This window comes from Bidens hawaiensis, unplaced genomic scaffold, assembly GCF_021521415.1.
Source record: "Bidens hawaiensis isolate Kalapana, Puna unplaced genomic scaffold, B.hawaiensis_p1.1 tig00035031_1, whole genome shotgun sequence".
In the NCBI taxonomy this organism is placed as follows: domain Eukaryota; kingdom Viridiplantae; phylum Streptophyta; class Magnoliopsida; order Asterales; family Asteraceae; genus Bidens; species Bidens hawaiensis.
The window spans coordinates 475-67,672 of NW_027496079.1; the positions used below are offsets into that span (position 1 = coordinate 475).

Below are 67,198 nucleotides of genomic sequence, written 5' to 3' on the forward strand. Positions count from 1 at the left end.
GTAGTCTTTCGGAATTTCACCGAAACACACACGGGTCGACTCAAACCGTTGGTGAACAAACAATAAATATCATAAAAGTATTTGATAATTATGTGTTATGTTTATGTGTTACTTGGTTTTTACATGTATAACATTAATTCATGAAGAAAGTAAACTAGTTGTGCTAGAATTTAACTAAATGAAGATTTAGGGTGCAAGTTGTAACATATAATATATTTAATTATTATATTAACAAACTAAACAATAAACCCTAACCCTTCCCTCTCCCTCCCCCCTTTCTCTTGATCTACCGAAACCACAAGGCACACACACATACATACAAGTTGATTACAAGCTTGATTGAAGGATTAATGTGCTAACTAGGTAATTAAACACTTCTTTAATCCATTCTATTGACTTGGTTGCATGATTAAACATGATAATCACAAACCCTAAATGTTAAATAGTTTTTTATTAATATGCTAGGGTTGTATGCATGATTGTTAGTTCATAGGTTAATAGTTTGTTGGGTTTTTGATGAAAACTGATGCTGGACAGATTCTTAAATTCGTGTTTAAATGACTGTAACTCGATATTAATGTTGTGTCTGGAAGTAATTATTGACTCTATGATGTAGTAGGTCGAGTTTAGTTTCTAAAGAGTCTAAGTTTGTAATTTTCGGACGTGTGAAAGTTAGTTTTATTAATTTATAAATCTGTTGTGCAAGTCTGATTCGGGAAGCCTACTAGTAATGTACAATAGTAACACTTAACACTTAATATTTGTTCACACATGTAACTAATCACCAACGTGTTTGTAGAGTCACACCTGTTTCACAAAGTAACACGAACACATCCCATGCATAAGTTTTATGTGTCGAGTCTAGGGACTCACTCGTAGTTCAAAAATTCTTAGAAAAATCTCGTTTTGTTTTTAGAGCACTAGTGAGGATTTTCTGTGACGCACACTTTTCTCAGACCTTTTTCATCTTCTCAAACAGTGAGTTTCACGGCCCTTTTACTCTTTTTAACGATTTTATTTAGGGGAGATAACATACTCCAAACACTTTAGATTTTGTTACTTTTATATATCACTTGTAAGGCTAAGTGGCAACAAACCAACTAAAGTCCTTCTGAACATCGAACTGGTTAATATTTGGATAATAGCAAGTAACCTTTGAGTAGTACTACTGGGTTTGACAAACCCCACCCAACTCTAAACTCGACTTAGGTCGAGTGGGTGTAATCTTGGCTAACACATTACCATGGTCGTGGTTGACATGGTAGCAAGGCAATCGTTAACCATTCAGCTTCGGTGTCGAACACATAGTAATACATGCTTGATAGGTTAGCTACCTATTGATATATAATTGACTTAACACTATCTGGTAACGCTAAAACGCAACGCTTAATTTATGTAAACCTGTGAACTCACCAACCCTATGTTGACACTTTTAGTATGTTTATCTCAGGTAGCCTAGGGGTGAGAGCAGTATAGGACATGCATCCACTAAACATTTATGCTTTAAACTTTTTGAGTTTTATCATGAAAACTGTGTTTTTATGTCGCCCTGTGTGGCGCAACTGTTTGCTTTATAATTTACGCTTCCGCATTTATACTTAAGACTTGATGTCTTGGTTGTTTTTTTAAAACTTTAATTGTGGTGTTTGATATAACTAATGATTCCGATCCTGTTAGTTCAAACCCTCTGACGGTAAAACTCTGTTAGTGGATTTTGAGGGTGTGACATTGACCATTCCTTTCAATTTCAAATATGGTAATTTTTTGATATTTACCGAATATTCAAAACGATACCTAATTTTGGACCTCATCCAGTTAAAATGATTATAACACCGACTTGTTTGGTTGAAATGACATTTTATCCCTTCCGGAAGGTTAACTCCACTGTTTAGGAGTGGAAGAGCTCGTCCGGTTTCTGAACCTTGATAAAGCATCAATTATCAACGAATGTATTCAAAACTCACCTTGGATTTTTTTTTCTTTTCTCTCTTCGATCACTTAAAGTAACTCCTTTGGTATCTCCAAATCACGTGATCTTAGAAGTGGAGAAATTTTGACTTTAACCAAATTACTTTGATAAGAATTCTGGTACGAGCAGTTTCATCAAAACTTTGTTTCGGGACACCTGTCCTTCGTGTCCACGCCATCAACCTCAAAATTTATGTTGAACATAATCGTTTCACGAAACTTTACTACTATAACTATGTTGAGTAAGGATCCAATCTGATAAACCATACCTCCCTGATTAAAAGAGCGCTAGCTGCCATAGTTTAAGCAAAAGTGAAAGGACTTCTAAATCCTAGTTCAATTGGGCACGTAGTATATTTTCTTAATGGTTTCTCGTGTGGAATAGAGGAAACTCAACCTTGGCTAATCAGCATAATAGTGATCCGAATCTTATGAACAACATCTTTGGGATGTTGTAACCTATTACAAACTTCCTCATTATTGAGTTCTATGAACTCAAATTACCATATGGACCAAAAGAGGAAACGAGGCGTATTAGTATTCTTCGCTCGATAGCCTGACTTGATCAGCAAATGAAACTCTTATATACAAATTCATCTTTATGAACCACCATCTCCTTGAGCTATAGAAGCCTTATTCGCTAAATCCTTAACATTTGTATCACTTCCGCAATGGTATCCGAATCTATTGCAATGGTAGCCGTACCTATTACTAAGCTTATCTGGAAATGAGATTGAACTATTGAGACTCAACCCCTTTACTACTTTTGAAATTTTTCCATTTCATTACAAATGGATGTTTATATAAAATGGTTTCCCTAAACTCTTAAAAGTCGTAGTTGAATGCATCAACTTTTACAAACATTGATAGGATATTCGTATGACAAACCTCTCGGTTTATTTTATCTTAATATCTCTAATCAAGTGAATACTTGAATCTCGTTTGGTTACCAGTAACATTAAAAATCCTTAATATTAGCACTTCCTATTTACTTATATTGTCAAGCGTTCAGACTCTTTCACAATCAAGAAACTATGGTTATAGTTTCCGTGTATCAAAATTAAAATTTCGAGTACGAAATTTCTTTCAACAAGGGGATGATGTGACAAATGGAAAAATTTGCTTAAATACGAGTAACACTGCCCAAATATTAGTGGCACAAACATATAGACGGAAAGCCTACTGACATACTGAATGTACAGTGAACAAACATATAGACATGAAGTCTACTGAATATACTAAGACCAAACATATAGACGAAAGTCAACTTGTGTACTTACATATAGACATGAAGTCTACTGAATTTACTAAGACCAAACATATAGACGGAAGTCGACTTGTGTACTTAGTAGCATATCAATTTTCGGGACGAAAATTCTTTCAACAAGGGGATGATGTGACACCCGGCCCGTTAACTAAACACAGTTAAATCCTGTTAACTGTGTAAGTAAACCTAGTTAGTTTTGTTAACTAAGTTAATGAACTCTCATGCATATAGTGTCATGTATGCATACATTAAGTTAGTCATGTCGTTGGTGACCTAAGTGAGGGTGACTAGTTATTGATAACTAGAATAATAAACTTGTCACACATGCTATATGTTATAATAAATTTGTCACACATGATATGTTACATGTATTATATGTGATAGATGTTATTGTGTTACATGCTTAAGATGTTACATGATTAGTTGTTGAATACCCATATGTTGTAAGAGATTGAACAATTAAATAACATAGCATATAATATATTACATGATAAGCAACAACAGAGAAGTGCATAACATATGATTACTAGGAAATGTTTATAATAAAATGTAACATGTCACAAATTAAATTAAACAAAGTTATCTAAAGTTTAATCAAATTGATGATGACTTAATGAGGGTGTAAATGAATGTGTAATGATGAGTAAATAACAATTAAGGTTAAAACTTTTCTTTTTCTTCCTTTGGCCGTCCCATTTCACACCCACACACACACTTTGTATTTTCTAAAAATTCTCTCAAATATCATAAACAACTTGGTGATTCTTTAAAGCAAGGGTATAGACTTCTTGGACCAAGCAATAGGTAAATATGGTTTAGTACATATTCTTATTCATATTTTGATTTTGGGTCATGAAAACCTAGTAACCAAATAATCGAATGTGAAAATGAACTAAGAATAATCAAGGTTGATTGTTAAAAGAAATTTCGTGTTTTGATTTAAAAGAATAGATGGAAACCTTTTTGTAACTAAATGTTATTTTATAAATCAGTAAAATAATTAAAGACATGAGATTTGATTGTATAAAAATATTCCTTGATGTTTAAAGATCATAAGGATATAAGAATCATGATTTTTGTGACTTTTGGTTTGAATCTGCTTGTTGACAGATTCTGTGTTTTAGATTGTAGATTGAATAACTTGATGATACCTTGGTGTTTCGGATTTATTTTTGATACTATGATTAAGTACTTTGAATATAGTTTTCAAAAAGTCAAAATTCATAATTTTTGGACTTTGTTTGACTGCTTTTTATTAATTTACAAAATCGGATTACAATCCTGATTGAAAGAGAAAGTTTCTGAGCTGTGTTTTAAATTGTATAACTTGAGAATGAAAATAGGTATGAGTGTCATTAAAATTCTGGAATGTTATAAATTGAAGTAGGAATCCAACCCAATTGGTCTTGCATCAATTTGACAAATATAGAATTTTTGGCAAATATTTGTGTACTGATGTGTTAAAATAGAGACTGAAAATAGGTTGTTGTAGAGTGTGAATATTCTGTATGTTTTGGTGAATTGTAAAATTATAAGAAAAATATATGTTATACCTAATACTTGTAAGAATATGTGTGAATTATTTGGTAATTTAATTACAAGTTTTGGTTGGTTAGAAAAATCAGTTTTGATGACTGAAAACTTGTTAAGGATGATTAACATATTGGTTAGTATAAATAATTGTAGTTTGTAATAGAATGATTGTGGTAAATTGGATTTTGACTTTATGGGTCAAGTTAGAACTATTTGACTAAGTGGTTAGTTTTACCTGTGAAGTGTTGAATGTAGTAGAAGTTAGACTTAGTCATAAGATTGTATAAAAAGTGGCTAAGTGCACATTACTTGATCGTTGATTAAATTGTGACTAGGAACATCATGTAGTCGTTCAAAGTCTAGTATATTGGTCAAAAGTCACCAACTGGTCGTCGGTCAACATTTTGGTCAACGGTCAACAAAACTCAAATTTTAGTCTTCGGTCATCGAGACTTGGACTTTTAGTCAACGGTCAACAACTTTGACCTTTTGGTCAAAAGTCAAATGAAAAGTCAAAATTTGGTCAAAGTCAACAAATTCAAACTTTGGTCAAAGTCAAACTTTGGTCAAACTTCAAATAAACGAGGGAATTGTTTGGATACCAAGGGTTCTAGGAATCGTTTATCAAATACTTATAGTGCTTGTATGATTTAGGCACTAGAACAACCTTGACTTAAGCAGTTGACTTTCAATTTGAACCGCGTTCAAGGTGAGTTTCACTACCCCACTTTTTACTTACTCCTTTTGGGGGGAAAGCATGCAACATACAAATTTTTTGGATAATTGTAGACTTTTTAATACCTCATGTGTACATAGTGAACTTAAACTGAAGTCCCCAATGCACATTGGACCGTTAGAATTGTATATTGGCTCGGTAATGAAAGGTAGTACTACTGGGTTTGACGAACCCCCTCGGGGCTCTCGGTTGAGGGAGTCATCAGGCGTCTCATTTACTAAAAACACACTAGTCTTACATTAGACTCCGTGGATGGCAAACAAACTAACAAGTTAGCCTCGGTCACAATGGAACCTACACTAATGTAACATGATTGCTAGCCTAATGAACTAGCGGTATAACTAATGCATAAATCATCCATGCTTTACTACTTACAATGTTTACTTACTAAATGGTTTGTTTGATAAACAGGTCTTTTAAACTCAAACCTGTGAACTCACCAATCGTTGTGTTGACCCGTTTTAGCATGTCTTTCTCAGGTGTTTAAGGTGCACGTGCGAAGTTGAAATGAGTCTAGGATGCATGGATCCCACTAAGCATCAAATTATGTCAGGAGTCTTTAATGAAATGTTATGTCTGGGCGTCTTGACACGCACTCTGGGTTTTTAAGTGTTTTCATAAATTATACGCTTCCGCAAATGTAACAACTTTATTGTAAATGTACTTACCTAATTAATGATAAGCAATAATATTAAAATGTTTTCCATTAAAAATTGGTTGTTCGTTATGACACATGGCTAGATTCTGGTATGTCGCGCGCCTCACGGTAAAACCCTGTTGGTCGAAAATTGAAGGTGTGACAAAAACATTCGCGGAATATTAAAACTTTCATAACATGTCTTAAAACATTCTCGTCTTTGAAATTTAAAACATTAAATATAAAAAATCATAAGTCTTCAGATGCCAGACTCTTATTCTTCTGCCATGTGTCCCCTCTCAAGCCAGCAGTCTCATCCTACTCCTGCGTGCATACTAAAAGTCAGCTACGCTAAGTGAGTTCTAGTTAATCACATATCATACAATACATACACTTACCTTCAATTATGCATCTAAAGATGCATAATAATTACTTTACTAATTTACTTTCATTACATAACTCCATACATACGTTCATACTTTATTACTTTCATACTATATAATTATTATCCTTTCTATCTCAAATATTATTAGGGTCTGATCCCTTTTTCCTTTGTCTATGTCAGATATTATTAGGGTCTGATCCCTTTCTTGTCTATCTCAGATATTATTAGGGTCTGATCCCTGTATACTTCTCTATCTTAGATATTATCATGTTATGATCTCTTTCTTCTCTATCTCAGATATTATTAGAGGGTCTCATCCCTTTCTTCTTTATCTCAGATATTATTAGGGTCTGATATCTTACTTCTTCATCTTCGTATATACTGTCTTTACATACCCATAACATACATATACTTTCTTTTAACATTCATACATATCCATATGTTATACATATGTCTAACATACACATTCAGCTATCATATACATACCTCCCTTGTCAATACGTGCAATATCCGAATATTGTTCACGTACCGATAAGCTTCCATTCTTATTCAAAATATACATATATAAATACATATAAATCATACATGGCATACACTTACCATTTAAGGTAAGTGTATTAACTATCACATCGAGTATACACACAGCCCCGAAAACATAACAAGGATAATGGGGCTAGAAACTCACCTGGATCCTGTTTCTTTCTCCGTTAATTGTTAATCCCTTCTTTAATTGAGCTCTGCTAACTGTATCTGAGTTACACGTATCAATACTTGTCCTAATTGTATTTCAGCCAAAATGGCTAAGTCTGGTCTAATCCAACGGTCTCGTTTTAGATTACTTTTTCTTAGAATATTTCATTCCTTAAGTCCTAATGTATTCGAATACAAGGTATTCAATCATTTTAATAGTCTTTTATTTATTTTCTTTATGTATTTACAACATGATTTGTATTAGATTACATTTCTCTTAGAATATGTATTCAATCCTTTCCTTACAATCGACTACCACCTTGCATGCTAGCCACATACTATATTCGAGTACCCTTGGCGCATGGAAGTTGAATGAGTAATCGAATAACCCACTTGTATTCGAACTAAGTGAGTGTAATCGTGTATAAGGATTGTAATTGGATTTGGGATTGTAAGCGAGTTATGCACATTGTAATCGAATATGTCGTGTAATCGACTAAGGCATATGTATCCGAGTTAGATTGTAATCGAATGTATATAAGTAATCAATATAGTCTAATGTATTCGAGTTCTAAGTGTAATCGAATGCCCATTGTAATCGATGGTACCATTGTGTTCGAATTAACTTGTAATCGGGTCTCATTGTAAGCGAACCAACCCTTTGTAAGAAAATGTAACCATGTAAGCGAATATATCAATTGTGATCGAATAAGGCCAAGTAATCGAGTCATAGAAGTAATCGAGTCATAAAGATAATCGATTAACATAGTAAGCGAGCTCAATGTATGTGAGTCTGTCAAAGTGATCGACTGTCAAAAGTAATCGAGTTTGATATTGTGATCGAGTTCATAAAAATGATCGAATCAAATTTCGTAATCGAGTATAATGTAAGCGAATGAAAGTAATCGAACCGAAAATTGTAACCGAACGAGTTGGGTGTTTTAGGTCTGTTTGCCATCGTTTTTATCATATTTCATAGTCCTAACGCTTTATTATGGTTCGGTATCAATCCTTCATTGTTCCCTTAACCATTTTCGGCCAAAACTAACCCGGGTAGCCATAAAGTTTGAACCATTATGGCTAGAAATGTTTAAAACTAGATCTAGGGTTTCTTAAACGAGCTGTTCATGTCCATAAGTTTGTTAAGTCCATTTTAATCATCAACTTTGCTACTTTATGGTTCGTTTATACCCGATCTACTCTACGTTTAAGTTTCATGGCTAACCGTTCATAAAAACATAAACTTTAAAGATCAAGAACATACATTTACGTGTTCGTAAGGTCACGGTTAGCTTGGTTATGAAATTTAAATCTTGTATATCAAAAGTTTATCAAGAATAAATGTTCGTTTGATCTCGGATCTCTCTTTCTTGATCGGGGCCGATTATGGCAAGGTATGTGTGTGTTTTGAATGTGTAGACAATTATGGAAAGATGGAAATGAGGATTTAGGGTTTTAGAAGGGTTTAAGGGAGTATTTATACTCTCGAATGCCCATGGACCTAAGGTCCATCCCACCCTTTATTCCATCTTTAACTACCCAAGTTCATACCTCTTATTATATTAAATTCTCAATTAAATATTAACACACGACAAACGAACATTAATTCTTTTATTTATTATCATAAATTTTAGAAGGTTACAACTAATCACCCATTTTTTTTCATTTATTCAAGAGTAATTTTTAATTAAATAAAGTTGTGCAAAGTGTCACCAATTCTTATTCTACTGTATTTTCTTGTTTTTTTATGTTTTTTCCTGCCTAATTGTATTACATGAAAATGAAAAGTATTATGTTCATGATGTGTTCTACATTACGATGGGAACATATATTCGTAATCATGTTTTTATGTGAAGTAGCCTAATTATAATAGTTAATTTAAAAAATGTAAGTTGAGTGTGAGGTCTTAAAGTTGTACTTTCAAGATATTGATCAGAAGACATCATGCACGATTATTAACACATTTTCCTTTTTTAATAACCCTAGTAATAAACACGTCTTACAGTCCTATAAAATAAAAAGGAATATACTATCTTTTTCTCTAATACAACCACATACTTCATCAACACGATTACACACTTCTCTCAAATGTATGATTACACGATCACACACATGTTTGATTATGTGTTTTCAACTCACACAACAATATGTGATTTATTAAGAGGTTATGTAAGATGTGTTGTGTGTTTAATTAGACTAGCAACAACCATGAAAGAAGCATACGGACGAATTTTTAAGTTCTTGATATATTCATCAAATTTAATTACGATTTCAATTTATTCGCTCTAGACTTGTGCTTTCATCTTTAGTGTGATGGCGAATAAAGATTGAATTCCATGTTTGAAGCTTCTTGCTTTTATTTAGATTTTGAGGTGCAAATTTTGTGTTTTAACATTTATTTAAAAGTACATATAAATGGCCAAGATGCTATTAAAAAGAACATTATCAACACTTAATTTGAAGTCACTTGTAAAAAAATGAATGTAATAGTGAGTTTATGTTGTACACATGAAGTTTTTAAAGTGGTTAAGACGGATACATTTAATTATCAACATGACGATTTAGATTATATTTTATCTCTAAATTAGTGAAATAATTTAATTGCAATGATAGAAAAAAAAACTACTCCAAACTAAGTGTGGCAAACTGGGCGGGTCAAACGACAAGTGATGGCCTAGCTAGAATAGGTTTGGGTTAATATATGTTCCAACCAAAATAATATTTGAAATTGGCAGTTTCCAAAAATATCAAATTGATACACTACGGGTCAAACAGATGCTGGTGACAGCCCGAATGTGTTCGGGTCAATACGAGTTCTAAGAAAAATGAGTTCGGGTCAAAACATGTTATTTTCAAAAATATCAAACTGGTTCTAATCAAAATTCAGTTGACGGGTTTCCATCGGTACGAGTTTATAGCAAACTGAGTTCGGGGTCAAATCATGTTATTTCCAAACATATCAAATTGCTTCAAATCAAAATGGATTCAAGTGGCATGTCGAAATAGATGTGGGTTAATACAAGTTCTGACTCTCTGAGCAGAATAATTTGATATGGGCCGTTTTCAAAAATATTAAATCAATTTGAATAACGGGTTCGTGTGATGGATTCGGTTTGATACGGGTTGTGAGCACATTCATATTTTTCTACAATTTACACCAACATTGATTTTGACTCATGGAAATTAGGCTTTATAATCATCTAATTGGGCATTACTATCGGCCCATTGGACCCAAGTGATACATAGCTCTTGTTTATTGAAACATTACATGGTTTAACAAAGTGTAACATGTAGTTCATTTAGGGAATGGCAACAAGATAAAATAATCAAGTTTTTAGTTGTCTGCTTTACCTAGTTTAATAATACGTAGTTTGTTTTTGAATGGATCTATCTAACTCGTTTAATAAGATAGTTAGTTCTGACATGATTAAATTAAATGAGCCAACAATCCCAACATGTTAATCGCTTAATCTGTCTAAAATTAGGATTAGAGATCATAAACTACATACCATATCTATTCAAGTCGACACGGTTATCACGCTAACTCCGCGCATCATATAATTTGTAATGCTTTCATCCGCATGATTCATAACCCTGTTGGATTTATTTAATCAAAATAACATTTTCATATATACCTGATTTTCACAAACAATTGCTTTAGATTAACATTTTCATATCTTACTTACATCTTTAAATTAAGGTTTTAACCTTCCAAGTTCCAACTTTTGTTTCTAGTAAAATGTGACACATGTTAAGTAGTTAGAGTTATAAGATTTATTTTTCTAATTTCTGTTACTATGATACGAGTTAACTAGCGTAGGGTTGTGCAAACTGCTTGATGATCACTTGAAAAAAATGCTCGATCGGCTCGGCTCATTTTGATTTGTAAACGATCCAAGGAGGAAAAGTTCTATTATTCTATATACATGACCGGCGCTTACTTTCAAGGTCTTTCACTCAATAAGATCTATGATATCATATCAAAAAGAAATCATAAAACATTATATGATCATATCGTATAATATCATATCGTATCGTATCCCTCATATCATATCGTATCATATCATATAATATCATATCATATCATTGCATTATATTGCGTTACATCACATTACATTACATCATGTCATATCATATCTTATCGTAACGTATCAAATTGTACCACATCATATCATGTCATGTGATGTCATATCATATCAGATAAGATCATATCATAAGGTATCATATCATATCATATTATATCGTATATCATATTATTTCGCTCATATCACATCGTATCACATCACATCATATCTAATCGTATTATATCACATCATATCATATCGCATTATATGGTATTGTATTGTACTGGATTTGAAGAGGTATGTACCCGCCTCAACACCAAGCGAGGCGGGTCAACCCACAAGATATAGACAACAGGCTTGAAATCAAGACATTATGAAGGCACAAAGCCAAAACCTACGCGCATGGCGCATATCACATATGCTCATGCATCACATGCTCAGGCATCATATGCCCAGGCACCACACATGCTCAGGCATCATATGCCCAGGCACCACACATGCTCAGGCATCATATGCCCAGGCACACATATGCTCGCGCATCACATATGTTCACGCATATCACATATGCGCGTGGCGCATCAGCGCGCGGCGCATATCACATGCTCGTGCATATCACATCTGCGCATGAAACATCTGCGCGTGAGAATAAAGAGAAGACCTCGCGCATCCTCAGGATTGGCGCATATCACACATGCACATAATCAACCTCATCCTTATCCAAATCAGGATTAGGGCAACCTTGATTGTGCACGTCAGGCAACCTTCCAGAAGGTATCTTTTTAAGGAATAAGAATATGTTGATGTTGACAGCTGCCAAATGAAAGGTGGACAACTCAGTATGACACATGTGCTACCACGTGATTACAACCAATTAGAAAGCACCAGGTGTCCCAGAGGACACGTGGCGCAGAGCAATTGGAGGAGGCCAACAAAACCCTAATTGGGTCTGAGCCCAATCAGTGGAAACCCTAGCACTATAAATACAGCATCAACTCCACAAGGAATGATCATCAAATATCACCTGATAACATACAATCACAGAGTATTCAGCTATTAAGCAATACACTCTAAATTCCTTACTCTCACATATTATTATCTTCTCCCACAAATACTTATTCTCACACCGGAGGGTTACCCCAAAGAGGACCCTCTGTCCCTTTCTGAGGGGTAAGTTTACGGTGCTGTTCATTTTGTAGGTGGAAGAACCCAGATCCATCAGATCCAAGAGAAACCATCGGTGAAATAGCATAATCACACCCGAGGAAAGTAGATCGTCTACCAGTGAGTCGATCCACGCTTCTTCATTGGCGCCATCCACTGTTACAACGGCAACAAGATCTCATCAGATCTATATAAAAACCAATTTTCACCATGGTTTCTGGCGTTCATAACGTTGATCAAGTTCTGGAGGATATTGAACGTGAGGATGTTAATGAGGGACAACAGTTTCTGAGGGCGCCGCGTGATTCTACGCGCGCCACCAGTAACCGTCCTTTCATCACAACTCCTCACGGCCAGACTGAAACTCCTCCAGACGATCTTACGTTAAAAAATCTTGCCGGCGCGAAACAAAAAGGACCAATGGGTCCAGAAGATGAAACAAATGATCCTAAAGAATGGCTCATAAACGAGCAGCGGCGTCTAATGGACAAGTATAATGAGATGGTCAAACAGAAAAAGCTAGCCGACTTAACACAAAGGCAAGCGCTTGATAAGCAAACTGTTCATGGAACAAAAAGGCCGCGCGCGCCGGAAGAAGGACATTCAGTTCACACTGCACACACTGAGTTCAGTGATGAAGAAGTGCACAGCATGAGGAAGACACGAGATACTCATGCAGGAGGCTCACAGCTCCGCGCGCCTGTGAACATGGCGCCTGGAGCCAGAGCCGATCTGGATCTGCACATGCCGTACAGCCCACCAGTTAGAGGGCAAGTGGACGTAACCACACCGTACAGACCAGCCATCTTGGTGAAACATTCAAAGTTCACTGAGCGCATCGCCAAGGCTCCCATCCAGCACAAAACCAAGATGCCAAGTGGTTTGGGTAAATATGACGGCACAACAGATCCAGACGATTTCTTGCAAGGTTTTTACAACACGGGAAACCTAGAGAGCTGGACGATGCCAACATGGTGTCACATGTTTGCTCGCTGCCTAACGGGCGCGGCGCGTGTCTGGTTTGAAAGCTTGCCTACTGGGCAAATCGATGGGTTCGAGGAACTATTGGAAAAGTTCCAAGCTCACTTCGTACAACAGCGCAGACACACGCGCGACCCTGATGACATCATGCACTGCGTGCGCAGGAATGATGAAACGATTGAAGACTACATCACTCGTTTCAATCAGGAGTCTCTGGCAATCGGAGGTATAACTGAGCAACTCCTACGCGTAGCCTTTATACAAGGCGCGCGCAGTGATCAACTCCGCCGAGCTCTCGTAAGCAGAGATGGCATGCCCACCACGTGGGCCAAGTTAATGGAAGCATCGCGAGTTTTCGCGAGGAATGAAAAACAAATTGCCCAAGATAGGGCAAGAGAAAGAGCGCATCAAGCTGAGTCACCGCGCAGCAAAGAAAAGAGGGGCAAGCAGAACTCCGTATGGTCCAGGTTGCAACCAACCAGTTTTTCTTCCGCAGAAAAGCAGGCGCAACCAAACTCACCCCAGCCCCAAAAAGATGTTCGTAATCGCGGGGAGGGTGACAAGAGGGAGGGCGGCAGAGATCCTAACAGACCTCTGCCAAGAATATGGACTCCCCTCACTAAAACGCCTTCACAGGTGTTAAACACTGAGAATGTCCAATTCAAAAGCCCCAAGCCACTACACTACAAGGGACCATCAGACAGTGGCAAGTACTGTGAATTTCACAAATCCACAGGGCACAACACTGATGCATGCCACCACTTGAAGGATGCAATTGAAAAGGACGTGAAATCAGGCAAGCTGGCTCACCTGGTGAAAAACTCAAGACCAGATGATGAACAATCAGGAGCCTCAGCCAGCAAAAAGTACAAAAGAATCTGTGTAGCCGAGGGAGGAAGGCAAGGGCAGACATCAAGAAAGAGAAGCGCGCAAATCAAAAGAGATTGGCGCGAGCAGCAAGTCATTTTCCCAAGAATCAGGGGAGGCCCTTCCATCAGCAGTCCTCTTGTTATCACTACACACATTGCTCATTACGAAGTGTCAAAAGTCCTGGTGGACACTGGCAGCGATTCAGACATCATGTATGAGCAATGTTTCAGAAAACTGGATCCGGCAGACCAAGCGAGGCTTGAAATTGTGAATGCACCAATCTCTGGTGTTTCAAATGAAATCATTCATCCCCTAGGTCAAATACAATTTGAGCTAACTATGGGGGATGAGAAACACAAGCGAGCCGAAGTTGTTAACTTCTTGGTCTTGCCCACCACTTCTTGCCACAATATGATCTTGGGTAGGGGAACGATTGCCCAATTCAACGCCATACCGTCGCCAGCGCACGGCGCATTGGGGTTCCCAACACCAACAGGTGTAACTTTTGTATACCGAGATCATTTGTGCGCAGTGACTAGTACTCCGCGGGAGGAGAGAATGAAACTTCCAATGGCAGACAACGCGCCAGAGGAATGGATTCTCAACCCAAAATTCCCGGAGCAGAAAATCACAATTGGCGCAACGATATCAGAAGACACGAGGTTGAGAATGAAAAGGTTGCTCACAGCATATATGTCGGTCTTCGCGTGGCAACACTCTGATATGACTGGGTTCCGCGCGACCTGGCGCAGCATTCTCTAAACACCTTCAAGTCTGTAGAGCCAATTGCTCAAAAGAAGAGAATCATGGGGGATGAAAAGGCGAGGGCCATGAATGAACAGGTTGAGGATCTATTGCGCGCAAACATCATACGCCCGATACGATACCAGACATGGGTAGCCAATCCTGTGATGGTAAAGAAAAGTAACGGGTCATGGAGGATGTGCATTGACTTCAAGGACCTCAACAAAGCGTGCCCAAAGGATTGTTACCCCCTACCAAACATCGATGCAAAGGTGGACTCCGTGGCGCCATTCAAGCTAAAATGTTTCCTGGATGCATACAAAGGCTATCACCAGATTCAAATGGCACCACAAGATGAGGACAAGACCGCCTTCAGAACCGACAAGGGTGTTTTTTGTTACACAAAAATGCCCTTTGGTTTGAAGAATGCGGGCGCCACCTACCAAAGACTTATGGATGCCGTTTTCAGCGAGCAAATCGGAAGAAACCTAGAAGTCTATGTGGATGATTTGGTGATCAAGAGCAGGGAGGAAAAGCAAATGCTCAAAGACATCGAAGAAACCCTTGGGCGCCTAAAGGAAGTTAACATGAAGCTCAATCCGAGCAAATGCACTTTCGGCGTACTAGAGGGAAAATTTCTAGGTGTAATGGTCACCAAGGATGGTTTCAAGGTGAACCCTGAGAAGGTGGAGGCCATCCTTGACATGCCCTCGCCATCCACCATGAAAGAGGTCCAGAAGCTGAATGGTAGATTGGTTTCAATCAACAGGTTCCTAGCGAACCATGCAAGCAAATCTACCCCATTTGTCAACACATTGAGGAATTGCTTAAAGAAAAGCCAATTCAAATGGACTCCTGAGGCCGAGCAAGCTTTCAGGGAGATAAAAGAATGTTTGATAAATCTGCCCGCGCTCACAGCTCCACTTCCTGGTGAAACTTTGACATTATACCTATCAGCAGGAGAGCGCGCCATCGGCGCAGTATTATTGGTGGATCGCAAGGGAATCCAAACGCCGATATACTACGTGAGTCGGGTGCTGACAGATCCTGAGACGCGCTACTCCATCATGGAAAAGTTAGTTTTATCACTAACACACGCGTCGCGCAAGCTTCATAGATATTTCAATGGTCATCCCATTGAAGTTCTGACTGGTTACAACATCCAGCAAGTTTTGCGGCGTCCCGCGCTCTCAGGAAGACTGACAAAGTGGGCGCTGGAATTAGGCGAGCACACGATCGCCTATAAGCCCCGTCCAGCAATAAAAGGGACAAGTCTTGGCTGATTTCATTGCCGAGGTCCCAGAAGGAAAAATTGAAGAGGCTCGAAGCGAGGTAGATCCTCCGCGAGCCAATGACTAAGAAAATGTGTGGAGATTGTTCACTGACGGAGCTTCAAACAACGAAGGGTCCGGCGCAGGCCTAAAACTGGTGGATCCAGAGAATCATGAATATACTTACGCCATCAGGTTGGACTTCAAAAGCACCAACAATGAGGCTGAGTATGAAGCCCTGCTGGCTGGCCTGCGCATCGCGCAAAAGTTCGGAGTTAAAAAGCTAGGGGCCCATGTTGACTCATACTTGGTAGCAGCACAGGTCAATGGCCTTTATGATGCCAAGGAGAACACCATGCCTCTATATCTAGAGCAGGCGAAAAAGCTCATCGAGCAATTTGACTGCTTCAGAATTATTCATATTCCGCACAGTGAAAACAAATCTGCAGACGCGCTGAGTAAGATGGCATCAACCAGTTTTGATCACTTTGGCAAAGATGTCAGGGTAGAAGTAGTGAGCAACCCGTCGGTGGTAGCGAAGTCTGTCCTGGTAACTCATACAACCCCTTCATCATGGATAATTCCAATAATGGAGTTCTTGAAGGAGGGAAAGGTACCAGATGATCGCGCGCAAGCGAGGAAGATAAGACACAAGGCGCAAAATTATGAACTGCTTGATGGTACATTATATCGACGCTCTTATCTTGGGCCGCTCATGAAATGCCTAGATGCTGAGGAAGCAAGCTATGTGATCAGAGAGATACATGAAGGAATCTGTGGAATACATGCTGGCCCGCGCATGGTGGTTGCCAAGGCAATGAGCGCAGGTTACTATTGGCCTGGCATGTACTTGGACGCTCTAAAAGAGATCCAAAAATGCAAAGCATGTCAGAGCTATGCGCCAAACACCATGCGGCCAAAGAACAACTTAATTCCAGTGACCTCTGCATGGCCTTTCCACAAATGGGCAATCGACATTGTGGGTCCCCTTCCGCAAGCGCAAGGGCGGGTAAAATTTTTGGTAGTGGCAGTAGACTATTTCACGAAATGGGTTGAAGCCAAGCCACTAGCAAAAATCACAGCCGAAGCGATGAAGCAGTTTATCTGGAGCCACATCATATGCCGTTTTGGCTTGCCCATGGAAATTGTGAGCGATAATGGCAAGCAATTCACTGACAAGAAGATATCCAGCTGGCTCAAGGAATTGCGCATCAACCAAATCTTCACTTCGGTATATCACCCTCAGGGGAATGGCCAAGTGGAGCGCGCGAATCAAAGCTTGTTAAATGGACTGAAGAAAAGGTTGGAGGAAGAATCCCATTCGTGGGTTGAAGAGCTACCTAATGTCCTGTGGGCACACAGGACATTAAGCAAAACCAGCAACGGCGAATCCCCGTTGAGCCTAACCTATGGAACAGAGGCAATGATTCCAGCAGAAATTGGATGCCCATCCCATAGAGTGCTCATGATGAACAAGACTGATAACGAGCGCGAAAGGAGGTTGGATCTCAACTTACTTGAAGGGCGCAGAGAGGCGGCTATCATCAGTGAAGCCAAGTACAAGAAAAAGCTGGAAAAATATTACAACCAGCGCGTGAAAGAATGCCACTTCAAGAAAAATGAATTTGTCCTTCGAAACAATGAAGCTAGCCGCGCGATACCCCCGGGAAAAATGTCCCCCAATTGGGAGGGACCTTATCAAATCTCAGAAGAATTGGGGAAAGGCGCATATGCTTTAAAAGATTTGAATGGAAAGAAGATCCCGCGCGCATGGAACGCGGCACAGCTTAGAAAATGTTTCATGTAAATGTCAAGTTTGTAATCAAGGCTTTTTAAGCCATTATGAATAATGATACGCGCTATCTTCTATTAATGTGGATTCTATTACCTTTTGCATACATGTTTCACACCTCCCTTTATTAGTTTTGAGCAATATGACAACATTGTATTGACATCAAAACGAAATAAAACGAGGTAAAACATACATGCGCGAGCTTCAAGCTCAAACGCGTTAAGGAGTCTTAACTCTAAAGTGTCAGGGCCTTAGCCCAATTCTATTACCTTTCGCATACATGTTTCACACTTCCCTTTATTAATTTTGAGCAATATGATAACATTGTATTGACATCAAAACAAAATAAAACGAAGTAAAACATACATGCGCAAACGCGTTAAAGAGTCTGAACTCTAAAACGTCAGGGCCTTAGCCCAATAATGTGAGCCTTAGCTCAAATCACTCACAACATCCATCCTACATACTGCGCAGCCTGACCATAAAACACCTAAACACAACTAAGGCAAAGCAAATGCCAAAACATAGTTGTTAAGGTCTCAGGTTGGGGTCGCGCATAAAACTGTAATGGATATCTGAGTAACACATATTGACACGTAAAGGCTAAAAAACTCATAATTCCATAAACGCGCGATAACGACGCGCAAAAGAGGAATAATGAAAGCGCCAAGACACGTGTCAACATAATCAAGATATGGCAAAATCACTTACAATATGACAAGGGTTAAGTATAACAAATTCCTTACAACCTTGTTCTTATTCCAACGTGCAAGCATATCTTATATTCGACAAGCAAACATGCGATATAAAGAGATGAATGCGAATGCGCAAGATGCGAAGAAGGGAAAAACAAAATTTCATTCCAAAGTATTGAAATTTACAAGTTTACAAGATGAGATACAAACTACAAAAAAAAAAAAAAAAAAAAAAAAAAAAAAAAAAAAAACATGAAGGGCTTCTCAAGTCTCCACGTTGACATCAGCCTCTTCATCATCCTCATCATCGCCCTCGGCATCTGGCGCATCCTACTCCTCGTCATCTCCAAACTGACCATAGTCAAGTTCTTCGTCTTGAATGGAGTCTTCTAGCACAACAGTGTCAGGAGCGGATCCTTTGGCCACGCCAGAGCCGCTAGCAACGCCAGCATTCGCCGCGCCATCATCGCCGCCGCCAGCCCCCTCGCACTCGTCAAGTAATTTCTTTATCGCGACGAGATCGGGCTGGTCAGCAAGCGCGGATATCTGCAAATCATAAGCAAAAATATGAGTACAAAAAGACTTAGAAAATAAGTCAAGGTAATCTCATTAAGGTTAAAATACCTGTGCAAGGATGGGAATGGGAGTATTCATATACTTCTCCCCCATCGCGGCCATCTCCGCGCAGGCAGCGTCGCTCTGATAAGGGTACTCGGATGGGTTCTTCTTCAACATGCCATATTCATAACCATCCGTGAACCCTTCAGCTCGGCCCACCAAGCGCGCGGCAGCGTTGCAATCCATCACCAGGGCCTGAAACTCGTATGAGTATTTCATCGCGTAAGCGCAACGAGTCATGCCCTGTGAGATCAGCCATTGGCGATCCTACTCGAGGCCAGCAACAGACGTCTCGAGGGCATGAACCTGAGAGTTTAATAACTCAACAGTTTCCTTAGTCTTTTTTAGCTCCTCCTTGTCGGACGCTGCTGCCGCCAAGATTTCTTCTTTTTCCGCCCGCGCAGCATCAAGTGCTTCCTGGCTAGACGCTGCCGTCGCCAGGGCTTCATCTTTATCGGCCTGCGCGGCCGCCAGCTCCTTCTTCAGGCGCGCAACCTCACTCTCCAGTGAAGATTTTTCAGTGACAGACTGGACAAGAGCCTGGTCACGCGCCTCCGCCTCGAGCTCCAAGTCGCGCGCTCTGCGCGCGTACTTGGCAGCATCCGCCTCCGCAGCCTGCAGCTTCTCCCGCGCCGCCTGAAGCTCATGCCCGCGCTTCACGAAGGCGCTGTTGGCGCTTGCTCTGTTCTCACTGAGCTCGGCTTAGAGCTTTTCAGCTCTCTCGCGAGCATCAGAAAGATGCCAAGCAGACACCTTAGCCTCTTGCTTGGCTTCCGCAAGAGCATCACGTACTTTTACGTAATCAGAGCGAAGCTCTTGGGAGGCAGCAATGAAGGCCGACCCAGCAAACATATGATCATTGAGCAGGTCGTCGCGAGCGCGGTCCTCCTGGAACCTCCTTTCAGATGGAGGCACAGCATGAGCCCAGAATTCCGCACACACCCCCATGGACTGAAATGTGCTATCTTCAGTAATATTCCATCTCGGGCGGTAAGTGTGATCGGCTTCCTGCAAAAACAAAGAAATTATCTAAGTCATCAAAACATTAAGATGGAAGTCTGCGCAGCGAGGCAACAAAGAACCTATACCTGCGGGGATGAAGCAGAAAAGTCAGCGCCAGCCCCACGAGAAGGCTCCGCCGCGAAACCTCGTGGCGCAGCAGGGCTGGCGCGGACGCCATCGGAGTCTTCAGCATGAACCTCCTCATCCTCCTCTGAAATAGGCCTCTTCTCCTGCGACCTAGAATCAAAATCAGTCTCGCGAGGAGGGCTGTGCGCAGGGGGAGGTGAGGGAGGTCTCGGCGCCGCCAGGTCGGCGCGCAAAACGGCCTCCTGCTCCTTAGTAATCCCAATGAGGGGAGATTCATCGCTTGCAGGAGCAGGAGCAGAGCCACCGGCGCTGGCGCCAGCGCCAGGAGTGCCGCCAGAAGCTTGTACGCCAGCTACGGCTTCTATGAAAAAATCAACAACAACAAATGGTTAATGACTTGATCTAAAAGAAAGTCAGAAAAAAAAAGAGCGCAATACGTACCTTGGCGCAACTCCGTTCGCGAAGCAAACATCGCCATGAAGTCCATTCTACCCTTCTTTGAGGGTAAAACAGGGGACTTCGAAGCGACCTCCGGCGCAGCCTCGGCATCATGTTGCGCTGTCGCCGGCTCTACAAACAGTTGAGTAAGACAAGATTCATTAGTAATTCTATAAGAATCGCGCTCATAGAACCATAAAAGATAAGCAAAGGATAAGCAAAGTATACCTGTCGAAGGCGCAATGCCACTTCCCTTTTCCGTAGCGCGAAGGGAGGAGGTAGCGCCACCATACCTCAAGTGGACAGGAGGTCTGCCCACTTTTTGAGGCAGGGAAGACAAGGAAACCTTGGTGGTAAACCCCTGGGTTTTCCCAAATCCCCCCACCTGGGTAGGAGGATCCTGAACAACAGGGGCATCATCCTTCTTCTGTTTCTTACTGGCCCCTGCGCCAGTTTTCCCCTTAGCTTTACGCTTTAGTTGGGGCGCCTCCTCTTCCTCCTCCTCTTCCGCGAGCTCCAGCTCGTAATTTTCAAGCGCATCTACAATACATGCAACAGAAGTTTTATCCAAATTTGGTATTATAAAGGCAAATGCATAAGTACAAAGGCTTACCAGGCGCATCGCTGTCGAAGACAAATCCCAGATCAACAGGGATGAACATGTTATCAAAGCGATCAGGGAAACCAACCTCCCCAGCGCCAAGCGCGACGGAGCCACCCTCCATGTGCTCATCATAGGCGGCATGGATATACTCCTTGGTGACTGCACAAAACAAGTCAAATGATATCAGCAAAAGAATTATATTCGCGCAGAAGTAAAGCAATGAGATTAACTTACATAACCCGTCGACTTGGATAACGGGCTCAAGCGCGCTGTCCGCCCACCTCTTGCTCATACCAACCCCCACCAGCGCCTCCTCACAAATGTTCTTGGCGGGGGATGGTTCAGCGGTCAGCTTATTAACCCAGGCGCCAGTTGGGTTCTTGAGGACACCCACATCCGCAGGCGCAGAAGAGATCGAGCGCATAGTCATACGGATGGGGATTACACCAGCCCTTATGTAAAAAAACCTCTCAGACCAGTCATGAAGGCTCTTGAATGAAACAGTGGAGCACTTCACCTTCTGACTGCGAGGAATGAAGGAGAACCAAGAATCTTGGATCTTGGGCTTGTAAAAATATTGAAAGCGCCGAGGGGTGGGCTCCTCGCGCTGGGATTTGCACAAAAACTCAAAGTGAGTCATGCGCACAAGTCCAAACGGATGGACTTGGGATATATGAATCCCATAGAACTTAAGCAGTGCACCCACAAACCTTGTCATCGGGAGACGAAGGTTGCAGTGGGTGAAAAAATGGCTATATAGGGATATATAGCCGGCAGGCGGGTCCGCCGCCGTTTGCCCGGCCGCAGGCAACATGCAGCCAAACAGGGGGGGAAAACCCTGAGAGGCGATGAGGCTGTCAAGATCCGCCTGCCTCAGTTTGCAGGGGATTTCATTCCACCTCTTCACGGCCTTGGCCCTCCCTACCTCCTCCAATGAGCCCTCAGCAGCCTTCTTCCCCTTGCCGGTCTTCTTCAATGTAGACATTACTAACGATTTTCTACGGCAATGGATGGGGGAGATTGTGTTGTCTGAGCTATCAGACATACAACTGTAAAATCAAACACGGAAAGCCTCTAAAGAACAGAAATATGGAAGCAGAAGACACGTAATCGGAATACAATGAAAGAAAGAAAAGCTCAGAAGAATAAACAAGAAGATGAAGGATAAAAAAACTCTAAGGGCTGGCTTTTATAGGCCCAGGAGAGAGAAAATTTCGTGCTGATCGGACTTCACGCGCCCCCACTCGCAGGTGTAAACCAACGCGAGCGCGACACGTGTCCCTGACACTGTGTGAGGGGACACGAAAATAAACTTTCCAGCTGTTGCCAGAGTTCACGCGCCACCACTCGCAGGAACTGGCCAACGCGAGCGCGACACGTGTCCCTGACAGCATGTGAGGGGACACGAAAGTCAACTGTAGCACCTCGAGCACACGAAAGGTCTGACACGTCTCCATCACTGACCCACGTCAGCAACAACCAACCATGTACAGAGATGATTCGTTTGCAACCAAAAGGATAGAATTTCGCGCAACGATGAATAATAAGAAGAAAAAGACAAACCCCTACTCAAAGAGCAAACTATAGTCTAATATCTATCTTCCCTCGCTTGCGCGAGACAAGACACACATTAGACTGGGGGGCTTGAAGAGGTATGTACCCGCCTCAACACTAAGCGAGGCGGGTCAACCCACAAGATATAGACAACAGGCTTGAAATCAAGACATTATGAAGGCACAAAGCCAAAACCTACGCGCATGGCGCATATCACATATGCTCATGCATCACATGCTCAGGCATCATATGCCCAGGCACCACACATGCTCAGGCATCATATGCCCAGGCACCACACATGCTCAGGCATCAATGCCCAGGCACACATATGCTCGCGTATCACATATGTTCACGCATATCACATATGCGCGTGGCGCATCAGCGCGCGGCGCATATCACATGCTCGTGCATATCACATCTGCGCATGAAACATCTGCGCGTGAGAATAAAGAGAAGACCTCGCGCATCCTCAGGATTGGCGCATATCACACATGCACATAATCAACCTCATCCTTATCCAAATCAGGATTAGGGCAACCTTGATTGTGCGCGTCAGGCAACCTTCCAGAAGGTATCTTTTTAAGGAATAAGAATATGCTGATGTTGACAGCTGCCAAATGAAAGGTGGACAACTCAGCATGACACATGTGCTACCACGTGATTACAACCAATGAGAAAGCACCAGGTGTCCCAGAGGACACGTGGCGCAGAGCAATTGGAGGAGGCCAACAAAACCCTAATTGGGTCTGAGCCCAATCAGTGGAAACCCTAGCACTATAAATACAGCATCAACTCCACAAGGAATGATCATCAAATATCACCTGATAACATACAATCACAGAGTATTCAGCTATTAAGCAATACACTCTAAATTCCTTACTCTCACATATTATTATCTTCTCCCACAAATACTTATTCTCACACCGGAGGGTTACCCCAAAGAGGACCCTCTGTCCCTTTCTGAGGGGTAAGTTTACGGTGCTGTTCATTTTGTAGGTGGAAGAACCCAGATCCATCAGATCCAAGAGAAACCATCGGTGAAATAGCATAATCACACCCGAGGAAAGTAGATCGTCTACCAGTGAGTCGATCCACGCTTCTTCAGGATTGTATTACATCGTATCATTTATATTGCATCATACTATGTAATCTTGTTCACGAAAAGAAAAGAGAACACTTGCATAACACCATTTATGTTATCAAGGTACCTAACATTCATGACCTGGCCCGATCTAACCAACACATGTAGCTTGAATTCGAAAACTCTCCTAAATGAATATGTTGAATGGATAAAAATTATAAAAATGAATACAGGCCTTTAGTTTTTATCAAAATAAACGAAAGTTCCCGTAAAATGAGGCTAACATATAGTAGTATGATGGCTAAAGTTAAACGCCACTTTGCTACACATTATTTTGATTAGTTTTTTCTTGTTGACCCTATTGTTTCAAGTTTTTGCAATTGTTACCAAAATTTAGCTCGCGCTTTAATGTCTTAGCCGGTGGAGCTTATTTGTCTTTTATGGGTGATTATTTTATATATATTTTCAACAGAGACGGGTTTTAAATGTTTGTTTTGGGCAAGTGGGATAACTTGTCTAAATTAAAAATATTTTGATACAGAGTACGATGAATGAGTTATCGAGATGAGCCAATGCGCTTAATATCAAGTCCAAGCCTCCATCGCTTGTTAAGCAAGCCTAGACTAGGGTCACTTTCATTAAATAATAAGTATATTGGAGCAACCAACGTACCTGATAAAAAAGATGTTATCTCTAAAATCTTTCTAACACTTATAAGATACCAAGTAGACAATAATAAGGTATGAATTTATCAAATTTAAAGAAAATAAATGACTTGTAAATTTATAATATGTAGATTTTTCGGTACATCACTAACTAAGTTAAGAACACTAATATATACAATTACAATAAAGCTAAGAGCCCAAGACCACCTAACCCAACTTAGCCCAAATTCATTACCAATTGCCTACAAGCCCAATGTGGTAATTTTTCATTTTTATAATAAAAGAACAAATCTCAGATTGTCGCCGTCATTTCCCAAAACAAACTCGCATTAATGGTGGATAATGATGTTTTGGAAGTTGATTGGCGGTTTTCTTTCGGTCCCGTCAAAGACCTGGGAAGAGAACGTATGGTTTAATATAATATTGTTTCATGTCAATCAACTTTCAATACAAGATCGTTTATAGAAATTATATTTTACGTGAATCTAGGTTAAGATTACCGATTATTTTGCGTAAATATCTAGGTTTGCATTTAATGTTGCGATTTAACGATTATATTATAACTATTTTACGTAAATATCTAGGTTTAGATTAGATATTCTATTGATTATTTTAATATTTTTATTTATTTATTTAGTTGTCTGTTGGGCTTTCTCGGTTGTGAATGCCATTGAAGCTTATGTTTATATCGCGCAACAGCGAAGGGTTAGAATTTCAGAGCAGCAGCTTATAGACTGCGATAACAGTGGCGATTTCAATATTGGCTTTAATCGGGGAAACCCGTACAAGGTGGTCAAGTTCATTGTAGGAAACGACGGTTACGTGTACAGTCTACAACATTATCCCTATGTTGCCCAACCGATGAATTGTGATCCGGAAAAGGTAATATTAACCAAAACAATATTACCTTCCCAGGATTGTGCGCATGGTGTAAGCCGGAAGCATCTATGGAAGCAATAACTGGACAACCACTTAAACTTCGACGCGTGTAAACACAACTTTGAGTCATTAATCGTTTAAGTATCCATCCACTTTAAGGGTGCAAGCAGCTAATGTGAGAGTGAGGATTAGCCCATTACATTCTTCAGTAGCATGGCGATCGGGGGCCCATCAATTGTTTGTAGTGTTGATGAAAAATTCTCAGATTGAGTGAATGTTGAGGACAACATCTTTGTGGCATTAATATCCGTAAAATATTATTTATGCTATCTAAATACAAATGCAATGAAAATGTTTTTATTGAGTCATTTAGTTATAGACTAGACCCTCTAGTTCACTATAACCAATGGCTCTGATACCTATCTGTCACACCCCGCCAAGGCGGAAACGCGGGCGCACGACCTTCATGGATAATCACAGCTATTGATTTATGTGGTGATCATACATGTGATGCTATGCTTGTATATGCCCATAAATATCTTCCTGAATCTAATAACCTGAAAAACATACTTAAAAGTCAACATATTATTGGTGAGTTCACAGGTTTTAAATGCATGATTAAACCCATTGTTTTGAGAATATTGAGTTTCGAATATTTAAAATGTATAAAACAAGTAATGATTTTTAAAATATATGCTCTCATGATTAAACCATTTATCAAAAGTTTATGTTTTCATGACAAAAACGTACTTTAAAACTTGTACATGTTTACGTTAATAAAATGTGGATTAAAATTTATTTATGTCTTCGTGATAAAATGTACCTTAAAACTTATTTATGAAGTTGTAAACTTTGTTTGTTATGAGTGCATTTTCCCGATGAAATCGTTGACAAAAAAGTTTATGTTTACGAACTTAAAATCCCTTTTAGATATATAAGTGAATGTATGCAATGCAATACAATATTTATATATATATATATATATATATATATATATATATATATATATACGTAACCTAAACAAGATTGATAATCCTCCGTAGACTAGCTAAGAATACGAATTAATATATGAATGAGCCTATAATCAAACCTAAATCCATATGTATGCTCGGTAACCGTGTTATCACGGTGTGAATTATAGACTATATGTTCCCATTAATATGTCAGTTAGAGCGACTAATCATGAGCGGGGGATCAATCCCGATAGTACTACCCACATATTACTCGACTAAACTCATAGTTAATGATTATAGAATGTATTGATCTAAAGATCTTAAGGGCCTTGTGTAACTCATGCTCATATAAAGATTCTATATCTTGCTTACTAATTATCGTATTAAATAATTTTATGTAAAGTTGTCAAATACGTTTATGCAAAGTTACGAAATAAGTCTATGTAATGTTATCAAATATGTTTATACAAAATTACTAAATAAGTTTATGAAACATAATCATATGAGTTTATGAAAAGTTACTAAATAAGTTTATGCAAATTTATTAACTCCATGCAAAGTTATCAAATAAGTTTAGTATGTTTCTCCCCCTAGTTTGTAAAACAGTAAAAGAGAAAAGGGGCCGTGAAACTCACTTTTGCGTCAATGAGTGATATGTAAGAACTCTTGTTTCTATTCGTCCTACGTGTGTCCTAAGACAAGTATGTTTAGCTTAAGGTCGGTTCGACATATTAAATAAGCATGTCGGTTTATGTTATGTGTTCACCCAACATCTAAACTTATGCGGTGACACGACTCATTGGTGATACATTTATGTTTAATTTAGATCGCTTTATAAATATATAATTCAAACTATAAATTTATCTTTATAAATTAGGTAATAGTAACAAAAAGAAATATTATGGCATTATATATTTATTATAGGAAGAGTATTAGGTTAGAAATACATTTAAAAGTATATATTTTAACAAGTCGTTAAGAAACTTACTTATTAACGTATATACCCACATTATTTATTTATGAAGGAAACCTCATATCTACTAAAATAAATAATATTTTAACATATTATTTTTACATACATTTTTACGTGTGATCGGTTCGTTAAGCATGTTTTTTAGTTCCTTTAGCATTATGATTTCTTGTTTTGAGAACTTGAATGAACCTACTCTAACATAACCTCTTAACTAAAATCATAAGAACAAGAGAGTGATTTAGATCTAGGCTTACTATAAATGAAATACTTTGATGGTGGGACTAAATTGAAAAGATCTTGAGCACTTGAATCCAACTCCTAGAATTTGAATATCCCTTCTTGAATATGCATAACCCTTCCCTATCCCAGTGTGCGTGTAGGTTGACGGCACCGTATGAAGGTTGGCGTCTTATGGTGAAACTTACGATGGCGTATGATGGTTTTTAGAGTTGGAACCAAGAGTGGTGAAGGTGATGGCGGCTTAAGAATGGAGGTTATGGGTGGTGGTGAGCCGTAAGGTGAGTGAGATGTTAATTTTGTAGCTTTGAAATTGTGAAGTGGGTGAGCAAAAAGGGTGGTGTGTGGTGTTCTATATATAACCAGAAAACTCCCTACCCAAACACTAAATGCCAGATGAATTTATCTATATGTGAGACGGTAAGTGGGTATACACGAGTTGGATGTGGAATGGCAAAATGCTGAAATTGTTTTCTTAGTATGACTATTCCAACTTCCCTCTTTGATGTAAGAATTCTATAAAGTGTGTCTCCTGTGTAGTAGGGAGACTTATCCATATTCCATCTCACTAGAAGACAACTATGGTTACTTTAATCATTTTTTTGTGAAAGAATCTTCTGAAGTCATCTTTTTCTTCGTAAACCACTCTGCACTCTCTTTTTCATTATTATTATTCATAAAATCTTTGGTTTGGCACATTCATGTGGGGAGGGATTTTGCATTTTAAGTATATAAAGCATAGGAACCGATTCATCTGAGATTATTATGTGTTATTTGGATATTCATTTGGGCTGTATTAATTCAGTGTTAAAGTTATTTTTAAATTATTAGTTTTGACTTACTTTCACGATTGGTCATAATATGCATCTATTTACATGGGGTTGTTCATCAAACTACAAAGTATCGTTATGTTTCGGACACGGTACAGAGTCGCTATATATAGTCTCATCAATGTCGGGTGTTTGCGCGCGTGAAACGGTAATCCTATAATTACATACGGTATATGATATGAATACATGGAGTTTACTGGACTTTAAATAAAATAATAAACATGAATATGTGTCGAAACACGAAACGAATCTAACCTGATCCATGACGATGCTTCCACGGATTTTCGAGATGAACGAACCACGTCTTGATCTTCTTCTTCCTCGGCTGCGCCTGAGACCTGCAATGCTGAGACCTGCAAATGGTTTCGGGGGTGTGGAGGCGACTGCTAAGATGATCTTGAAGATCTCTTGTTCACAGACACAAAAAGTGGTGGTGGCTCTTATTGAGCATGACCCATGATAAGGAGGTGGAGACCTCCTTATATAGAGTCTCATGGCCACCATCATGGTACCCTAATGGGCCTAGCCCAGTTAGGGTTACCTCCACAAAACCCCCTCGGCCCAAAAACACATGTATTAGCCCATATGATAAAATAAGCCAAACATAATAGATTTAGGGTCGTAGAACCGGGTTTTAGTACCATACCCCTACAAGCCCCCCCCCCCAAGTCCAGTGTTGCTCCTGGGCGCGCAAGCGTCTAGGTGGAGCGCTGGACTTTATAAGGTGTGAGGCGATTTTTTTCCTTTTCTTTGGCTTTGTCTTTATTGTCTGAGTTTTGGGAGGTTTTCTCCATGATGGTGACAAGCTGTAAAAATAATGAAGCCTGCGCGCGAGGCGGCTTACGAGCTATAATAATAGAGCCTGCGCGAGTGGCGACTTACGAGCTATAATAATAACGAAGCTTGCGCGCATGGCGACTTATGAGCTGTAATAGTAATGAAGCTAGCGCGAGAGGCGACTTACGAGCTAAAATAATAATGAAGCTGGCGCGAGAAGCGACTTACGAGCCTGTAGAATAATGAGAGCCTGCGCGCATGGCGACTTACGAGCTGTAATAATAAAGAAGCTGGCGCGCGAGGCGACTTACGAGCTGTAATAATAAAGAAGCTGGCGCGCGAGGCGACTTACGAGCTTGTAGAATAATGAAGCTAGCGCGTGAGGCGGCTTACAAGCTGTAAAATAATAAAGAAGCTGGCGCGCGAGGCGACTTACGAGCTTGTAGAATAATGAAGCTGGCGCGTGAGGCGGCTTACAAGCTGAGAATAATAAAAGCCTGTGCGCGAGGGGCGTCTTACAAGCTGTAGCATAATAAAGCCTGCGCATGAGGCGTCTTACGAGCTAAGAATAATAAAGCCTGCGCGCGAGAGGCGTCTTACGAGCTTTGAGAATAATAATGCCTGCGCGCGAGGCGTCTTATGAGCTGTGTGAATAATAAAGCCTGCGCGTGAGGCGACTTACGGGCTGTAAGAATAATAACAGCTTGCGCGCGAGGCGTCCTATGAGCTGTGTGAATAATAAAGCCTGCGCGTGAGGCGACTTACGAGCTGTAAGAATAATAACAGCTTGCGCGCGAGGCGTCTTATGAGCTGTGTGAATAATAAAGCCTGCGCGTGAGGCGACTTACGGGCTGTAAGAATAATAACAGCTTGCGCGCGAGGCGTCTTATGAGCTGTGAATAATAAAGGCCTGCGCGTGAGGCGACTTACGGGCTGTAAGAATAATAACAGCTTGCGCGCGAGGCGTCTTATGAGCTGTGTGAATAATAAAGCCTGCGCGTGAGGCGACTTACGGGCTGTAAGAATAATAACAGCTTGCGCGCGAGGCGTCTTATGAACTGTGAATAATAAAGGCCTGCGCGTGAGGCGACTTACGGGCTGTAAGAATAATAACAGCTTGCGCGCGAGGCGTCTTATGAGCTGTGTGAATATAAAAGCCTGCGCGTGAGGCGACTTACGAGCTACTTTATGTCCCGCGCCACGTGCAGATGTTGCATGCGCGTGCGCGTAGACTTTGGTTTTGTGTTATGCGCCACGCGCAGATATTGCGTGCGCGTGCGTGTAGACTGTGACATGTGCGAGCATGTGATGCGTAAGCATGTGTAATATGCGTGAGCATATGTGATGCGTGAACATATGGTATGAGGATTCCCAACCCCTAAGTTTGGCGTGTAGCCATATGGGATCTTAGGAGGATTCCCAACCTTGCAGTTTGGCGCGTAGCCATATGGGATATTAGGAGGATTCCCAACCTTGGCGTGTAGCCATATGGGATATTAGGAGGATTCCCAACCTTGAAGTTTGGCGCGTAGCCATATGGGATATTAGGAGGATTCCCAACTTTGGCGCGTAGCCATATGGGATATTAGGAGGATTCCCAACCTTGAAGTTTGGCGCGTAGCCGTATGGGATATTAAGAGGATTCCCAACCTTGGCGCGTAGCCATATGGGATATTAGGAGGATTCCCAACCTTGGCGCGTAGCCATATGGGATATTAGGAGGATTCCCAACCTTGAAGTTTGGCGCGTAGCCATATGGGATATTAGGAGGATTCCCAACCTTGGCGCGTAGCCATATGGGATATTAGGAGGATTCCCAACCTTGAAGTTTGGCGCGTAGCCATATGGGATATTAGGAGGATTCCCAACCTTGGCGCGTAGCCATATGGGATATTAGGAGGATTCCCAACCTTGAAGTTTGGCGCGTAGCCATATGGGATATTAGGAGGATTCCCAACCTTGAAGTTTGGCGCGTAGCCATATGGGATATTAGGAGGATTCCCAACCTTGAAGTTTGGCGCGTAGCCATATGGGATATTAGGAGGATTCCCAACCTTGGCGCGTAGCCATATGGGATATTAGGAGGATTCCCAACCTTGGCGCGTAGCCATATGGGATATTAGGAGGATTCCCAACCTTGGCGCGTTGCCATATGGGATATTAGGAGGATTCCCAACCTTGAAGTTTGGCGTGTGGCCATACGGGATATTAGGAGGATTCCCAACCTTGGCGTGTGGCCATACGGGATATGCGCGCATGCACGGCGATAGAGTGGTGACTCGCAAGTGCGTGTGCATGGCGGAGGTCTCTTGTGCAAAACCCAGATGGTGGTTTCCGCGGCGGCACATGCACGGCTGCGGAGTGAGAACCCCCGGGCGGGCGTACATGGCGGCGGAAGTCTAGTAACTTCTGGATCTGCAATTTAAGAGTCAGATCTGCAACTTTAGACCTAAAATCCAGGTCTGTAATCCAGTCCTAGATCTGTAAATCAGATCTGGACAGATCTGAAGATTCGGAGCAGATTTAAAACCATCACAGATTCGGAGATCCTGAATCACAGATTCACAGATTCGGAGATCTGATCATTCGAATCACGGATTTTCCTTCTTGCCCAGATCTGGAAACCTCTTTTTAGATCTATGGATCTTTTTGAGCTTTAAATAGAACAAACTTTGAAGCCTTTTTCTGTAAACTTCCAGATCTGCGTTTTTCTTGGGAGAGATTTGACAGCCGAGATGAAGATCGAAGGGCAGTTCGTTGCCGTCCCACGGATGGTGTGACATCTGACCCGATCCGACCCGACCCAGGTACCCGTTTCCCTTATCCGATCTCTTTCTTTTATGATTTAATATTTATTTTTACTTATATTTTACTTTTAATAATAATATATATTTTCCTTCCCGCCTCTTTCTCTCTTTTCCTTCCCGCTGTCCCGTCCCTCTTCTCTCTTTCCGCCTTCTTTTCCCTCTTGTCGCCGTCCCGCCCTTAAGCCTTGAACCTCTGTCCTTTGTTCCTTCCCGCCTAAGGTTGTCTGCGCAGCTCCACGCGCCAGACTCCTTTCAAGGAAGCCTGCGTGAAGACCATCTGTTCCAGCGATACGCGAGACGAACTCTTCTCGCAGCGCGCTAAGAATTGTAATTCTTCTCGCAGCGCGCTAAGAACGGTAGTTCTTCCCGCGACACGCTAAGGATTTGTAGTTCTTCTCGCAGCGCGCTAGGAATTGTAGTTCCTCCCGCGGCGCGCTAAGAAATGTGATTCTTCCCGCGGCGCGCCTTAGCCTTCTCGCGCGCAGCTTTCTCTCGCTAGACTTATCTTTTCTTCTGTTTAATCTAGCCGTTTGCTTTTTTGTGTTGTCTTATCTTCTGTGCTGTTGACCTGACCTGTCTTATGTCTGATAAGTTACTTTCGGCGCAGCATGCTCACCAACCCCATTGGTTGACAGAAAAAGTGACTGACATTATCTTTTGGGAGATCTGCTTTTTCCATGCTTGACCAGTACCTTTATCTGAACCGCCCATGCCTTTTTACTGTTACCTGTCAGCTTTTCCTTTGCTCCCTGCAGCTGCCATATCTTTTGATATCTTTTACTTTTCTGAACTTGCTTTTGATATCTTTTGTTATCTTTTGTTTTGTCTTGTTCTGTTTGTCTTGGAATCTTTTCCCCTTTTTCTGGATTCATGTCTCCTAGGGTTTCTCTATAAATAATAATGTTAATTTCCTAACACTACACACACAAAGCACTTAATCTCTCCTGTTCTCTCTTACTCCTTGCCGTTGTTCTTCCTCTGCCGTCTCCTCTCTCCTTGCCTCCGTCTTCCTCCCTGTTCTACCCTGCTTTTCCGGTAATATATATATTATATAATAATTTACTTATTAATTATGCTAACTTATAATCAAGACTTAAATCAAATCATTAAAACAATAATCTTATTTATAGGTTAACTTGTGCTTGTTTAAAGTTGGTTCTTGCTTTATCTTACACCGCATCGTTTATCAAGTGAGTAATCTCGTACCTAATCCCTTTTTATTTTTAATGTTTTGGGATGTTCATGTGTTCATACAAACTTAGAGTCTTAAACTTATTTATGAACTTTAGTCGCGCAGTATCCCACGTGTTGAGGACGTTTACTTGGCTGTTTAATTGTATGTGTGTATCATTAACCGCTTTGTTCGGCCTATTCCGAAGTTTTCATGGATCCATTAGATGAACACGGGAGACCTATCGTTTACGGTTTTCTTTGTTTACACTTGCACAGATGTTTTCTTGTTTTTGTGCTCAATTGGGAGCACGGATTGAACTATGAACTATGAGCTATGATCTATTTAGGCTTGATCACAATCTGATTGCACCCTTGTTAAACACCAGACATACACGTGTTGCGCGCAGATTTATTGTTATCTATGTATTAACTATTAAACTTGATTTCTCACCAACACGCAAGTGTTTGACGTTTTATTTTAACACATGTTCAGGTTTGCTGTAGCTACATTTGGAGCTTGTGGACACGTAGGACGTTTTTACTTTTGGACCTAGATTAAAATGTATCAAGACAAGTTATTGTTGTTCGAATATTTTGCCTTATAATATATTGATTTATGTTGATTTATGTTATCTTGTGTTTACGTTGCGCGTGCGTGAATGAATATATTTATTAAATATTGACACCAAATAGTGTCACGGGTAATGAAACAATATGTGGCGCCCCGATGTATAATCCGCCTTTGGTCAGGGTGTTACAGATTGGTATCAGAGCTCGTTGACTTTAGGATAGGTGGTTAGACGTAACGGCCTAGAATACCTAAGAGTCCCTTCTCGCGCATGAGAGAAATCTCATGTTTGCGCGCTTATTGTTAATTACTCGTTATTTATAAATATGCTTGCGCCAACGCAGCGTATGGTTTTATGTTTTATTTCGCGATATTTCGATTTTTGCTGAATTTCGATTTTTATTGATTTTTCTTGCATATTCGTTTGTTGGGATTTGGAAATCCGAAAAGTCATGGTGATACATGAATAGTTGATTTTCAATTTCCATTTAACGATTATGTTCTGAGGTTGGAGACTTGAAAAGTCATGGTGATACATGAATTGTCAACCTCCAATACTCATTTTCTTGTATATTTTATATTGAGGATTGAAAAGTCATGGTGATACATGAATCGTCAATCTCCAATACTCGTTTACTCGTCATTTTAAATTTAGAATTTGGAAGGTCATGGTGATACATGAATTGTCGATTCTCGATTCGGATTTGTTACCCTTATTAAGTCTGCATTTAAAGTCATTTCTTTTACTTTAACTTTTGATAGTATCTAACTCTGCGAAACCAAGCTTTATAAGGTTATACTTTGCGATAAAACCAAGATATTAACAAAAATTAAAACTTTTATAGAATGCCTCCACTATCAGCTCGCCATCTTAGGAAGAAAGAAGCCGCGCGCAGACGATCGCTGCAACGTTCCCAGGAAATGGCCACCGCAATAGCCCAAGCTTTGAGCCAAAACAATACCAACACCTCTGGTTACAACATTAAGTCCTTTAACGCGGGTAACCCTCCAAAGTTCACAGGTCTTGAAGGAACCACCGTGATGCTCCAATGGCTCGAAAAGATTGAAAACACTTTCCTCCATACCCAATGCCCTCCAGACAGACGAACCCTATATGCTTCCAGTGTCCTAGAATCTAGAGCGCTTACATGGTGGAATGGAGTAGCTCATGCGCGTGGCGCAGAGGCTGCTACCAGCATGCTCTGGGAGGAATTTAAGGATCTCTTGACGCGAGAATTCTGCCCTCCCAACGAAGTTAAGCGCCTGGAAGAAGAATTTTGGAACCTGAAGCAATACAGTGGAGAAGATCGCGAGTACGCGACGCGCTTCCACGAGCTAAGCTTACTGGTCCCTCACCTTGTTACCCCTTCACGCCGAGCAATCGAGAAATTCCTTGGGGGTCTCCCCATGGAAATTCAAGATTCTGTATGGGCCAGAAACCCAGTAACCCTCCCTGACGCTATTGAGTTGGCCGCTGTGCTCAGCGACAACCATGTCAGAGCAGGAACCTTGTTCCTGCGGGGAGCTGAGAAGACCAAACCCACCAAAACTGCCCCTGAACCAACAGAAACCAAACCAGAACCCTCAAACCGTAACAACCTCAAGCGCAGGCGCAAAGCCTATGCGCTTACCAGCCCGCCCATAGTCCAGCAACCCACCTACCAACCTCCAGTTTACGCGCCTAACCCACTGTCGACCTACCCAACACCTCCTGTAGTCCATAACTATGCCTTAACCAATCCCGCACTCCCTACCCCGCCAACTAAGAAACCTTACACAGGAAACCAACCCTTTTGCCCAACCTGTAGACTTCACCACCCAACTCAGACCCCGTGTCGACAATGTAACCGATGTGGCCGCATTGGTCACTCAGCCGAATACTGTAGAGTCCCTCCCGCCAATCCAATTGCGCCAATACCACCAGTCTACCCGCAGAACCCACAACCAACCTACCAAAACCCACGACCCAGATCGTGCTTTAACTGCGGTGATCCCAGTCATTTCCGGAACGCGTGCCCGAGACTACAAGTTCAGATTACGCAAGCGAATCCGGTGAACCAGATTTCGAACCAAGTGACGCGCGGACGAGCTTTTAACATAACCGCGCACCAAGCACAAGCGAATAATGACGTAGTTAATGGTACATTTTTGCTTAACGGATTTTATGCTTCTGTACTTTTTGATACTGGCGCCGATCGAAGTTTTATTTCTCGCGCGTTTGAGCAGAAGCTTGCGCGACCGCGCGATAACTTAAAAGAAGATTTTTCAGTTGAATTGGCTAATGGTGAAACTGTTTTAATTAACTCCGTGATTAAGGATTGCACGCTTAACCTTAACGAAAACGATTTTCTGATCGACTTCATCCCCATGCCTCTTGGAAGCTTTGATGTTATTATTGGTATGGACTGGCTCTCGAATAATCGCGCCGAAGTTATTTGCGCCAAGAAGTTGATTCGCATTCCTCGAGAAAACGGTGATCTTCACATCTATGGCGAAAAACCCTCCAGTGGTCTTAAGCTTATGTCTTGCGCCGAAGCCCAAAGGCTTATGCGGAAGAAGTGTGTGGCATTCTTAGCCCATGTGGTCAAACCTGCTGAAGAGAAGAAGCTTCGCGATATCCCTGTTGTGCGTGATTTCCCTGAAGTTTTTCCCGATGATCTTCCTGGTATCCCTCCCGCTCGTGAAGTCGAGTTTCGTGTTGATCTTGTCCCTGGTGCTTCCCCCGTAGCTAAATCTCCTTATCGTCTTGCACCCGCTGAAATGCAAGAATTGGCCAGCCAACTTCAAGAGTTGACTACTAAAGGATTCATCCGCCCTAGCTCTTCGCCCTGGGGTGCTCCGGTGTTGTTCGTTAAAAAGAAAGATGGTTCGTTTCGCATGTGTATCGATTACCGCGAGTTGAACAAACTCACCATTAAGAACCGGTATCCCTTACCACGTATTGACGACCTCTTTGATCAGCTCCAAGGTGCCTCTTGTTTCTCCAAGATTGATCTCCGCTCTGGCTATCACCAGTTGCGCATCCGCGATGAAGATGTTCCGAAGACTGCTTTTCGAACTCGTTATGGCCATTTTGAATTCTTGGTCATGTCCTTCGGTTTAACCAACGCACCCGCCATTTTCATGGATCTTATGAATCGGGTGTGTAGACCTTTCTTGGACCGTTTTGTGATCGTGTTTATCGATGATGTTCTGGTGTATTCTAAGACCAAGGCCGAGCATGAGCAACATCTTCGGTTGGTGTTGCAGAAGCTTAGAGCTGAGCAACTCTATGCTAAGCTTTCCAAGTGTGAATTTTGGTCTGATGAAGTACAGTTTCTTGGCCATGTTGTAAACAAGATGGGTATCCATGTCGACCCATCCAAGATTGAAGCAATCAAGAACTGGATTACGCCATCCACTCCTACCGAAATCCGTTCCTTTCTGGGCTTAGCTGGTTACTACCGGCGATTTATTTCGAACTTCTCAAAGATCGCTTTGCCTTTAACAGCTCTAACGCACAAAGGTAAACCGTATATTTGGGGCTCGAAGCAAGAAGAAGCCTTACTGACGCTCAAGCGTCTGTTGTGTGAAGCTCCTGTTCTTGCGCTACCTGAGGGTAATGAAGATTTTGTTGTGTATTGCGATGCATCCAACCAAGGTCTCGGTTGTGTTCTTATGCAACGAGGCAAGGTTATCGCTTACGCATCAAGGCAACTTAAGGTTCATGAAAAGAATTATACAACTCACGACCTCGAACTAGGCGCAGTTGTTTTTGCCTTGAAGATCTGGAGACACTACCTTTATGGTACTAAGTGTATCCTCTACACTGACCATAAAAGCCTTCAGCATATCTTTGATCAAAAGGAACTTAACATGAGACAACGCCGATGGAACGAACTCATCAGCGATTACGATTGTGAGATCCGGTATCATCCTGGTAAGGCTAATGTGGTAGCCGATGCGCTCAGCCGAAAACCCAGCCAGCTTAACTGTATCTTGCCGCGCACGCAGCTTCACTTTGCGCCGATTCAGAGCAATCTTGAATCACGCATTCGCGACGCGCAGCGCGCATCCATCAGTAATGGTAATCTTCGCGCCGAGTTAGCGTGTGGCGCGGAAGCGCACTTTGTCCCTAATCTGAGTGGAATTCTTTGTTATCTCAATCGCATCTGGATTCCCTTTGATGAGAATCTTCGCGCTGATATCCTGAGTGAAGCGCACAAATCTCGATATTCCGTTCATCCTGGCGCCGATAAAATGTACAAGGATTTGCGCATTACTTATTGGTGGCCCGGTATGAAGAAGGATATTGCTGTGTTCGTAGCTAGATGCCTGACTTGTTCTAAAGTAAAAGCTGAACACCAACGCCCATCTGGTTTGCTCGAACAACCAGAAATTCCTATGTGGAAATGGGAAGGTATAGCGATGGACTTTATTACCAAGTTACCTTTGACAGCAAGCAAACATGATAGCATTTGGGTAATAGTGGATCGTTTGACTAAGTCTGCTCACTTTCTGCCCATTCGTGAAAACTACCGTGTTGAGCAACTCGCGCAGCTTTATGTCCAGGAAATTGTCTGCCGCCATGGTACTCCTTTGAGCATCGTGTCCGATCGCGATGGCCGTTTTATATCCCGCTTTTGGAAATCTCTCCAATCTGCGTTAGGAACTCGCTTGGACATGAGTACGGCATATCATCCTCAGACTGACGGATAGTCTGAGCGAACTATTCAAACTCTTGAGGATATGCTTCGATCTTGTGTTCTTGATTTTGGAGGTAATTGGGATTCGCACCTGCCTTTGATCGAGTTCTCTTATAATAACAGCTATCATTCCAGTATTGGTATGGCCCCATTTGAAGCACTTTACGGTCGTAAGTGCCGCTCCCCGATTTGTTGGAGCGAAGTGGGTGCAGCTCAAATCACAGGACCCGAACTTGTTCAAGAGACAACCGATAAAATCGCTAAGATCCGTGATCATCTGCTGACTGCCAGAAGCCGACAGAAGAGTTACGCAGATCGCAGGCGAAAGCCTCTCGAATTTCAAGTTGGTGATCTTGTTCTCCTCAAAGTGTCGCCCTGGAAAGGTGTTGTCCGCTTTGGGAAGAAAGGTAAGCTTGCTCCTCGATATGTTGGACCATTTAAGATTCTCGCGCGTGTGGGAAGAGTTGCCTACAGACTTGACCTGCCGCCCGCGCTCAGTAATGTGCATCCAACGTTCCATGTATCCAATCTCAAAAAGTGTTTAGCTGACGAGAACCTTCACATACCACTTGATGAAGTTCAAGTTGATGAATCCATGCATTTCGTTGAGAAGCCTGTTGAGATTATGGATCGCGAGGTAAAGCAAACCAAGCGCAGTCGCATCCCTATTGTTAAAGTTCGATGGGAGTCCAAGCGCGGAGCCGAGTTTACATGGGAAAGGGAAGATCAAATGAAGATCAAGTACCCGCACCTGTTCTCTGCGCAACCTACTTCGAGATAAATTTCGGGACGAAATTTCTTAAAGTAGGGGAGACTGTGACATCTGACCCGATCCGACCCGACCCAGGTACCCGTTTCCCTTATCCGATCTCTTTCTTTTATGATTTAATATTTATTTTTACTTATATTTTACTTTTAATAATAATATATATTTTCCTTCCCGCCTCTTTCTCTCTTTTCCTTCCCGCTGTCCCGTCCCTCTTCTCTCTTTCCGCCTTCTTTTCCCTCTTGTCGCCGTCCCGCCCTTAAGCCTTGAACCTCTGTCCTTTGTTCCTTCCCGCCTAAGGTTGTCTGCGCAGCTCCACGAGCCAGACTCCTTTCAAGGAAGCCTGCGTGAAGACCATCTGTTCCAGCGATACGCGAGACGAACTCTTCTCGCAGCGCGCTAAGAATTGTAATTCTTCTCGCAGCGCGCTAAGAACGGTAGTTCTTCCCGCGACACGCTAAGGATTTGTAGTTCTTCTCGCAGCGCGCTAGGAATTGTAGTTCCTCCCGCGGCGCGCTAAGAAATGTGATTCTTCCCGCGGCGCGCCTTAGCCTTCTCGCGCGCAGCTTTCTCTCGCTAGACTTATCTTTTCTTCTGTTTAATCTAGCCATTTGCTTTTTTGTGTTGTCTTATCTTCTGTGCTGTTGACCTGACCTGTCTTATGTCTGATAAGTTACTTTCGGCGCAGCATGCTCACCAACCCCATTGGTTGACAGAAAAAGTGACTGACATTATCTTTTGGGAGATCTGCTTTTTCCATGCTTGACCAGTACCTTTATCTGAACCGCCCATGCCTTTTTACTGTTACCTGTCAGCTTTTCCTTTGCCCCCTGCAGCTGCCATATCTTTTGATATCTTTTACTTTTCTGAACTTGCTTTTGATATCTTTTGTTATCTTTTGTTTTGTCTTGTTCTGTTTGTCTTGGAATCTTTTCCCCTTTTTCTGGATTCATGTCTCCTAGGGTTTCTCTATAAATAATAATGTTAATTTCCTAACACTACACACACAAAGCACTTAATCTCTCCTGTTCTCTCTTACTCCTTGCCGTTGTTCTTCCTCTGCCGTCTCCTCTCTCCTTGCCTCCGTCTTCCTCCCTGTTCTACCCTGCTTTTCCGGTAATATATATATTATATAATAATTTACTTATTAATTATGCTAACTTATAATCAAGACTTAAATCAAATCATTAAAACAATAATCTTATTTATAGGTTAACTTGTGCTTGTTTAAAGTTGGTTCTTGCTTTATCTTACACCGCATCGTTTATCAAGTGAGTAATCTCGTACCTAATCCCTTTTTATTTTTAATGTTTTGGGATGTTCATGTGTTCATACAAACTTAGAGTCTTAAACTTATTTATGAACTTTAGTCGCGCAGTATCCCACGTGTTGAGGACGTTTACTTGGCTGTTTAATTGTATGTGTGTATCATTAACCGCTTTGTTCGGCCTATTCCGAAGTTTTCATGGATCCATTAGATGAACACGGGAGACCTATCGTTTACGGTTTTCTTTGTTTACACTTGCACAGATGTTTTCTTGTTTTTGTGCTCAATTGGGAGCACGGATTGAACTATGAACTATGAGCTATGATCTATTTAGGCTTGATCACAATCTGATTGCACCCTTGTTAAACACCAGACATACACGTGTTGCGCGCAGATTTATTGTTATCTATGTATTAACTATTAAACTTGATTTCTCACCAACACGCAAGTGTTTGACATTTTATTTTAACACATGTTCAGGTTTGCTGTAGCTACATTTGGAGCTTGTGGACACGTAGGACGTTTTTACTTTTGGACCTAGATTAAAATGTATCAAGACAAGTTATTGTTTTTACTTTGCTGTTTAATTGTATGTGTGTATCATTAACCGCTTTGTTCGGCCTATTCCGAAGTTTTCATGGATCCATTAGATGAACACGGGAGACCTATCGTTTACGGTTTTCTTTGTTTACACTTGCACAGATGTTTTCTTGTTTTTGTGCTCAATTGGGAGCACGGATTGAACTATGAACTATGAGCTATGATCTATTTAGGCTTGATCACAATCTGATTGCACCCTTGTTAAACACCAGACATACACGTGTTGCGCGCAGATTTATTGTTATCTATGTATTAACTATTAAACTTGATTTCTCACCAACACGCAAGTGTTTGACGTTTTATTTTAACACATGTTCAGGTTTGCTGTAGCTACATTTGGAGCTTGTGGACACGTAGGACGTTTTTACTTTTGGACCTAGATTAAAATGTATCAAGACAAGTTATTGTTGTTCGAATATTTTGCCTTATAATATATTGATTTATGTTGATTTATGTTATCTTGTGTTTACGTTGCGCGAGCGTGAATGAATATATTTATTAAATATTGACACCAAATAGTGTCACGGGTAATGAAACAATATGTGGCGCCCCGATGTATAATCCGCCTTTGGTCGGGGTGTTACAGATGGCGCCATTGTCGAAACACGAAACGAATCTAACCTGATCCATGACGATGCTTCCACGGATTTTCGAGATGAACGAACCACGTCTTGATCTTCTTCTTCCTCGGCTGCGCCTGAGACCTGCAATGCTGAGACCTGCAAATGGTTTCGGGGGTGTGGAGGCGACTGCTAAGATGATCTTGAAGATCTCTTGTTCACAGACACAAAAAGTGGTGGTGGCTCTTATTGAGCATGACCCATGATAAGGAGGTGGAGACCTCCTTATATAGAGTCTCATGGCCACCATCATGGTACCCTAATGGGCCTAGCCCAGTTAGGGTTACCTCCACAAAACCCCCTCGGCCCAAAAACACATGTATTAGCCCATATGATAAAATAAGCCAAACATAATAGATTTAGGGTCGTAGAACCGGGTTTTAGTACCATACCCCTACAATATGTTTTAAGGAGCTTGGGTTCAATAATAATGTTTAATTATCACTAATAAATTGTACGGATATTGCGGGTTGTCACAGTGGGCTTGTAGGGTTACTTGGTAATTTTTCATTTTTGTAATAAAAAAAACAAATCCCAGATTGTCACCGTCATTTCCCAAAACAAACTCACATTAATGGCGGATAATGACGTTTTGGAAGTTGATTGGCGGTTTGATTTCGGTCTCGTCAAAGATCGGGAAGACAACGTATGGTTTAATATAATATTGTTTCATGTCAATCAACTTTCAATACAACATCGTTTATAGAAATTATTTTTTTACGTGAATCTAGGTTTAGATTTAACGATTATTTTGCGTAAATAGCTAAGTTTGCATTTAATGTTGCTTTTTAACGATTATATTATAACTATTTTACGTAAATATCTTGGTTTAGATTAGATATTCTATTGATTTTTTAAATATTTTTATTTATTTATTTAGCTGTCTGTTGGGCTTTCTCGGTTGTGGGTGCCATTGAAGCTCATGTTTATATCGCGCAACAGCGAAGGGTTAGAATTTCAGAGCAGCAACTTATAGACTGCGATAAGTGTCTTGGACAAGTGATCTTTGATCTTTGCAACTATTATCTTCATGAAAAATTGCATCCAGTCTTTAACAATAATATTATTTATAAAGTTTGTTAGGGGTTTTTCTTTTTTTGAATGACTGTTGTTTTAAAAAAAAAAAGTTTTTATTTGTGTATGAGAATCGAACCCAAGACCACCTAACCCAACTTAGCCTAAATTTATTACCAATTGCCTACAAGCCCGGTTACATCGTAATTTTTCATTTTTGTAATAAAAAAACAAATCCCAGATTGTCGCCGTCATTTTCCAGAACAAACTCGCATTAATGGCGGATAATGACGTTTTGGAAGTTGATTGGCGGTTTGCTTTCAGTCCCATCAAAGATCAGGGAAGACAACGTATGGTTTAATATAATATTGTTTCATGTCAATCAACTTTCAATACAACAATATTTATAGAAATTATTTTTTTACATGAATCTAGGTTTAGATTTAACGATTATTTTGCGTAAATATCTAGGTTTGCATTTAATGTTGCGTTTTAACGATTATATTATAACTATTTTACGTAAATATCTAGGTTTAGATTAAATGGTCTATTGATTATTTAAATATTTTTATTTATTTATTTAGCTGTCTCTTGGGCTTTCGTGGTTGTGGGTGCCATTGAAGCTCATGTTTATATCGCGTAACAGCGAATGGTTAGAATTTCAGAGCAGCAACTTATAGACTGTGATCAAGTTCATAGTAGGAAACGACGGTTACGTGTACAGCCTACAACATTTATCCCTATGTTGCCCAACCGATTGAACTGTGATCCGCAAAAGGTATTATTACTTTTGATTTTTAAGTTCACTATTTAGTTGAATTGTAGGAACGTGTATAATTGATATTGATAAGAATTGTGTGCGACTAGGGTTGACTAAAATTATATTTATTTTACTTTATATTATATTCCTTTTGAAAGATGCTCCGTTTCTTCTTCTTATTTTTTAATAAACAGCTGATTTGATTATATGTTGCTTTGTTGATAAAACATGTTTATTGATTAATTGTTTTAACTGTGCTTTTTAACACATTTGATAACTATGGGTCGGAGATGGGTATTTTCATATACTTAAAATTTAATATGAGTTGTATTGTTTAAAAGTAACAAAAAGAAACTCGGATTCCTGAATTTTTGTAGAGGCATAGGGTTGCTAGAATATCAGGCCTTATATAGATAGCAAAGGAAGATGAGATAGTGTTGGAACAAGCGGTAAGAAATGGTCCAGTTGTAGCTTCCATAGATGCTTCAGGCCTACGCCATGTGAACAATCCCGGGATGGTAATATTGTTTTGGTTAATATTACCTTTTCCGGATCACATTTCATCGGTTGGGCAACATAGGGATAATGCTGTAGACTGTACACGTAACCGTTGTTTCCTACAATGAACTTGATCGCCCTGTACAGGTTTCCCGGATTAACGGGTTTCCCGGATTAAAGCCAAGATTGAAATCGCCACTGTTATCGCAGTCTATAAGCGGCTGCTCTGAAATTCTAACCCTTCGCTGTTGCGCGATATAAACATAAGCTTCAATGGCACCCGCAACAGCGAAAGCCCAACAGAAAACTAAATAAATAAATAAAAATATTAAAATAATTAATAGAATATCTAATCTAAACCTAGATATTTACGTAAAATAGTTATAAAACATTAAATGTAAACCTAGATATTTACGCAAAATAATCGGTAATCTTAACCTAGATTCACGTAAAAATAATTTCTATAAACGATGTTGTATTGAAAGTTGATTGACATGAAACAATATTATATTAAACCATACGTTGTCTTCCCAAATCTTTGACGGGACCGAAAGAAAACCGCCAATCAACTTCCAAAGCATCATTATTCGCCATTAATGCGAGTTTGTTTTGGAAAATGATGGCGACAATCTGAGATTTGTTCTTTTATTAAAAAAATGAAAAATTATCAAGAAACCGGCAATTGGTAATGAATTTGGGCTAAGTTGGGTTAGGTGATCTTGGGTTCGATTCTCATACACAAATAAAGTTTTTTTAAAGAAAAACTGCTAACAAACTTTATAAATAATAAACTTCATAATTAATTGCACGTAAATGTGATGAAAGACTTTCTACCGCTTCTTTGTTCTTCATGATTTTTTTCCTGGTAACTAACTAATCGCTATCAATGCCACCAAAGAAGAACAATAGTTCAGATTGAAAATTAATAAATTACGTCATATAACATAAATAATACCGATCAGAAAAAGACATTTTCTTTATTAGTTACCTGAAATACCTTCACCGCTATGAACAATCAACATGTTATTAACATCAAGTTTTCTTCCGAACCTGCATCATGAATCCGAGTTCTCAATAACAATATATATAAAATAACATAAATGAATTGAAACAGAATTAAAGAGTACATACTTTGAAGATGTTTTCTCTTTTATAACACCGGAATACGGAACATAAATGTCGGATTTGAAGTCAGTTCATCATCATGTTCATAATTCCAAAACAAATCACAGGAAATTACATAAACTTGGTGCGGAAAAATGAATCGATAAGATCCATATCACTCATTGGATCAAACTCCAGTTGATCAACCAAATGATGTAGGTGACACATCATGAAAACCAACCTCATTGGCAACCAAGTCATCAGGCTTATGAGGCTGAGTTTAGTGGGGCGAAGGTTGGGGCGAAATGTGGCGAGAATAGGGGGGAACACCCCCCCCCCCCCCCCCCACGATATGTGGGCGAAAAGGGGCGGGGGCGGGTGGTTGTTGTCGCCATGCTTGTTTTAAAAATAATAATATTTTATTATATATTACCGTTACAACGGTCAAAATAAAATTAATTAATTAAAACAATATATATATATATAAACATACACCTTCTTCTCCATTTGATACACAATTCATACCCAAATTCTTACAAAAATCTAGCAAAAATGAATCCTAGAAACAACCCGAACCACCCATTCCCTGCTTTCTGTCAACTCCATGGTTCGCAAAACCAACCAAACGTGAACTTACAATGGAACCCGATAAACCAACCGAGCTATTCGTTTCAATTTCCCGACTCGAACGTAAACATGTACGCCAACTATCTCATTCCCCAAAACTTAATGACGGCGTTCGGGTCTACACCACCGGAGTCGAAGCCAGTGACGGTGCCGGAGACACAAATGGCGCGGGCCTCCGGTTCAAGCCAAAGCCGACCCGTAAACACAAAAAGAAACAACCGGGGGAGCCAATGGCGCAACGTGATCCATACAAGCAATGGACCGAGGAGGAGGAGGTGGCCCTCGCAAGGGCTTGGATCGTCATTTCGGAGGATCTCAACGTCGGTAAGTTTTTAAATATTAAGTATTTATTAAAAATGTATTTAGTGTTTATTAAAATGTATACTAATTGTGACAAATAATTTTAATTTGTAGCTAACTTTCAAGCCACCGGGGTGTTTTGGAAGAAAGTATTTGAAGCTTGGCTCGCGATAACCGGTAAACCCGAAGACTGCCGGGGAAAAGAAGCGGTTCAAGCCCAATAGAAAGGGCATAACTTCAATTGTCAAAACTTTGCAGGGATAATTATAGGTTGTGGATCCATGGTCCGCCGAAGATCGGTGTGTTTCCTCTGGCGTTTGCATTTGTTGTTAACAGCTTGCAAAATAGATACGTGATGTTGCACGGGACGTCATTCTTTATGCAATAAAGTGCTCAAAGATCCCTTAAATTAACAACCCCCTCACTTTGACCTCTGGCAGTGACACTGTGACTGAGCAATCGGTGAATGTATCTCATCAGTGGGTCACGTAGCGCAGTGCTCTTTGAAACACTTGCATTGTAGTTATTGGTTCCGTAGCTTAGTTGTTCCCAAGCCTCTAAACGCGTGTTTCCAGCCTCATCATCGTCATCCTCGTATTCATCTGCAAAAGTTGTTCCAACCCTGAACCAAATATCTTGGTCCGTTTCTTCTTCTGTGTAAATGCCCAGATCGATTCCGAGTTATGTGAAAGAAGTTGTATACCACTCACCCCCACACCTAAATTCAATGGCGTCCTCATCCCACATGTCCAGTTTCTTGGTCTTAATTTGGAAAGAGGCTAAAAACTCTTTCGTTAATTCCGTTACTGTTTCTCCCCTTTGACCTAGAACCCGTCTCCATGGTCCTCTCACAATGTTCTCGTAACGGTTCCATTGGTTGACGTGTCTCAGAGTGTCTTCGCATGCATAGAAATTGGCTTCTGGATGTCTTCGGTTAAGGTAAGTCAGTCTTGCCTGGCCCTTCTGTTTCTTGAATCACGTCGGTTGAAGACTAGAAATGCATGAATATCATCTCCATACTCGGCCATCTGCAGTTTACACCCAAATTAGTCAAATTTCATCAAAAATTTTCAATTTACTGGAACAGAGAACAAAGCACGGCGGCGTGCTTCCAAAAGCACGGTACCGTGTTGTTGCTGCTGCTTAGTTTTTTTTGAATTTTGACTTTTGGTTGACCACGATTCGTGTTGTTTCGGGCACGACTCGTGTTTTTAATACTAATTTCTACCCTACTCAGACTCGAACGCTCGTTCCCAACCGGTTATAATAATTGGGTTTTATTAGTTTGTTGAATATTCATGCCAAGATCCAAAACCTGAATTGTTTCTTTCACTTAAACCTTAATAATCAAACTTTCAACAATCCATTCATCATATACTAGTAGAATAACCCATATTATTTTCGGGTCTAGACCCGGTTTGGTCAATTCGAGAGATTTTAGGGTTAAACTAGACCTAGAATGATGAATATGAACAAAACAATTGTTAAATTAACATACCTTTAGTTTGAGATTGAAGAATTGATGAAGGAATTAGTGAAATTAGGGTTGGTCGGCGGTTTATTGTCCAGAAACGAAGTGGTTGTTAGGGTTGATGTTTGGGAAAAGTTATTTTATGTTTTAAAATTCGTAACTGTTCTGGGGTAAAAAGCACGGCGCCGTGCTTTTGGAAGCACGGTACCGTGCTGCATGATGCAGACAGTATTTCTTTGATTTTTGTTTATTTGTCAAGCTGGTTCATTTTTTAACTGGTTTTATTTGCTGGTTAGTTTGAGACAATAATTAAAAATTCTAAACTTCATTAAAACATAAAATCTAAATACATAATTAAACATACAGGAAATGAAAAGTACAACAACAACTCTTGATCCTAACACATAATACTAGCGGGAGCAACTTCAACACGAAACAAAGTCGGGATTTCAACGACCACCATTTCCAAACAAGTCTTGGATGTGTGGTGGTGCTCTTTTGGCTTCCAAGAACTCGTCAAGCTTTTTGTCGAGCTTAGCGATTTCTCGGTTGAGAAAGTTGAGCTTGGAACCCACATCTTTGTGGTGGTAATCCACAACATGGAAGTTTTCGAACCTAAGCAGGTCGACTTTGTTAATTAACTCGACTACGCGAGATTCGGTTTGAATGTTGCTTTCAACTTGATCTCTTGTGATTTATTGGAGCCTCATGATCTCCTCCTCAAGGTATGAGGAGGATTCATGTTGCTTTCCCTTTCTTACAGGCCTCCATTCAACCTTTTTGCCTTCCATTTCAGTAATGGTGTTTTTGGTGTGAATGGAATAGTGAGTTTATGCATGCATTATATAGAGACTGGAAAGTTGAACACGGCCCCGTGCTTTCAAAAGCATGGCCCCGTGCTGCTAGGGGAATAAATGTTTCTAAGTCAGAGAATTGTACGAAGTCAGCACGTATCATGTTGAAGATTCTGGGTGACCACGGCCTCGTGCTTAGGGAAGCACGGCCCGTGCTTTTTATCACGGGTAATTTTCTTGTAATTTTCAGCAAGATGCGAGATCTGGAATTCTTAGAGTGACGTTTAGTATGATAATTTAGGAGTTTGGTCATCTAAAAATTACTTTTCATTAAAATTAAAAAGGTGCTAAGACAATTACGGGATAAGCCCGGTTTTCCTAGAAATAAGAAAATATTCGGATTAAGCCCGAAGTCCTAACACATTGTGCTTAATGCACTTGTTTACACATAAACCAGAATATTAAGTTTCCTAGATTTCCCTGAAAGGTTCTCCCTCCTCCGAATGGTCCTGGTGGTGGAAAGTACGTGAAACCGAGAACTTGAAACTGGAGTTGTTCATTGATGTCTCGGAGCTCCATTTTCATATTTTCCACTAATTCGGTGAGTTGAACGAGACGCATCTCAGCAAGGAGATTCATTTCGGTGAGTTCTTTGACGAGTACTTGAAGTTTCAAGAGAAGCTCGGTTTTGGAAACATGGCGGGCATCGTTTCTCGGGTGTCAGGAAACGGGGATTGCTTCATTCATCTCAGTTGACATGTTGAATTTTCAGAGGTTATTGGTTTGGTTTTGGTTGGTGCAAGGAATGCAATGACACAAGGTACCTTTTATAGCCAACCAGCAAGCCAAGCACGGCCCCATGCTTTTGGAAGCACGGCCCCATGCTTTTGGAAGCACGGCCCGTGTTTTTGTTCTGACAACTCTGTTACAAACCAGTCTGACTGAGATTTTTGCAACGAAAATTCCGGTCCGCGATTTTTGGCACGGGACCGTGCTTTTGGAAGCACGCCCCCGTGGTTTTAATTTTTAGTTTTTTTTTTGGCATAATTTATTTACAAGGCCAAGTTTTGTGAGGGTCTTGGCCAGACCTTGTTTCCTTGATTTCCTATTCAGGGAGTTGGAGGGTTAATACCTCCATAACTTCTTCAAATGGTCCATCGATATATGGCTTTAATCGATGTCCATTTACTTTGAACCTTTGGCCATTTGAATTTGAGATCTCAACCGTCCCATAGTCAAAAACTGATTCAACTTTGTATGGACCTGTCCATCGAGATTTCAATTTTCCTAGGAAAAGACGTAAACGAGCGTTGTATAACAGTACACGGTCGCCGGTTTGAAATTTTTTATTTCCTTTCAAATGGGCGCCGTGTAGGCGTTTAGTTTTTTCCTTGTAAGACCAGGAATTTTCGTAGGCCAATGTCCTCAGTTCCTCGAGCTCACGAATTTGATCTTCCCGGTTTACGCCGGCGGACGTTAGATCAAAGTGACTACTCTGAGAGCCCAGTAGGCTTTGTGTTTTAATTCCACTGGTAGATGACATGCTTTCCCGTAAACTAGTTTGAAGGGTGTTGTTCCTGTGGGGGTTTTGTAAGCCGTCCTGAGGGCCCATAAAGCGTCATCTAACTTCTCTGCCCAATTTTTGCGATTCATTCTTGTAGTTCTTTCTAAAATCCTCTTAATTCCTCGATTTGAGACCTCTACTTGCCCACTAGTTTGAGGGTGATATGGTGTTGCCAGTCGGTGGTGAACCCCATATCGTGCTAAGACTTTGTTCATCAGAGCATTGCAAAAGTGGGTACCTCTGTCGCTGATTAGGGCCTTTGGAGTGCCAAATCGTGAAAATAACTTTTTCAGAAATCTTACAACCACTCGAGCATCGTTAGTGGGAAGAGCTTGTGCCTCTACCCATTTAGATACGTAATCAACTGCTACAAGGATGTATTTATTTCCGAATGAGTTAGGAAATGGGCCCATGAAATATATTCCCCATACATCAAAGATCTCACAAATTTGAATGCTCTTTTGAGCCATCTCATTTTTGGACGAGATGTTCCTGGCTCTTTGACAAGCATCGCATGCTTAGATCAAGTATGTGTATCTTTTTATATGGTAGGCCAGAAGAATCATGCATCAAACACTTTTCTAACCATAGTGGCGGTACCATGGTGCACACCCGTAGGTCCTTCGTGGCAGTGTTTGAGAATGTTTAAGGCCTCCTTGCCTGCTACACACCTACGAATAACTTGATCAGCACCTATCCTAAACAAGTATGGATCTTCCCAGAAGTAAAACTTAAGGTCGGAGAAGAATTTGTTCCGTTGTTGATGAGTAAGTCCTTTTCTTAGGATTCTACAAGCTAGGTAGTTTGCGAAGTCGGCATACCAAGGACTTTCGTCTCACTCTTCTATGACGGCTTGAATGTGCATGAGAATTTCATGTGGGAAATTATCGTTGATAATTTCTTTGTGAAGTTGTTCAGGGGTTGGCCATTCTAAGTGTGAAAGGTGGTCTGTGGCGACATTCTCTGCTCCCTTTTTGTCTTTAACTTCAATGTCGAATTCTTGGAGTAGTAAAATCCATCGGATTAGTCTGGGTTTGGCATCTTGTTTGTTGAAGAGGTAACGTATTGCGGCATGGTCGGTGTAGACTATGGTTTTTGAAAGAACTAGGTATGATCTAAACTTTTCAAAGGCAAAAACTACTACTAGTAACTCTTTTTCTGTTGTGGTGTAATTTTCTTGTGCATCGTTCAGAGTTTTACTAGCATAGTAAATCGGGTGAAAGTGTTTTTCTTTGCGTTGTCCGAGTACGACTCCAACTGCAAAGTCACTTGCATCGCACATGATTTCGAATGGAAGGGTCCAATCGGGTGTAGTCATGATTGGTGCGTTGACAAGTTTGTCTTTTAATATGTTGAATGATTCAACACATTCTTTAGAGAAGACGAATGGTGCGTCTTTCTCTAGAAGTTTGGACATAGGTCTAGCAATTTTTGAAAAGTCTTTTATGAAGCGGCGGTAGAAACCTGCGTGACCTAGAAAACTTCTAATTGCTTTGACTAAAGTTGGCGGTGGAAGTTTGGATATGGTTTCTATTTTGGCCCTATCAACTTCTAGTCCTTTTTGAGAAATCTTGTGACCGAGAACAATGCCTTCCTTTACCATAAAGTGGCATTTTTCCCAGTTGAGTACTAAATTCAATTCTTCACACCTAGCTAACATTTTGTCTAGGTTTTTTAGACACTGATAGAAGGAGTCTCCGAAAACTGAGAAGTCGTCCATGAAAACTTCCATAGAATTTTCGATTATTTCATGAAAGATGGCCACCATGCAACGTTGGAAGGTGGTTGGAGGATTACATAATCCAAATGGCATTCTTCGGTAGGCGAAGGTTCCATACGGACATGTAAAGGTGGTTTTCTCCTGATCTTACAACTGTCATTAGAACTATCATTCCTCCCTTCTTGGGTATTACTTGAATGGGACTAACCCAAGGTGAATCTGAGATTGGGTAGATTAATCCGGCATCAAGCAGTTTGATTACTTCCTTCTTCACCACATCTTGCATGTTGGGATTGAGACGTCTTTGATGTTGGACCACGGTTTTGTATTCTTCCTCCATGAGGATCTTATGAGTACAAAAGGAGGGACTGATGCCCTTGATATCCATGATCTTCCATGCAATAGCCTTCTTACGGTTTTTGAGAACTTTAAGAAGTTCGTCTTTCTCTTCTTTAGAAAGGTGAGATGAAATAATTACTGGGAGTTGAGAGTCTTTTTCTAGAAAGGCATATTCGAGATATTTTGGTAGTTCTTTTAATTCTAAGCCTGGTGGTTCTTTGATTGATGGTTTTGATTTTCATTACATTTAGTGATCTCGTATATTACTTCTGATTCTTCGTGGTAGTTATCATTGAGATTTTCATTTTCTAAAATGGGTTTGTTGAGTGTTTTGTCTAAGACTTGTGTTTCTAGCGGTGTATTGATGGAGGAATCTCGCATATAGAAACTTACGATGGAATCTATGATGTCAACACAATATAATGTGTCATCGTGATGTTGTGGATATTGCATAGATTTTCCTATGTCAAAAGTGATTGCCTCGTCATTAACCCTGAGAGTGAGCTTGCCGGTGCAAACATCAATAATAGCCTTTGAGGTGGCTAAAAAGGGTCTTCCTAAAATCACAGGTACACTTCTGTCTTCTTCCATGTCTAGAATTACAAAATCTACTGGGAAAACAAATTTGACAATCTTGACAAGCATGTTTTCAACAATGCCCCGAGGATATTTAACAGACCGGTCAGCTAACTGAATGCTCATGCGGGTGGTCTTTGGTTCTCCTATCCCTAGTTTTGCAAAAACCGCATAAGGCATTAAATTAATACTAGCTCCTAAGTCAGCCAGGGCATTGCTAACAGATAAATTTCCTATAAGACAAGGGATAGTAAAGCTCCCTGGATCGGTCATTTTCGTTGATAGCTTGCTTTGGAGGACTGCTGAACATTCTTCACTTAGGGTGACATGTGAGAGTTCCTCCAGCTTCCTTTTGTTTGTCAGCACTTCTTTGAGAAATATGGCATATTTTGGCATTTGAGCGCTGGCTTCGACAAAAGGGATGTTGATATGGAGTTACTTAAAGAGTTCTAGAAACTTCCCGTACTGAGCTTCCAATCGTTCCTGCTTCAGTCTTCCTGGGTATGGAATAGGTGGAACATAAGTTCGGACTGGCTCCTTGGGCTGTACGGTGCTTGTTGGGGCCAGTCTTTCCTGTGTTTCATCAGGAGACTTCAGAACTGGTTCTGAAGTCGGTGAGACAACAGTGGTCGTACCGCTTCTGAGTGTAACAGCGTTAGCTGTTGCATTCGGGTTGGTGATTGTGTTGCTTGGCAGAGTGCCAGGTGGTCTTTCGATTATTGTCGGGAAATTTGTCCGATTTGAGTTTCTAGCAACCGAAGTGATGCTTGTTGACTTTTGAGATCGGCTTCATGTTTTAATAATACTCCGCTGATATAAACAGCTCTTGATTCGGCCTTCTTTTCTGCTTCCTTTGTCTTGGTCATGAGTTGGATTAACATTTCTTCGATCTTTGAGTAGCTTGGGTTTTGATGGCTACTAGAACTTTGATCTTGAAATTGAGGTTTAGGTTGGAAGGATTGATTCATTGGTCTTTTTTCGAATCCGGGTAAGGGTTGAGTGTTACCTCCGTCCTCCCAGCTGAAATTCGGGTGGTTTCTCCATCCTGGATTGTAGTTATTGCTGAAAGCGTTGTTCTATCGAGTGATGAAATCGACTTCTTCCATAGCCATGATGACTTGTTTACAGTCACTCGTCTTATGATTTCCTCCACAAGTGTCACAGGTGAGTCTGGTTTTTGATAGCTCGGCTTGAAGTTGTTCGATTTTTTTAGAAAGAGCTTCAAGCTCTGTTGTGACAAGAGTTTTGGAATCAACGTGGTGTATTTCTTTATGGGTAGGTGTAGATCTTGTGGGTTGTAAGCGAAACTCTTCTTTGCGGCCTTCTCCAGGACTTCAAATGTTTCGTTAGGTGATTTGGATCTCATGTCTCTACCAGCGATTTAGTCGATGGCCTGTTTGTTTTGACTGGATTGTGCGTCAAAGAAAGTCTGGACTTGTAACCATACATTCAGTCCATGGTGTGGACATCTTCTTAAAAGACTTTTGTATCTTTCCCATGCTGCGTGTAGCGATTCATCATCATCGGTCCGGAATCCGGTAATGCTGGCTCGGTATTTGGCAGTTTTATCAGGCAGAAAATATTTGAGGAGAAACGATTCAACCATCTGGTCCCAAGTGGTGATGGAACCAAAGGAAATAAATTCTATCCATTCTAGGGCTTGGCCCCTTAGAGATAAAGGAAAGAGTTTAAGCTTGATTTGATCGTCTGAACAGTTTTGAATTTTAAAGGTTCCGCAGATTCGTAGGAATCAAGATATGTGAGAAAGAGGGTCTTCGTCGAGGAGACCATGAAATTGAACTGAATTTTCCACCATATGAATGGTGCTTGATTTGATTTCGAAATTTTCGGTGATTTCGGGTGGAGCCACGCCATTGCCATAGCCTTCGAGAGTTGGCTTGGCATACTGGCTCATGTTCGGCTCATTGTTCTGGCCCGCCATCATTTCTTCGGTTTGATTTTCTCCTGATGTGGTGGCGTCTATTGATTCGTCTTTGATTGCTTCGGCGGTTTCTGCAGTCCGTTTACGTGCTCGTCGACGAAAGAGTCGTTCCGGTTCAGAAATTGGAAAAACAAGCTCAGGCTCAATAGTAGAGGACATACATGGGACTAAATAAAAATTAAACACTAAAGTAAAAGTTAGTTAAAGTTACTCTAAATTAAACTACGAGTTAGGCTAAGCTATTTTAAACTAAACTAAGGTCTAAGTTAATTAAGCTAAAGTAGAGGTTAGGTAAATAAAGGTTAAAATTAGGCTAGCCGTAAAATTATATATTTTAATGTTTAGTAAAAAAAATAAAGATAAAATAGAAGTTAAAAATTTGTACAATCATAGACAATGATTAAATTAAAACTTGGATCATTCTTAGAAACGTACGTGTCCCCGGAAACGGCGCCAAAAACTTAATGGATGTGTGCGAGTGGCTTGTAAAATATAAGAGGTTGGATGATTTAGCTTTTGCACAAGATCGTGTTTTAAATTTATAAAAGTGATTTCTACAAAGACTAAACACACACAAAATAGGCAAGTGTACCTATCATATTGTAGAATAGTATTGGTAAGAACCAAGTATCGATCCGTGGACACAAGTGTTTCTAATAATAAATCATTGTTTTACTTTAATCGGAGGTTTTAATCATTTTGGGGTTAATTTTTGAACTTTTTATAAAATATAAATACTTATATATAATATTTAGGTGACCAAGACGAGAAATTCTAAACGAGTTGTTTCAATTATGCGAAGGTTACCATCTAAGATCAAGAATCCACTCCATTTTAACATTGATAATTAATATTTAAACATGTGATAAACTTGTCATAGCAATATATGATAGATAGCTCCTTAAACCTTAAGTGAGCATTTTTGGCACTAAGGAGGTAACGTGCACATTTTAAAGTCCACCCTTTCCTAATGTCACGCCACCTCAATGATGTCAATTTAAGTTGGCAAGTAATTTCGTAAAGTAGAAAGATTAGGATTGACTCTGATTTCTCAAATACCAATTCTAACAACTTCGGGTGGTTGTAGTTAAATCACACAACCTCCCCTTGGTTGATTTATGTAGGTTATAATTACACATTCAATTAACATATGATTTCTTTAACTAAAATGATATCCTAAGCAAAGCCATTTTCGGATTACCAATACTTAAAGAAATACATCATAACTTATATCTCATCATTTCTAAGTACAATATAAGGATCCATGTTTCGTTAATGTATCAAAGTATTTCTATCTTTTAAGAACATGAATCGATCATGAACGATTGCCAATAGAATTGACAACCACCAACTTTGAATTAGTGATTTAAGATGGTGAAACATTTCTCATCAAAAGATAATTGTAATATAACCATGTACTTTACTAGACTACACCACATGTTTTGTATAATCATCAAGTAAAACAAAGCTTCTTCATAGATTTGATGGTAAAAGGAGTTTAGCTCATAATGAGCATGATGATAAACATTAAGATGAATGATGATAACAAATACATGATTAAACTTGGAACAATCTAATCAAATGTAGATGAATCTTCCTTCTTAATGATGGTAATTATGGTTGATGATGATGGTTGATGGTGATGACCTCCAAGCCTTCAAACTCTCACTAGATCTTCTATGTGAGTGTTAGTGTGTGTTTTTATAAGAGAAAACCGGATAGAATTCTTTTTAAGGCACACCAAATGAGTGCAACATGAGCCACTATTTATAGGCAATCTGGAGCGAGAAGCACGGCCCCTTGCTTACTTGGGTACGCCCCCGTGTTTTATAGTGACATGTGCTAAATTCATTTTGTCTTTTCTGGCAGATATCCACGGCCCCATGGTTGAGAGGCACGACCCCGTGCTTTTGTTTTCAGATTTTGTCTTTTCTTGTAGATTTTTGTCTTTTCTGGTGTTCAGAAGCATGGGGCGTGTTTTTTTGTTTTTCTTGTGTTTTCTTCTGTTTTTCTTCCTCTTTTCGCTTGTTTCTTCGTTTGGGGCATGGTTTCACCTGAAATTACATTTTATTATGATAAGTAGCCTTTTATGCTATGTTATATGATAGAAATTGCAGTTCTTAGAGATTATTTGATGCCGAAAAGATTTATATTTTTATGTATATCAATATATATATATATATATGTAAATGTTGGAAATATAAATATAATAATAACAAAATAAATTATTTTTATTAAAACCCGACAATGATACTTGTGTTTCTCGTATCTCTCGTCCGTGTATGTACGTATATGTGTCATTAGTTATGTATATATGCGTATATATAATAACACGAAAACTAATGTTTTAATAAATATATATAAAGTAAACTTTACTTATAAATATACAAACTAATAATATTTTAAAAGATGTATTTTACTTTTATATTATCATTTAAAGACTAATGTTTTAATAAATATATAAATCGAGTAAACCAATTTTATAAAACTACGAATAATATTTAAGTTGTGTTTTCATAAATCAAAATAATCATTTTATATAATAAATCCTTATATAATATTATATTATTATAATATTGTTTAACTAGTGATCGTTATAAATCTTTATTTAGCGTATTCGTTGCTCTCGTTTCTCATTAGGCTCTAACATTCGCGTGTGACTGTTCTTGTCTTCGCATTTCCTTTATCATCCTTTGTTCGTCTATCGAGGTTAGTACCACATTCCCCTATTTTACTTGTTTTCTCACGTTTGGGGACATATGCGTAAATATATTTCTCATATATACTTATACACAAAATTACAACTTTGTCTTATGTGTTAACAACCATACCTTACTTGTTTATGTGCTTATTTGCTTTGTATGCTTCTGCATTCGGAGAGGTCCAACATAATCTCAGTCTAGTATGATCATACGCCAGTCATTAGCCTTTGTGCTTCTCGACATTTCAGTTATACTTGCTCATTTGGTTATTTTGTTATTCTCATATGACTTGTTGCAGCTACGTATTTTGTAATATATACTATATGTACAACTAAACTGGTGTGTTGCTCACTCAACATGTGTTGTTAACAAAAATCCTATTTTATACGCAATGCAGGTTATCGTAGAAATTTAATGCAGATTAGTGAAGAATTTAAGTTAGGAATGATACAATCAAGGATTTAATTTGTAATTGTTGTTTGTTTAATAAGTTGTATTTTATACTTGAATTATTAAATCGAATTAAATAGATATTGTCATTTAAATAATGTTGCGTGATAGTAACCTTTGAAAAGCTGTGAGCAATCAGTTTGGCCCGGCATTTCCGCCGTAGGTTGGGGTGAAAAGGGATATGTTTGGTTGTGAATGAGAATAACCTTAATATTTTTTTATTATATCCCATGGTATTATAATTACTTAACACTAAACATAACATAACGTACATAATTCCCTGATTTATTGTGTCTTATATATTCAAACTTAACTAATGTCATGTGTATTGATTATACCCATATTACCGGTATTTCAAAACTAAGTCGCTCTAATATTTATTTACTATAACATTATCATAACATAGTTACAACAGGTAATGATTTAAAATTCGGTTCTCATTTTAAAACTCATTTCTATTATATTTGAATATGAATTTATAGCTACATAAATTAAAGATTTAAGCTTTCTTGCATATGTATTGTATATTCCGTTGTCATTATTTTTTGTTGTTTATGGTGTGCAGTCAGTCATGCTTCTTGGATTGTTGCAAGGGCACCAGAAAATGTAAAAGCTTATACATCTTCTGTCATCTTTATGATAGACGATGAGTTATAATTTGGCATGTGCATTGTATTTTGATTGTATCTTATTAATTTTGGTTGTATCATGAGTGGTGATATGGGCTATGACATTTCATATTGAGGTGTAAAGTGGTAGTATGCTTGCTTCTCTTTTCATAATTTTTTGTTCATGTTTTTTATTAGATTTCTGGATGTTTGAATGTTGAATATGAACTGATAACCATGTCTTTCATTAACAAAGGGTACCATTTAGGAGTTTTTTACAATTTTGATCACTACAACAATTGTTTTATAGTTGTTAAATATTTCTTTTCTAACTATTTCAATTGGCAATTAGCATTTAGACAATTTTTTAGAATGCGTACATTTTGGCAATTAATTTAAAATATGACGTTTTTTATATGATCTTTTATTGAATTCGGTTTTTTATTTTATGATTTTGTTGAAGTGGGTCTTTTTTACATGATTTTTGTTGGTGTTTTTAGATTAATTTTTGTTTTTTGTAAAAACGTTTGTTAACTACTACAAAATACTAATGTTTAATTTTGTAAAATTAATACTAACGTTGAAGTTTATTAAGACATAAGGTTGATTGGTTAAAAGTCAAAATTTAGAATTAGGCAAGTTGTAAACAAAGAACTTTCCTAATTTGGATGCTAAAAGAGTCTATGCCTCAATTTAGAATGGTTAAATCAAAGTTTAAAATGCATTCAAAATTTCAATTGCAATTTGCAACAAAAAAGAAGAAAAACAAGAAGAGTTTTTTTCCAAATGTTGATGATAAAAGTCTTTGCCTCAATTTAGAATGGTTAAATCAAGGATTAAAATACATTCAAAATTTCAATTGCAACAAATAAGAAGAAAAAAAAAAGTTAAGTGAATTGTGAATAATATTTTTTTTTTCATGTTTCACATTTTGTAATTATTTATACTATTCTTTTCTGCTATTTTATTTTATTACAATCTCATGTATTACACGGGTTCTAACCTAGTAATATGAATATTTGGATGGAGAATTAGGGTTTAAATAATTGTGCATCGTGTTTGATTTTTCATTTTAACCCCTCAATTTGACTCTCTATTTAATTTCTTTTTATTTATTACTTACCCTTTCATTTTATATATTCTAAACATCATTAACTATTTAAAGAGTAAATGATACTTAGCTATGCAAAGTGTCACCATTTCTTATTCTAGTTCATTTTCTCAGGTTTTTATGTCTTTTTTCAAATTATATATGTTTACATATTACTTTTCATATCAGAATTCCATATCACATAGCCGCCTATATATATATATGACACCAAATTTGTTTCAAATACATACACATGCTCTTATTTTAAGGGTTAAATATGTGTGACAAACACACCCCACATGACTAATTACGTGCTTTTTGTGCACTCACGTACCAGTGTGTGATTTTTTGGATGGTGATTTAAGTTGCAGAAGGAGATAATGGCACTTTACAATAGCAATAACCATGAAAGTTCATGAAGCACACGTATGACTTCTTGTGATCTTTATAGATTCTAAGATTTCAAGTTAGATCCGCTTCATATTTGGGTTTTAAATTTCAGAGTGGTGGCGAGTAAAGATTGCATAGCCAACCTTGTAGCTTTTCGCCTTAAATTCCGTGGTACATTTATACCTAGAGGTAATGTAAAATCCCAAAATTTCTAAGAATAAATAATTAATATATTATTTATTTAAGATAGAAAAGTTTACTTGAGTTTTTTTTTTTATTTAATTTTTTTTATTTTTTTTTATTTTATAATTTGGATTACTTCTTTCATTATATAGAAACATAGATATTACATCAACATAGCAGGTAGGCGGGCAACAAGCTGCGCCGCCACCCCTTTCTGAATTGCAAACCCTAACCTGCTAAAGACATACCCCTGCCCCTTTGGAGTCGACACATTGCTATGCACAACCCACTGGACACTGGTTAGGAAACGGATAGCTTCCGGTGCCAAGGAGCCAAAGGTAAAATAATAAATAGTAAAATAATAAAGATGGAAGGATAAGTAGACTAATTAGATGTAATTAATTATGGACTAAAAAGGAAAGATGGGCCTAAGGTCCATGGGCTTAAGGGAGTATAAATACCCCTTAAAACCCTAATCCTTTCCATTTTCATACATCTCTACACCATAGCCTACACATCAAAAACACACACTTCTCCAATTCCCGTTTTTGAGAAAACCACCCACAAAGACACAAAGATTCCCGGAGATCTAGCCGTCGGATCGGTCTCAAATTTTAACTGAGCGTTCATGGTATATAAATGAAGATTTACGCCAATTAGATCTTTGATCAGAGGTCGGAAAGTCCGGTCTTTATCAGTAAAACCATAGCAGCTCAAAAGTGAAGATTCCTGCGACTGTTCAGCTGTTCTGGCGACTGTAGCGGCGGTTTCCGGCAAATGTGAGCTTATGGGTTTGTAGATCGGGACAAGAGGGTTCCGTGGCCGCTTGAATCACTCAAATCAGAGTTCGTTTGTTATGGTTGTGAGCCTCTCGAGTGATTTCAGACAAAAACCTCAAAGGTACGTTTTTGTTAAAAAGGCTTACTTTTCATGAACGGATTTACATGAAAATTGGTAGGATGATAGATCGGGTCATGATTATTGATAAAGTAATGAACTTGATAGTAAACGGGTTAGTTGGTTCATTTCGGGTAAAACGAGTACTATTCAGTTTGTGAAAAGTACGGGTAAACGAAGTCGGTTTTGCATGAAACTTAGTAGGGTAGTAAATCGAACCTTATTATGTAATAAAATGCAAACTTGATGTTTAAAATGAACTAGGTTACAGCTCGTTTAAAGAAACCCTAGATATAGTTTTGGGCATCTTTAGCCTAAAGGTTCAAACTTTATGGTCACTCGGGTCAAGTTTTGGACGAAAATGGTTAAAGGAATGTTTATGGGTTAATACCAAACCTTAATAAAGTGTTAAAGTCACGAAATACGATAAGAATGGTTGTAAAAGGACCAAAGAGCTTCAGCTCGTTCGGTTACACCGTTTCTGTTCGGTTACATGGTTTCATTCAATTACAATAATGTGGTCGATTACAATACTCATTCGATTACAAACAAAGGACTCGATCACATGTGAACTCGGTTACACATAGAATTCGAATACAATGAAGTAATCGATTACATGTTGAGTTCGATTACAAGTTAGAACTCGCTTACAAGGCTAAAGTCGATTACATCCATGCCATTCGATTACATAGCCTAGTTCGATTACTCCCTATACTCGATTACATTTGGAAGCCCGAATACATCTAAAGGGCTCGTTTACAATACATAACTCGCTTAGAATAAGAATTTAATTATATTGGATAGTCGCATACAATGCCCTTAGCTGATTACAATGTTTAAGTTCACATACAAGAATGACCAATTGAATACACCGAGACATTTCGAATACCCGTATGGTTCGAATACATGCCTTAGAGTCGATTACACCATGTATGCGATTACAATGCGTAGATCGTTTACCATGTCCTGTTCAAGTGAAATGTATATTTCGCATACATCATAAGGACCCATTGGCATTGTAAATTGAATGCGAACTAATTTCTAAGTAAGAGGTACTTTATACAAAAGAAAAGATAGACAAGAAATAATAAAGTAATTGAAAACCCCATATTTAAATACATTAGGGTTTAAGGATGAAAATATTCTAAGTAAATTGTAATCTAAAACAAGATCACTAGAATAGACTAGACTTAGCCATTTTGGCTTAAATATGAATAATGTGAATAGGACAAGTATTGATATATATAATTATTATACAGTCAGCAGAGCTCAATTAAAGAAAGGGATAACGATTAACGAAGAGCAAAACAGGATCCAGGTGAGTTTCTAGCCCCATTCCTTGTTATGTTTTCGGGGCTGTATGCATACTCGATGTGAGTTATTAATACACTTATCCTAAGTGATAAGTGTATGCCCTATGTGATATATGTGAATGGTATGAATGATTGCTTGTCGGTACGTGAACGATCTTCGGATATTGCACGTACTGTCAAGTTATAATTATGAATATGACTGCTATGTATAATGTATGAATGATATGTATATATGTTATGAATGAATGTAAAGGATGGCTAGGTACAGAAGAAAGGGACTGAGCCTTAATAATACTCAATGTAGAAAGGGACCGGACCCTAATAATATCCGAGGTAGAAAAGGGACCGAGCCCTTATAAATCTCGAGGCAGAAAGGGACCGGGCCCTAATAATATCTGAGGCAGAAAAAGGGACCGGACCCTAATAATATCCAAGGCAGAATAGGATAATGAAAAGTAGAATTTAAAATAAAGTATGAAGGTAAATGTGTATGTTATGAACCAAGTATGAGAATATGAAGTATGTATGAAAGTATGTAGTTATGAGAATATTGTATGTTGTATGATTAACTAGAACTCACTTAGCGTAGCTGACTTTTAGTATGCACGCAGGTGAGTAAATTGAGGCAGCAAGCTTGAGCGGGCACATGGTGGGTGAATAAGAGACTAGCATCCAAAGACTCAAGATGTTTTAATGTTACTAACGTTTATTTTGAAAGATGAGAATGTTGTTAAGACATGTTCATGAAGTAATATGTATTATTTAATGAAAGTTTAATATTCAGCAAATGTTTTTATTAACTCTGATGATTAGAACTATGTTAATGAGTAAATCCAACGTCCAAATGTGAGTCACCGGTGACGGGGTCTTACAGGTAATATGTACATGATGTGGTTTAACGTAGCGATGGAAGCATGTATGTATGAGCTAGATCTTCTTGCGGAGTATCTGATAACACTTAATTAGTTTGAGATCTGACAATCAGATAAATGGGTGTGATGTCTTTGTGTTGTACATATAAAGTTTTTTAAAAGGTTGGGAAGGAGACATCATGTATGTCTATAAAAACTCTAATGCCAATTAGGAAAACCCTAGTAATAAATATGTTATGTGCTTCTAAAAAAGAATGCAAAAAATATCATTTAGTTTTCTAACCATATCATATACATCTTTACAATTTTAATAGAAAAATATCATCATTTTGTTATGACCACATAAACAATACTATGTAAGTGCTAAAAAGCAATTGAGTCGATCATAGCCAATGATAAAATGCTTGATTTTTAATCAAGATAGCTGAGTCTGAGTCTTTGAGGTTCATTTACCAAATAACCAATGCAACATAACATTCCGTGAAGATATGCACGATGGACTCGGCCGTGCCACACAGCGGGAAAAAACGTGATGGTATGCCTTTTATTCATGCAGCCAAAGTTGTAACCAGCCCATTTGTGTTTGTCGACCAAAATAGAATATGTTCAAAGGCAGCCGCAAAGACTTATGTTCACGATTTATTACATGAAAAGAATATGAAAAGTATTATGTTCACGATGTGTTTTACATTACAATAGGAACATATATGCATAATTATGTTGTTTCGTTAAAAACACCTAATAACAATTTATTTAAAACATGCGAAAATTGAGCGTGAGGTCTTAAGTTTTACCTTCAGATATTGATCGATAAGAAGACGTCATCCACGACTATTAAACCCATTTCCTTCTTTAAAAAAGTTCAACTATAGGGACAACGCCAAGCGGAGGACTTCCAGCTTTAAAGTCAATTGGAAAGAACTGGAAATCCATAAGCAAGAAAGTTTATACAAGTTAAGTCTTAGCATGGATTCTAAAAGGTTACCAGTATCCGTTTCCCTCTTTATTCTGCTAGGATTGGAAATCCTGTATTTTACATATCCATACGATTGAGTCCTTGGGTTTCCGAAATAGTGTAAAAAGAAGTGCTTCACCGGGGGCCCACTATGCCAAAAGCGAGAGAAACCCCATCCCTCTCTTTCCTTTTATGCAATAGAGAAGTCAGCTAGTGCACTTAGATAGGTACCTAGTGGTAAGCACGACTTACACTCCTATAAAATAAAGGAATATTGGTTTTAAATAATCCCAACTATGCCCTATTGGTAAATAGCAGTCCCAACTTCAAACTTGGCTTGTGGTAGTCCCAACTACATTGGTATTTGTTTTTAACCGGCCGTGACTAACGAATGTTAACTTCGTTAGTCTTATGCTTATGTGGCACACCTAGTTGGCAAATTGATTACGTCGCACGCTTTGTTGTCAAATTATGTCTTATGTGGTAGCTTACATGGCAATTATAATTTCAAATCTTCAAACCAAAACAAAAAAAAAACCCAAATCTTCAAACCAAAACCAGATCTTCAAACCCACACAACTTTCAACTTCATTCAACATGATTTGAACCCACCGACCACCGCCACTCTACTCACGCGGGCCACCACCGCCGCTACCCTGCTCACTAAAGGACCATTGTCTCAAACCCTAAATACAAGCAATCGGAATATCAAGTTTAGGCGGTTTTCTGGCGAGGATGGTTAAGCTTTTGGATTAGGGCAGAACTCCGATAAGGTTTAAAGCGGACCTGGTTCTTATACAGATCGGAATAACGATTTGGGGGGGGGGGTTGAGTTGCAGGTTGCTGGAGTTGGGGATTGAGGTTCCGAAGAGCTCATAAGTGGGGGATGATTTTCCATGAGAATCTCTGAAAGAAACTACTCAACAAAAAATAATTGCACGTGGTGGCCGGAGAAGACGGCATGCGTAGGGGTGGTAAGAGTAGGTGGACGGTTGCAGGTGGTGGTCGGAGAAGATGGCCGGAAGTTGTAGGTATAGAGGTCGACCGATAAAATCTGTTTAGATCTCCACCACTAGTGATAATGATGGGGGTTGTGGGTTCTAGTGGTGGTTGCAGGGGACGGGCATGGTGGTGGTCGGGGTTCCGGCGATGGTTGCAGGGGTGGTGGACTGGTGGTGTTGTGGCGGTTGTGGGTTGCAAAGAGTGGAGTTGTTTTTTGTTCGGTTGAAGAAGATCATATGATGAAGATGATGGGTTTAGAGATGGGTCCAACAAAGTTGCCTACTCAGCATCAGATGCCACGTAATCTGCCTTGGTATATTTTTTTGCCAACTAGGCATGCCACATAAGCGTCAGACTAACGGAGTTAACATCTGTTATGCCGCGGTCCGTTAAAAACAAATACCTCTTTAGTTAGGACCGCTACCAACCAAGTTTGAAGTTGGGAGTCTTATTTACCAATAGGGCATAATTGAGATTATTTAAAACCAATATTCCTAAAATAAAAGGTAAAATACTATCTTCTTCTCTAACCGTATCTAATACATTATTTATACAACCACATGCTTCATCTACACGATTATGCACTTCTCCCAAATGTACTATTACACAATCACCCACATGATTGAGTATGTGTGTTCAACTCACATAACAATATTAAGAGGTTATATAAGATGTGTTGTGTGTTTAGACTAGCAACAACCATGAAAGAAGCATACGAATGAATTTTTAAATTCTTCATATATTCATCAAAAACTACTCCAAACTAAGTGTGACAAACTCGGTGGGTCAAATGACAAGTGATGGCCTAGCTAGAATGGGTTTGGGTTAATATATGTTCCAAAGAGAATAATATTCTAAACAGAGAGTTTCGAAAAATATCAAATCGGTACGAATCAAAATGCTTGCTGGCGACAACCCGAATAGGTTTGGGTCAATACGAGCACTAAGCAAAATGAGTTCGGGTCAAAACATGTCGTTTTCAAAAAATATCAAACTGGTTCGGATCAAAATAGGTTCGGCTGACGGGTTTCCATCTTTACGAGTTCATAGCAAACTGAGTTCGGGGCTAAATCATGTTCTTTCCAAGCATATCAAATTGCTTCAAATCAAAATGGATTCAGGTGACAGGTTGAAATAGATTTCGGTCAATACGAGTTCTGAGCAGAATAAGTTAATGGGCCGTTTTCAAAAATATTAAATTGGTTTGAATAATGGGTCCAGTGATGGCTCCGAACGGATTCGGGTTGATACGGGTTGTGAGCTCAGTGAGTCGAGTCAAATCAGGCATTCCAATGATTAATCCTGTTAAAGGTATATACATAAAACAGTGTTAAGACCATCCTCTATGGTGAGGGGCTTCGAAGCCCCTCCCTAGTGCCACGTCAGCGCCATGTGGACACTGGGGGCTTCAAAGCCCCACCCCAAATATGCCCCTGTATGATGAGGTGGCTTCGAAGCCCCTTAAAAAGTTTTTTAAATAAAACTAAAAACAAAGAAATTTATTAAACTTAAAATATAATAAAAATCAAACTAAATTAAAATAAAAACATAAAAAACGTACAAATATAAAAAAATAGAACTAATATTTGATGTCCTCGTTCTTGTTTGCGTATTTTGCCATTATCCTTGCTATTTTTTCTCCAAAAACGCCCGCGTGGCCGGATCTTGATGCGAGAGATCCTTTGCGAGGAGCTTGAAGTCCTTCTCTCGTTGCCGCTCCAAGCTAGCCTTCTTTCTTTCTTTCTTCATGCATGGCTTTGTATTCCGCATGCATCGCTTCTTTCTTCATGCATTATCTTGAGTTCCTCTTTCGAGTGTTTTTTGTCCTCGCGAAACTCTTTAAGTGCAAGCTCCAAGTTGTCAAACCGCGTGCTCACGTCGGAACTCATCGAGGATGTCGTTCTGGACGAAGATCCCCCACCTCTAGCCGACGCCTTGGCCTTTTCTCTTTCTACCAGACGTGGCAACTCATCCGGTTCATCAAAAAGAATATCAGGGTCAATCTCGTTTAAGTTAAATTGAGAATGAGCATCCGAACCGGCTTGAGAC

General features: G+C 39.6%; 1 protein-coding gene across 1 annotated transcript; it reads left to right on the forward strand.

The window, feature by feature from the left end:
• The first annotated feature begins 25,175 nt into the window (after nucleotides 1–25,175).
• LOC143586869 (zingipain-1-like) lies at nucleotides 25,176–43,672 on the forward strand. The gene is made up of 4 exons (XM_077068324.1): nucleotides 25,176–25,248; nucleotides 25,481–25,725; nucleotides 43,234–43,347; nucleotides 43,577–43,672. Exons 1-4 carry the CDS (start codon nucleotides 25,176–25,178, stop codon nucleotides 43,670–43,672), a joined length of 528 nt encoding a protein of 175 aa, XP_076924439.1.
• The last annotated feature ends 23,526 nt before the right edge of the window (nucleotides 43,673–67,198 follow it).

Excerpts from the sequence above, each read along its gene's own strand:
- LOC143586869 (XM_077068324.1), top strand. The coding sequence starts at position 25,176 with ATGGTGGATAATGATGTTTTGGAAGTTGATTGGCGGTTTTCTTTCGGT. Across the intron at positions 25,249-25,480 it reads CAAAGACCTGGGAAGAGAAC|TTGTCTGTTGGGCTTTCTCG; the intron begins GTATGGTTTAAT and ends TTATTTATTTAG. Across the intron at positions 43,348-43,576 it reads ATCAGGGAAGACAACGTATG|CTGTCTCTTGGGCTTTCGTG; the intron begins GTTTAATATAAT and ends TTATTTATTTAG.